At 43.7% G+C, this 59,958-nt stretch overlaps 2 protein-coding genes across 3 annotated transcripts in view; both read right to left on the reverse strand.

The window, feature by feature from the left end:
- c29h11orf65 (chromosome 29 C11orf65 homolog) overlaps positions 1–2,369 on the reverse strand; it is a 5,019-nt gene extending 2,650 nt beyond the window's left edge. Inside the window, exons 1-6 of the mRNA XM_014181721.3 lie at positions 1,865–2,369; positions 1,537–1,645; positions 1,370–1,462; positions 1,182–1,235; positions 453–662; positions 136–269 (exon numbers count right to left, since the gene is read on the reverse strand). Coding sequence (XP_014037196.1) covers positions 136–269; positions 453–662; positions 1,182–1,235; positions 1,370–1,462; positions 1,537–1,645; positions 1,865–1,899 — 635 coding nt within the window. The 5' untranslated portion in view covers positions 1,900–2,369. The remainder of the gene's footprint in view (positions 1–135; positions 270–452; positions 663–1,181; positions 1,236–1,369; positions 1,463–1,536; positions 1,646–1,864) is intronic.
- A 6,931-nt stretch (positions 2,370–9,300) lies between these two features.
- On the reverse strand, positions 9,301–24,058 carry LOC106590605 (uncharacterized). Of its 2 annotated transcripts, XM_082970800.1 has the most exons (3): positions 23,594–24,058; positions 18,647–18,685; positions 9,301–16,349 (listed from the first exon to the last, which is right to left on the reverse strand). In XM_082970800.1, the coding sequence occupies exon 3, from the start codon at positions 16,248–16,250 to the stop codon at positions 11,886–11,888; it is 4,365 nt and encodes a 1,454-aa protein (XP_082826926.1). In that variant the 5' UTR covers positions 16,251–16,349; positions 18,647–18,685; positions 23,594–24,058; the 3' UTR covers positions 9,301–11,885. The 2 variants fall into 2 exon arrangements, with proteins under 2 accessions (XP_082826926.1, XP_014037201.3); XM_014181726.3 differs by lacking the exon at positions 23,594–24,058 and having other exon boundaries at positions 18,647–19,885.
- Between the last annotated feature and the right edge of the window lie 35,900 nt (positions 24,059–59,958).

The following is a 59,958-nucleotide window of genomic DNA, read 5'->3' on the forward strand; positions in this document are numbered from 1 at the left end:
TGTTGCATACAGGTGAGTGAACAGGTGAGTAGTGCTGTTGCATACAGGTGAGTGAACAGGTGAGTAGTGCTGTTGCATACAGGTGAGTGAACAGGTGAGTAGTGCTGTTGCAGGTAAGGACGCACACGAACTCACATCTGCTTCAACCATTCAATCTTCCTCCTCTTCTTCCTCCTGTCCACGTCCTGACGACGCTGCAGTTTGGAATGGTGAAACTCCACCTTCCTGCCATTGGTCTCCAACGTGATGATGTCACCTAACAGAGCAGCCTGAACCAATACAGAGAGAGAGTGCACAGCAGTTCTCAAATGATTCTTCTTTCACAGAGTAGCTGAGTACTGCACTAAAACAATGAAGGCAAACAAAGTATCTCTGTTGGTGGTTCCAACCATATCATACTGAACCCACATCTGATACAGTGTGATATCATGGAATCAGAACTTGTGCACCACCTTCCCAGAGAGCAGTCTCCAGCTGTTGTTCTCCACGCGGTGGTACCAGCCAGCATGGTCGTCCTGCACCTGGGTCCTCCCGTTGTGTATCTGCCTGGGGACGGGCCTCTTCTGCCTGGGGTGGGTGTAGTCCTTGGGGCTGTTGGCACACATGTCCACGATGGGTCGATGGGTGTAGATCTTATAGTAGATGCTCGGTGGAAAGGTGGTCTGTGAGGGGAGAGAAAAACCCATCTCACATTAGCATGCACACATCTATTTGTATTGCATAAATCATCGCAGATAGATTTTGAAATAAATTCAGGTATTAGTATTGCTGATGGGTGTTTATTTAAGCAATAAGGCCCAGGGGTGTGTGGTATATGGCCAATATACCACAGCTAAGGGCTATTCTTATTAACCTTGCAACGCGGAGTGCCTGGATACAGCCCTTAGCCGTGGTATATTGGCCATATACCACAAACCCTGAGGTGCCTTATTGCTATTATAAACTGGTTATCAATGTAATTAAACAGTATAATACATGTTTTGTCATAGCGGGGTCTGATGAAGACAGCTTGTCTGTCCAAACGTTGGTTATTAAATGATCACATCTGATCTCCTAGAGTGTGAGGCTCTCCTTTTCTTTTTCATATGGTCTGATATAACACAGCGGCCAGCCAATCAGCATTCGGGGCTTGAACCAGACAGTTTATAATGTGCATTTTAGCACTGACAAAATGAACTTACCCCTCCCAGTCTGAATCTGATGTGGACTCCTGCAGCAGCATCCAGAATATTTGCCTGCAACAACCATAGTAACATACATGTGTCTGTGTGTGTGAGTCTGTGTGTCTGTCTGTGTGTGTGTGTGTGTGTGTGTCTGTGTGTGTGTGTGTGTGTGTGTGTGTGTGTGTGTGTATGTCTGGTGTCTGTACCTCTCTGGGGTTGACATTTTTGAGCAGGAGTTGAGGGTCTCCCTGGTTACGGAACCTCACAAGGTTCTTGAAGTACTGGAACACGCGTGTATCCTACACATAGGATATAGAGGTTACACGGTCTGTGTGTGTTAGTGTGTGTGTGTGTTGTATTGTGGTTCACCCACCACATGTCTCCTCCATGTCCTCTGTATCATCCTGGCAGCTCTGTGGTAGACTCTCTGCTGCCGGTTGTCCAGCTCCGTCATATCCTCCACTGGGGGGGACGAAGGGGCACTGGGAGGGGGTTAAAGGTTAAAGAGGTAACTATGCTGGGCTGAGATCAGTGTTTGAGGTGGGGTGGTGCGATTGGTACTAAGAAACTTCACTTTTACTGCTTGAGTGGTGGCACATCATCTTATACCTGCTCTAAAATACTGAGGCATTGTAACTTTAGGTGTTAGGTGGTGGAGGTATATCCATTTAATGTTGAGTTTAGGAATAACTTCTACTAACCTTTCTATTGCGTAATTGTAAATGTTCTTCTCCATGCTTATGAACTGGACCTGTGCCTGTGACCGAAATGGGTATAAATACAAAGAACATTAAAGAACTGTTGTTATGCAACGGTCACAATGGACAGAGACCTTATGCAGCAAAACTGAACACAGACACGCGTAGAATAAACACTGGCAACAGACAGACACAGACAACTGACTCGCCCAGCAACTGCGTCAGAAAAACGAACCGTCTACATTCGTCGCACTATGATGATCCACCTATTCCAATTACGCACAGAGTTTACCCTAAATGTGTCTGTTCAAAACACAACTCTTGCCCGTTGATATATAGATAACAGTTAGTTAATACATGTCATCATTTGTTTTCGTTATATATATATTTGCAAAACATGCCCTAAACGCAGAGTTGTTGTGTTCAGGTTTTCCCTGTTTGAGCAAACGCCATTTGGTTACCAAGCAACATGCAGAGCGTGTCACCGGCTACATTTCCATCCATTTGGCGACGTAAAAACAAAATGCTATTCCCACCACAATTGTGTTTCCATCAAATATATTTTCTATCGAATAAAAGTTTGTGCGTGCACATACACATTTTTTTGCAGTTAAATGAGTTTCCATCGCATTTTCAACTCTATTGATCGTTTTCTAACAAAAAAATTTGCGTTTTATAGCGAGTTTGCCCAGGTGCGCTCTACACAACAGCCAGTCGATATAGCGCGGGTATAGCCTACATGATAAGATTATTATGGACAAAAGAGCAATATTGATTTTATTTGTCAAACGAATAAGAATAAGACACCTTAATATTTATTGGAAATGAGCATCAAGCTCATCACCTTGCACTTTCACCCATGGGCGGACTAGGACAACAATTCTGGCCTGGAATTTTACCACCACACATAAGATCTCTCACCCCCCCCATAAGATCACCTAAACTTGTGTAAACCTCGGACTTTATTTTTGGAGTTTATTCCAAAAACCCTTTTCTTTCCCCATTCATCTTCAGACATGAAATGCAACACAATGTGCTTCACAGAAAAACTGAAAAAGAATCGATGAAAATAAAAAATAAAACATTTACTACACAACAAACATAAGAGGATAAAAAACAGAATGATAAGCCTTTAAGCCTTTCTATTATGACCATCTGGGTGTCTGTGTGTGCTCATCCATTTGCTGTGTGAGTGTTACCTGTAGGAAGTGGTCTATCTGCTGCTGCAGCTCCATGTCTATGGATGTTACCTGTAGGAAGTGGTCTATCTGCTGCTGCAGCTCCATGTCTATGGATGTTACCTGTAGGAAGTGGTCTATCTGCTGCTGCAGCAGCTCCATGTCTATGGATGTTACCTGTAGGAAGTGGTCTATCTGCTGCTGCAGCTCCATGTCTATGGATGTTACCTGTAGGAAGTGGTCTATCTGCTGCTGCAGCAGCTCCATGTCTATGGATGTTACCTGTAGGAAGTGGTCTATCTGCTGCTGCAGCTCCATGTCTATGGATGTTACCTGTAGGAAGTGGTCTATCTGCTGCTGCAGCAGCTCCATGTCTATGGATGTTACCTGTAGGAAGTGGTCTATCTGCTGCTGCAGCAGCTCCATGTCTATGGATGTTACCTGTAGGAAGTGGTCTATCTGCTGCAGCAGCTCCATGTCTATGGATGTTACCTGTAGGAAGTGGTCTATCTGCTGCTGCAGCAGCTCCATGTCTATGGATGTTACCTGTAGGAAGTGGTCTTTCTGCTGCTGCAGCAGCTCCATGTCTATAGATGTTACCTGTAGGAAGTGGTCTATCTGCTGCTGCAGCAGCTCCATGTCTATGGATGTTACCTGTAGGAAGTGGTCTATCTGCTGCTGCAGCAGCTCCATGTCTATGGATGTTATCTGTAGGAAGTGGTCTATCTGCTGCTGCAGCAGCTCCATGTCTATGGATGTTACCTATAGGAAGTGGTCTATCTGCTGCTGCAGCAGCTCCATGTCTATGGATGTTACCTGTAGGAAGTGGTCTATCTGCTGCTGCAGCAGCTCCATGTCTATGGATGTTACCTATAGGAAGTGGTCTATCTGCTGCTGCAGCAGCTCCATGTCTATGGATGTTACCTGTAGGAAGTGGTCTATCTGCTACTGCAGCAGCTCCATGTCTATGGATGTTACCAGTAGGAAGTGGTCTATCTGCTCTGCAGCAGCTCCATGTCTATAGATGTTACCTGTAGGAAGTGGTCTATCTGCTCCTGCAGCAGCTCCATGTCTATGGATGTTACCTGTAGGAAGTGGTCTATCTGCTGCTGCAGCAGCTCCATGTCTATGGATGTTACCTGTAGGAAGTGGTCTATCTGCTGCTGCAGCAGCTCCATGTCTATGGATGTTACCTGTAGGAAGTGGTCTATCTGCTGCTGCAGCAGCTCCATGTCTATGGATGTTCTTCTCTACTTAACATTTAGGATGTGAGGAATTGCACTGGACTGAAACTCTGCATCCAGCGTCTCTATGGAGAATGAAGATTCTATACAAGTACAAAGTCAATTTAGTTAATCACACATTACATACTGCCCCTGTTCCTCTCTAGAAAAAGAGGGAAATACTGTACACGATTATACTCTAGTATACACAGAGCAATGTGTGCAAGGCAGGGAAGGACAGCTTCAATCTCACCCAGTGGTGCAGGTGTAGGGGTGGCCATGCATACGCCCACCTACTTCTGGGCATACGCCCAGAGAGAGAGAAAGAGCAATAGATAGAGAAAGAGAGAGAAACCTTGCCAGGGTGTGAGGTAGATAGACAGAAGAGGGGACGATGGGAAGGAGGGAAGGGAAGGGAGAAGGGAAGGGAAGGGAAGGGAAGGGAAGGGAAGGGAAGGGAAGGGAAGGGAAGGGAAGGGAAGGGAAGGGAAGGGAAGGGAAGGGAAGGGAAGGGAAGGGAAGGGAGAAGGGAGAAGGGAAGGGAGAAGGGAGAAGGGAAGGGAGAAGGGGAGCGAGAAGGGAGAAGGGAAGGGAAGGGAAGGGAAGGGAAGGGAAGGGAAGGGAAGGGAGAACGGAAGGGAGACGGGAGAAGGGAAGGGAGAAGGGGAGGGAGAAGGGAGAAGGGAAGGGAAAAGGGAGAAGGGAAGGGAGAAGGGAGAAGGGAAGGGAAGGGAAGGGTCTGGGAAGGGAAGGGAAGGGAGAAGGGAAGGGAAGGGAGAAGGGGAGGGAGAAGGGAGAAGGGAAGGGAAGGGAGAAGGGAAGGGAAGGGAAGGGAAGGGAGAAGGTAAGGGAGAAGGGAGAAGGGAAGGGAGAAGGGAAGGGAAGGGAGAAGGGAAGGGAAGGGAGAAGGGAGAAGGGAAGGGAAGGGAGAAGGGAGAAGGGAAGGGAAGGGAGAAGGGAAGGGAGAAGGGAGAAGGGAAGGGAAGGGAGAAGGGAGAAGGGAAGGGAAGGGAGAAGGGAAGGGAAGGGAGAAGGGAAGGGAGAACGGAAGGGAGAAGGGAAGGGAGAAGGGAGAAGGGAGAAGGGAAGGGAGAACGGAAGGGAGAAGGGAAGGGAGAAGGGAGAAGGGAGAAGGGAAGGGAAGGGAGAAGGGAAGGGAGAACGGAAGGGAGAAGGGAAGGGAGAAGGGAGAAGGGAAGGGAGAAGGGAAGGGAAGGGAAGGGAGAAGGGAAGGGAAGGGAAGGGAGAAAGGAAGGGAGAAGGGAGAAGGGAAGGGAGAAGGGAAGGGAGAAGGGAGAAGGGAAGGAAGAAGGGAGAAGGGAAGGAAGGGAGAACGGAAGGGAGAAGGGAAGGGAGAAGGGAAGGGAGAGGGAGAAGGGAAGGGAAGGGAGAAGGGAAGGGAAGGGAAGGGAGAACGGAAGGGAGAAGGGAAGGGAGAAGGGAAGGGAAGGGAGAAGGGAAGGGAAGGGAGAAGGGAAGGGAGAAGGGAAGGGAGAAGGGAGAAGGGAAGGGAAGGGAAGGGAGAAGGGAAGGGAAGGGAGAAGGGAAGGGAAGGGAAGGGAAGGGAAGGGAAGGGAAGGGAAGGGAAGGGAAGGGAAGGGAAGGGAAGGGGAAGGGAGAAGGGAAGGGAGAAGGGAAGGGAGAAGGGAGAACGGAAGGGAGAAGGGAAGGGAAGGGAGAAGGGAAGGGAGAAGGGAGAACGGAAGGGAGAAGGGAAGGGAAGGGAAGGGAAGGGAGAAGGGAGAAGGGAAGGGAAAGGGAAGGGAGAAGGGAAGGGAGAAGGGAAGGGAAGGGAGAAGGGAAGGGAGAAGGGAGAACGGAAGGGAGAAGGGAAGGGAGAAGGGAAGGGAGAAGGGAAGGGAGAAGGGAAGGGAAGGGAGTAGGGAGAAGGGAAGGGAAAGGGAAGGGAGAAGGGAAGGGAAGGGAGAACGGAAGGGAGAAGGGAAGGGAGAAGGGAAGGGAAGGGAGAAGGGAGAAGGGAAGGGAAAGGGAAGGGAGAAGGGAAGGGAGAAGGGAAGGGAGAAGGGAAGGGAAGGGAGAAGGGAAGGGAAGGGAGAAGGGAAGGGAGAAGGGAGAACGGAAGGGAGAAGGGAAGGGAGAAGGGAAGGGAAAGGGAAGGGAGAAGGGAAGGGAGAAGGGAAGGGAGAAGGGAGAAGGGAAGGGAGAAGGGAAGGGAAGGGAGAAGGGAAGGGAAGGGAGAAGGGAAGGGAGAAGGGAGAACGGAAGGGAGAAGGGAAGGGAGAAGGGAAGGGAAGGGAGAAGGGAGAAGGGAAGGGAGAAGGGAAGGGAGAAGGGAAGGGAGAAGGGAAGGGAGAAGGGAAGGGAGAACGGAAGGGAGAAGGGAAGGGAGAAGGTAAGGCCTAACCATGGCAGCACCCAAGTCCAAAATTCTGCCCAAATGTTCAAGCCCATTACTGACAAGATCAGATTTGATAAATGACCATTTGTATTGACATTTTAATAACCCATCATTATGCAATATCTATTAGAAGACACCCATTCGAATGTTGTGCTGACAGGTTGAACTGCAGTGGGGAGAAGTCCATTGAAGTGTAATGACAAAGACAAGTAGGCGCATGTATGAAACAACATGAGTACTGTTGATAGCACCTACGCCCACTGAATATTTATGTAACAACGCCTGAGAGCTATACTTTTCATAACATTGCATGACTTATTAATGATTACTGTGCAAAACAGTATAGAAAGAGAGACAAACAGACGGCTTTGAACAGACACACTGAACACAAATGAAAACAAAGCCCTTTTCAATATGGACCTTGGGGGTTTGTCTTGACTCGTCTGTTCTGCAGTCAAGATGACTAATGCATGACAAAACCATTACAGCTTGTACACATTTATGTGGCTGTGCAGCCATGTGTGTCCTTTCCCAAGTGACATCATAGAAAATGGCCAAAGGGAACTGTGACCAGCTGCATTCTACCATTTGTCTAACCTAACCACACAGACAAACAGCTGCATCACAGCATAACACTGCATTGATGTAACTGGAATACAGAGAAAAACACCCTCTTTAGTACAATACAGTTAAATAGACGCACCTACACTCATTAAAGACACTATTTAAAGCAGAAAGTATGTGGAGAGGCTTTGTGTTTGATATTGTTAGTCTAGGTCCATTCTCATAGGTGGAATGTGGTTTGGTACACCTGCTCTTGGCAGGAGCAAGGGGAAAGTCATAGCAAACTACTACTGTCACAGCACACATTCTTGTTGGACATAATAGTTTGATATAAATATCTTGTTCGACATAATAGTTTGTTGGACATAATAGTTTGATATACATATCTTGTTGGACATAATAGTTTGATATACATATCTTGTTGGACATAATAGTTTGATATAAATATCTTGTTGGACATAATAGTTTGATATAAATATCTTGTTGGACATAATAGTTTGTTGGACATAATAGTTTGATATACATATCTTGTTGGACATAATAGTTTGATATAAATATCTTGTTGGACATAATAGTTTGATATAAATATCTTGTTGGACATAATAGTTTGATATAAATATCTTGTTGGACATAATAGTTTGATATAAATATATTGTTGGACATAATAGTTTGATATAAATATATTGTTGGACATAATAGTTTGATATAAATATCTTGTTGGAAGTACAGTAACAGATAATTAAACATATCTTGTTGGATATAACAGCTTAATATAAATATCTTGTTGGACAAAATAGTTGGATATACATATCATAAATTGGGCAGATACTCAATTAAAAATGTTTTATTGTTAATCCACATAATACCTTAACAAACCATCAGTGATGGAAACAGTAATCAATTGTCATACTTGAGTAAAAGTAAAGATAATTACTGAGTAAATGACTGAGTAAAGACTGAGTAAAGACTGAGTAAAGACTGATTAAATGACTGAGTAAAGACTGATTAAATGACTGAGTAAAGACTGATTAAATGACTGAGTAAATGACTGAGTAAAGGCTGAGTAAAGACTGAGTAAATGACTGAGTAAATGACTGAGTAAATGACTGAGTAAAGACTGAGTAAATGACTGAGTAAAGACTGATTAAATGACTGAGTAAATGACTGAGTAAAGACTGAGTAAAGACTGAGTAAAGACTGATTAAATGACTGAGTAAAGACTGATTAAATGACTGAGTAAATGACTGAGTAAAGGCTGAGTAAAGACTGAGTAAATGACTGAGTAAATGACTGAGTAAATGACTGAGTAAAGACTGAGTAAAGACTGATTAAATGACTGAGTTAATTACTGATTAATGACTGAGTAATGACTGAGTAATGACTGAGTAAAGACTGAGTAAATGACTGAGTAAAGACTGAGTAAATGACTGTGTAAAGGCTGAGTAAAGGCTGAGTAAAGACTGAGTAAAGACTGATTAAATGACTGAGTTAATTACTGATTAATGACTGAGTAATGACTGAGTAAAGACTGAGTAAATGAATGAGTAAAGACTGAGTAAATGACTGAGTAAATGACTGAGTAAAGGCTGAGTAAAGACTGATTAAATTACTGAGTTAATTACTGAGTAAAGACTGAGTAAAGACTGAGTAAAGACTGAGTAAAGACTGATTAAATGACTGTGTAAAGAAAATGACTCAAGTGAAAGTTAAAGTCACCTAGTAAAATACGACTTGAGTAAAAGTCTAAAAGTATCTGGCTTCAAATGTGCTTAAGTACAGTGGTGGAAAAAGTAGTACATTGTCATACCTGAGTAAAGTAAAAAGTACAAGTAAATTCTATACATCAAATTCCTCATATTAAGCAAGCCAGGGTAACACTCCAACACTCAGACTTAATTTACAAGCACAGTATTTGTGTTCAGTGAGTCCACCAGATCAGAGGCAGTAGCAATGGCAACGTGTTATATTGCTGTCCTGCCTGAGCATTCAAAATGTAACGAGCACTTTTGTGAGTCTGGGAAAATGTATGTGACTAAAAAGTTATTTATTATTTTCTCTAGGAATGTAGTTGTCAGCGTGTGTAAAAGAGGCGAAGTCAGGTGCAGGAGAGTAGTGTGATGTAAACAGGCGCACTTTATTAAAGTTCCAAAACGAGAGCACAACATAAATCAAATGCGCTCAAAAACACTAAACATAACAAAAGTAAAGCGCGTAAAAAGACACCACAGCAACATGAAACAGTTACACACAAAACATGATGGGAAACAGAGGGTTAAATACAAGTAGCTGAATTGGGGAAATGAAAACCAGGTGTGTATGGAAACAAGACAAGACAAATGGATATATGAAAAATGGAGCGGCGATGGCTAGAATGCCGGTGACGTCGATCGCCGAACACCGCCCGAACAAGGAGAGGAGCCGACTTCAGCGGAAGTCGTGACAGTAGTGAAGTAAAAGTAAAAGTAATTGAAAATGTAAATAGTGAAGTAAAGTACAAATACCCCAAAAAACGACTTAAGTACTTTAAAGTATTTTTACTTAGTTAAGAAACAACTTTCTTCAGTGGGAATGTCAGTAGTTCAGCATAATGTTTCCTACTGGTTTTCTCATGGTTCTATTTAAAGTCATGTTCTCAAATGGTTCCAATAACATTAAGAAACAGAAACACAAGTTCCCATGTGGTTCTATTTAATGTCAGTTTTACTATATTCTGGTTAAATTCTCAGAAATGGTGACTTAAGCGAACTTCTCAGAACTTTCAGAGAATGTATGGTTCTCTTTTATTTCAGTTCTTGGCAATATTCTGGGAATGTTCAAAATAATTGAACTGTGCCACAGGTTGGTGGCACCTTAATAGTGGAGAACTGCCTTGTGGTAATAACTGGAGCGGAATCAGTGGAATGGTATCAAATACGTCCAAATCAAATCAAATCAAATGTTATTTGTCACATGCGCTGAATACAACAGGTGTAGACCTTACAGTGAAATGCTACCAAGCCCTTATCCAACAATGCAGTTTTAAGAAAATACCTAAAAAAAAGTAAGAGATAAGAAAAAATAATAATTAAAGAGCAGCAGTAAATAACAATAGTGAGACTATATACAGGGGGTACTGGTACAGAATCAATGTGGAGACTATATACAGGGGGTACTGGTACAGAGTCAATGTGGAGACTATATACAGGGGGTACTGGTACAGAGTCAATGTGGAGACTATATACAGGGGGTACTGGTACAGAGTCAATGTGGAGACTATATACAGGGGGTACTGGTACAGAGTCAATGCGGAGACTATATACAGGGAGTACTGGTACAGAGTCAATGCGGAGACTATATACAGGGAGTACTGGTACAGAGTCAATGTGGAGGCTATATACAGGGGTACTGGTACAGAGTCAATGTGGAGGCTATATACAGGGGGTACTGGTACAGAGTCAATGCGGAGACTATATACAGGGGGGTACTGGTACAGAGTCAATGCGGAGACTATATACAGGGGGGTACTGGTACAAAGTCATTGTGCTGGGGCACCGGTGTCGAGGTAATTGAGGTAATATGTACATGTAGGTATAGTTATTAATTTCTATCGTCGCTAACCATATATAAAAAGTAATTCACAAAAGTTGAATAACAATGATCTGTTTATAATGCATACATATGCATTTCACGAAAAGCCTTCAAGGATAACCAAAAAAGAAACGCAAACAATCATTCCCGTTAAAACAAAAACGCTCAAAAATATTTACCCTGTAAATTGTATAGGATGTTATCTTAAAGCCTGTTGATAAGCAGCAATTAAATGTAGACGCCACGCACACTGATTATGGTAGATATACCTCTCACCAGGTGCAGGGCTCAACCACAACAGGGCCTGTATTCACAAGGAGTCTGTTGTAGGAGTGTTGATCTAGGATCAGTTTTGGCTTTCAGATCACAACGAATACGATCATATGTACCAGGGGGACCTGATCCTAGATCAGCACTCCTGCTCAGAGATGCTTTGTGAATACAGGCCCTGATCAGAACAGGATAGAATAGCTTTACAGAGACCATTGTTAACTTATTTTGTGTAGCTGATAAAGTAGTACAGTCAAACCAGCATGTACACTGAGTGTACAAAACATTATGATCACCTGCTCTTTCCACCTGCTCCTTCCACCAGTTCTTTCCAGGTGAGGAAAAAGGGGGGGGGGGGGACTCAATATTAGGAAGGTGTTCTTAATATTTTGTACACTCGGTGTACACTTCCCACTGATTATTTAACAAATATCAGCACATGAGAAAGTCAAGTGAGAGGCCAATATCTAAGCAGCCTGTGACATCATGACAAAACAAACAAAGAGCCACGGTCTTGAATGTGGTGAGGTCATGTGATAAGCTGCTCTTTGAGTACCAGGATGACATGAGCACCATGACATTTAACCTCTGATATGATATCGTGTTCACTCTGACAGTGCAGTCTTATTTACTGTCAGCCATGGACACCAAATGAAGTCTGTTCATACTGATCATAAATAGGGAAAAGGAAGGAAAGGGGGATACCTAGTCAGTTGCACAACTGAATGCATTCAAACCAAAATGTGTCTTCCGCATTTAACCCAACCCCTCTGAATCAGATGGTAGTTTAATAGGTTTCCTTTCTATATGAGGAAACCAAAAGGAGACAGACGGACCCACTTTAGACTATACATTGTCTCCTCTCACAGTTCTGTTTCCTTCTCGCCACTGTCACCTGCCAGGCAGTATTCATCGTCTGTGGTTGTGTCAGAGTCCATGTCAAAGGCTGAGTCTGAGTCGGACTCCTCGAAGGCAGCCAGGCTGGAGACGTAGCCCCTGGAGGGTAAGCACCCCCTGGGGGACAGACTGTCCTGTGACACCCTGCAGTCTGTGGGGGAGGGGGAGGCAGAGGAGGAGGAGCTGGTGGGGCGAGATATGCGTCTGGAGGCTGGGGACCAGAGAGGGGACGGAGGGGTGGTTGCAGGACGCTCTGTATCCCACAGGAAGTGAGAGGTCTCCAGGCTGCCGGGATTCCACATGCGGCCGGTGGTGGTGGAGGTGGTGGTCGGAGATGGGCAAGTGACCTCTGAACCCCAGGATACATTTCTGGGTAAGGATTTGGATCTAGACTTGCGTGGATCTGTAAAGTTAGCTGTGATTGTTTTACGCTCATTTTTGGAGTTCTGGTCACTAATGACGAACCAGTTATTTACAGCTTGGCTGTCACCTGTGGTTTTTACAGCTTGGCTGTCACCTGTGGTTTTTACAGCTTGGCTGTCACCTGTGGTTTTTACAGCTTGGCTGTCACCTGTGGTTTTTACAGCTTGGCTGTCACCTGTGGTTTTTACAGCTTGGCTGTCACCAGTGGTTGTGTGTGTGTCCCACATTGGTTTTATCCAATCACCTTTGACCCTTTGGTCATCCCAAGTCATGACTTCTTCTCCAAAGGTCAGAGCGGGGTCAGTGAGGTAACTGACACTGCTGATCCTGGGGCCGGTGGAGATGCGTCCAGGACCAGAAGGTCGGCTGGAGAGCACAGAGCTCACAGAGAAGGAACGTCCGGCCTCTAGACCATATTTGAGATCAGCACAGGAGGAGAAGGAGGCCATACATCCCTCATTGCCACGCTGGCCCACCCTGGAACCAAACCCTCCTTCCCCTGGCTCACAGAGAAAGGTAGTCTTCTTCGTCTGATGAAGCCTGGGGCTGAGTAACACGTTGTTGTTCTTGGAGTCCTCGTGGTTGAAATGGAAAACATTGTCGTTCTTGGAGTCCTCATGGCTGAAGTGGAAGATGGAGAAAGTGTTCCTGGGGCTGCCTGAGGAGGATATGTAGGCAGGGAGGCTTGCAGAGTGGCTGGGGTCCCAGGGTTGATGCCTAATGGGGCTGAAGTCTCTCTGAGGAGGTTTCTTTCTGGCTCTACTGATCCTCTCCTCTTTGTAAGCTTCAAACTGTCGCCTGGTTGGGCTGATCTCTCGACGAGAAGGTTGGTTTCTGGGTAGAGTGAAGCTTTTATCGTTGTAAGCATCAAATTGAGGAAGGTCCATAACATGAGGCTGGTCTCTGTTTCTAGCCTTTTTGTTGTTTTTTAAACCCTGTGAGTGTTCACGTCTAACATTTTCCTTAGTCATATCTGATGTGCGCTCACTGCCAGCCCAGAAAGAGGTTGAAGGTTTGAGAAAGCCATCATTCTCCCTCCATCTGTCCTTTTTGTCCTCCTCTGCTTGATCGCTAGATTCGCTACAGTCAGTGCCATCACTAATGTCACCTGCTCTGCTGACAGAGGGAGGCTGGGGTGTCTTCTCCCTCTTCTCGTCATCCAGACAGTTGACTCTGAAGGTCTGCTGGAGTCGACTCAGCACCAGGTCCATTTTGTTCCTTCCCTTCTGTCCCTTCTCTGCCTCTTTCGTTGGGCTCTGAGGTTGTATTGGGACCACTGCACTCTTAAGGAAACTTTCCATTTTACACACAACCTTCTCAGTGTCTAATGCTCCACTGTCATTGGAGTTTTGGTGTGATTGACAGCTGGGACTTCCTATCACCTGGCTGTGTTGTGACGATTGTGATAGGTCAGAGGTGAGACGGGAGAGTTCATTTGACTTGATATCTGTGATGACTCGTGTGTCTGGAGTGTGTTGAGGAAAACAGGGCTGTGCAAGTCTAATACTGTCCAATATGGTGGAGGAATCGATCTCAGAAATCCGGTATACAAGTGTCTCAACATCGTCTTCACTGGTCTGTTTGGAGTTGTTGATGACACTATCCGTTTCCAAGGCAACAACCTTTGAACTGTCCCGTGACCCAGTCCTGCGATGGCTGTAGAAGGGGTAGCATTGGGGTGAGGTAGAGGGTGAAAGAGGGGTTTGGGGTGAGGTAGAGGGTGAGGGTGAGAGAGGGGTTTGTGGTGAGGTTGTGTGTGTGAACTCACCCAGGGTTGTGCGTGAAGACTTGAGGGTGGAGTAGGGCAGGGAGCTAAACCAAGGCTTGTAAAAGCTCCCAAAATCAGGAAGGGAGAGAGGGGCAGACGTCTTCCTCTGTGGTCCTAGTGCGGTCGAGTCTGTTCCCGTGTGGTCGAATGTGAACCGTGAAGTGTGGTCGCTAACACGCTCTGAGAGAGCTCGCCCTCCCTCCTTCACCGTTGTATCAGGCATTATGGATAAATGATGCATTGAGTCTCCCCTCCAGACTTGTAGTTTGGTGGTCCTGGGGGTTTGGGGAGACAGAAGTGACATTGCCCAGGTGGGGCTCCCCAATCTCAGGGAGGTGAAGATGGCGGGACACCCTACACTACGGAGGGGTCTGGTTGGGGCCGTAGAGCTGGTCAGGTCAGCTGGGCTCTGATGTGAATGAGACCTTGACAGCCTCCTACTGGTTTCCTCAGAGCGTTGTCGCTCCAGAGACTCCTGCCGTGCTCTATGTGCTGTTACCCTCTCTTCCACCGGGTACTGGTGTTTCTTAGGAGAGCGGGCCAGGCTGCCTGTGAACGTCCTCTCCCCAAGAGGTGGTGCGCTGAGTGGGGAGAGGGGAGGAGTAGAGGGGTCCTGGGTGGTGGTCATACTCAGGGGTATGGTGGTGTAGGGGATAGGGTTACTGGGGACGTAGCTGGTTTTAAGTGTTAGTGGTTGGGGGATTGTGGTAGGGGTGTAGGCGGTTTTAGGGGACTGCAGTTGTGATGGGGCGGTGTGGGTGTTTTGCACTGTGTTATTGGTGTTATTGATGCTGCTTTGGGGATTAACACTAGTGATATCATTGGTGCTACAGGGGCCTGTGTTATTGTTGCTAGAAGTGCTGGAGAGGCTGGATGTGTGGTTGTTGTTGTTGTAGTTGATAGTGGTGGTGGTAGTGGGACTGAGGAGGGGGGAACTAGGATTAGACACACTGTCCTCTAGACTGGTGTATTGTCTCCGGCTAGTAGACCTCAGTGTGGATCCTCTGGGAAGAGGCTGACTCCTTAGAGAATCCAGGTGGCCATATTGGGATGGTGGAGAGGAAGACAGATGAAAGGTGGTTCCACCTGATCTCTCTAAGCGGGGACTTCTCTCTACACCACTAAACAAAAGAGTCTGCTTACTGGGGAAGGTTTTGTTGGGATACACCCTGGAAGTCTGGGGAAGGTCGGTACGGGGTGTGCCTTCTATGTTTTGGGAATTGGGCGAGGTTGAAAATAGGTGTGTCCTGTGTGTGTCTGCTTCTCTGTGATTGGAAGTTGGTAAGGGGAGGGGCCTTGACCTCTCTGTTGTCCTGTAAGTGGGGGGATCTGAGTAGGGGAGGGACTTGGACCTCTCTCTGTCTCTGTCATTGGATGAGGTTAAGGAAAGGTGCGCCCTAATTGTCTTTGATGCTCTGTCATTGTTTACAGTTGGAGAGAGATGTGGACTTGAAGTCTCTCCATCCCTGTGATTGGTTGGAGAGGAGATAGAGGGAGCGTTGGTCTCTGAGTGGGTGGAGCTAGCTATAGTGTTGAGCCTCCTCAGGGAGAGAAGGTGGCTACTGGTTGTTAGTTTGGAACTCAGCAGTGACGGCTGGTCTCCTTGACGACCAGCCTGTGACACTCCCCTGTGTACATTCAGGTTTGGAGAGAATGGAGAGGTGGGAGTAACAGGGAAGACAACTCCACCCTCTACCCCTCTGTTGTCCAGCCTCCCCCAACTCACACCCAGAGAGACAGAATTAGAAACTGGGGCCTTTGTTGGGTGGTCTAGTTTGTGGCTGGGGGTGCTCCCCTCAAACCAGCCCCCCACTGTGCTTCCGCTGCTACCCAGAGTTGAAGCCCTCTCATGGGCTTGAGATCCAAGGGTCAACCCCCTCTCCCCAACACGTTGGTTCTTGGTCTCCAAAAACGGCTGTTGTTGCTGTTGTACTACAGAGTCAGTCCCGAGAGAGTCGTGCAGCTTCAAAAACATTCCCCCCTCGCCCACGTCCAGTCCACTCCCTTGGGGTTCCTGTCCGGGCTCGCTGGTTGCCGTGCCAACCACACCAATGTCGGTGCAGGCGACACCCCGCTTGTTCCTGCGTATTCGGACACTCCAGTGCGGGGCGAGAGCTGACGCCAGCGTGGAGGACAACATGTCTGCCTTGGAGTCCTCTTCCTCTTTAACAGGAAGTGGCGTCACTTTCTCTTCCTCTGAAGGGTAATTGGCTGGTTCTATGAAATAATCTCTCTCCACCTGTCGAGAAAGTTCAATGTTCAAATCAGATTATGCTGATATCAACAATTCGGGACATATCTGTTAAGCTTTAAATTTACATCAAAGGGTGCACTATCTCAATCTACCATTGAACTGATTTTTCAGTTTACCTATTTTGCTTTTAGTCCAAAAGATATGCAACTTCAGAAATGTCCATTGTCCTAGTTTAAACTGCAGCATGTAATGGTGTTCATGTGTTAACACTGGCTCGTCACTCCATGCTTACTGAGGCTATGTGGGTTGAGAGTTAGATACTATCTGGGCTGAGAGGTAGAGGCTAACTGGGCTGAGAGTTAGATGCTATCTGGGCTGAGAGGTAGAGGCTATCTGGGCTGAGAGGTAGAGGCTATCTGGGCTGAGAGGTAGATGCTATCTGGGGTGATGGGTAGAGGCTATCTGGGCTGAGAGGTGGAGGCTGTCTGGGCTGAGAGGTAGAGGCTAACTGGGCTGAGAGGTAGAGGCTAACTGGGCTGAGAGTTAGATGCTATCTGGGCTGAGAGGTAGAGGCTATCTGGGCTGAGAGGTAGATGCTATCTGGGCTGAGAAGTAGAGGCTAACTGGGCTGAGAATTAGATGCTATCTGGGCTGACAGGTAGAGGCTATCTGGGCTGAGAGGTAGAGGCTATCTGGGCTGAGAGGTAGAGGCTAACTGGGCTGAGAGGTAGAGGCTAACTGGGCTGAGAGTTAGATGCTATCTGGGCTGAGAGGTAGATGCTATCTGGGCTGAGAGGTAGAGGCTATCTGGGCTGAGAGGTAGAGACTATCTGGGCTGAGAGGTAGAGGCTATCTGGGCTGAGAGGTAGAGGCTAACTGGGCTGAGAGGTAGATGCTATCTGGGCTGAGAGGTAGAGGCTATCTGGGCTGAGAGGTAGATGCTATCTGGGGTGACGGGTAGAGGCTATCTGGGCTGAGAGGTAGAGGCTATCTGGGCTGAGAGGTAAACGCTATCTGGGCTGAGTGGTAGAGGCTATCTGAGCTGAGAGGTAGAGGCTAACTGGGCTGAGAGGTAGAGGCTATCTGGGCTGAGAGGTAGAGGCTATCTGGGCTGAGAGGTAGATGCTATCTGGGGTGACGGGTAGAGGCTATCTGGGCTGAGAGGTAGAGGCTATCTGGGCTGAGAGGTAAACGCTATCTGGGCTGAGTGGTAGAGGCTATCTGGGCTGAGAGGTAGAGGCTAACTGGGCTGAGAGGTAGAGGCTATCTGGGCTGAGAGGTAGAGACTATCTGGGCTGAGAGGTAGAGGCTATCTGGGCTGAGAGGTAGAGGCTATCTGGGCTGAGAGGTAGAGGCTATCTGGGCTGAGATGTAGAGGCTCAACGTGTGAGACAAAGACCTTTAATCTGACAGGGATAAGTAAATAGTGTATTAATTGAAACTGGAGCAGGATTCATGTTACTGTTTAGGATAATTCGATCCAAAGATTAATGCAGAGACTATATAATTGTATAATAGAAAAATCTTTAATACAAGCAGCTGCAGGGGAGATCTATCTCTGAATTCACAGGGAAGAACTCAAGGAGGAAATGGTTCCATGTCCCTTATATAGTGAGATGTTAATAATACAGTCATATTGTTCACATAACAGTTCTTTCAATATATCAACAGTTCCGGAACACAATGGCCTTGTGTTTGGGTGCAAACAGAGAGGAATAACATCACAGTTCAACACAGAACATTTCCCTTGAGAGCTCATCCCAAATTCTAACACCACATTCCCATCGAAATCTTATGAAGAGAATAAGTCAAGAACAAACAGGTTTATTTCCAACACGGTTAGATTCCATTTAAATTCCACTCAACTCAAAAAGTTAATTAACCAAATTCCAATTGAAAATTGAAAATCTTGGAAGACATTTAGAATTTCAGTGTACTTCCTGAATTGACTGGAATTGAAATGGAATTGACCCCAACCATGATTTCCAAGTACATGAGATGTCCACGGAAACACAACTCTTCTTCTCCTCCCCAAACAGGCATTCATGATGGTTGTTTTCACATCACACAATGTTCCTACTGACATTCATTATGACATCATGTCTTAAGTCAATTCATAATATGGCCTCTATGACGCCTCCATAATGCCATATAGCAGACAGTTAATGTTAGCTTATGGCAACACCGTAATGACAAAAACTGGTGACATGAACTATCATTCCAGCTGTTAATAATATGTGTTATGTGATTATTATGACAGTGTTCTGTAGGCTTTATAACAGAGGGGTCAAGTAAAGTGTCATCGATAACATTGTCACTAAATGGTAATGCCTTGTGTTTACCTGCACATGCTGAGCCCTGGGTGCTTTCCTCACCTCTCTCTGAGAACAGCCACAGCAGGGAGACGTAGAGGTGAAAAACAACATAACAAATCATTACAATCCATATGAATGGTTATCATACTAACGTACATTAGGTAGGACACGCACGCACACACACACACACACACACACACACACACACACACACACACACACACACACACACACACACACACACACACACACACACACACACACACACACACACACACACACACACACACACCTCCTCCAGTGTTCCACATTCACCTCCGTGACCCTGATCAACAGCATCACCTCCTCCAGTGTTCCACATTCACCTCCGTGACCCTGATCAACAGGATCACCTCCTCCAGTGTTCCACATTCACCTCCGTGACCCTGATCAACAGCATCACCTCCTCCAGTGTTCTACATTCACCTCCGTGACCCTGATCAACAGCATCACCTCCTCCAGTGTTCCACATTCACCTCCGTGACCCTGATCAACAGCATCACCTCCTCCAGTGTTCCACATTCACCTCCGTGACCCTGATCAACAGCATCACCTCCTCCAGTGTTCTACATTCACCTCCGTGACCCTGATCAACAGCATCACCTCCTCCAGTGTTCCACATTCACCTCCGTGACCCTGATCAACAGGATCACCTCCTCCAGTGTTCCACATTCACCTCCGTGACCCTGATCAACAGCATCACCTCCTCCAGTGTTCCACATTCACCTCCGTGACCCTGATCAACAGCATCACCTCCTCCAGTGTTCCACATTCACCTCCGTGACCCTGATCAACAGGATCAACTGCTTTCCATCAGCTCTCTCTCCCGTTGTCTCTCACTCTCTCTCTCCTTCTCTTGTCTTTTCTCATCTCCCCTTCTCTCTCTGATCCACTCATGATTGATGTTCATGTTTACCTGGGATTGTTTAGCAATAGTGGAAAAGTGGAACTAATAACGTAATGCCATAAATCACTCTTGTAATAACTTGTCTTTATCATGTAATTGTCATGTCTTTAGACAGACGTAGGCACGCACACCACACACACACAAACTTGTTTTTCTATTCTCGTGGGGACCTAAAATTGATTTCCATTCAAAATCCTATTTTCCCGAACACCTAACCCTGAACCTAACCCTAGTTCTAACACCTAACCCTGAACCTAACCCTAACCCTAACCCCTAACCCCTAACCCCAGTTCTAACCCTAACCTTAACCCCTAACCCCTAACCCTAGTTCTAACCCTAACCCTAACCCCTAACCCTAGTTCTAACCCTAACCTTAACCCCTTACCCCTAACCCTAGTTCTAACCCCTACCCCTACCCCTAGTTCTAACCATAACCCTAACCCCTAATCCTAGTTATAACCCTAACCCGAACCCCTAACCCCTAACCCTAGTTCTAACCCTAACCCCTAACCCTAGTTCTAACCCCTACCCCTACCCCTAGTTCTAACCCTAACCCTAACCCCTAATCCTAGTTCTAAGCTTAACCCTAAACCCTAACCCCTAATCCTAGTTCTAACCCTAACCCTAACCCTAACCCCTAATCCGAGCTCTAACCTTAACCCTAAACCCTAACCCCTAATCCTAGTTCTAACCCTAACCCTAACCCCTAACCCCTAATCCTAGTTCTAACCCTAACCCTAACTCTAACCCTAACCCCTAACCCCTAATCCTAGTTCTAACCCTAACCCTAACCCCTAATCCTAGTTCTAACCCTAACCCCAACCCCTAACACCTAATCCTAGTTCTAACCCTAACCCTAACCCCTAACCCCTAATCCTAGTTCTAACCCTAACCCTAAACCCTAACCCCTAATCCTAGTTCTAACCCTAACCCTAACCCCTAACCCCTAATCCTAGTTCTAACCCTAACCCCAACCCCTAACCCCTAATCCTAGTTCTAACCCTAACCCCAACCCCTAACCCCTAATCCTAGTTCTAACCCTAACCCTAACCCCTAATCCTAGTTCTAACCCTAACCCTAACCCCTAACCCCTAACCCCTAATCCTAGTTCTAACCCTAACCCTAAACCCTAACCCCTAATCCTAGTTCTAACCCTAACCCCAACCCCTAACCCCTAATCCTAGTTCTAACCCTAAACCCTAACCCCTAACCCCTAATCCTAGTTCTAACCCTAACCCCAACCCCTAACCCCTAATCCTAGTTCTAACCCTAACCCCAACCCCTAACCCCTAATCCTAGTTCTAACCCTAACCCCAACCCCTAACCCCTAATCCTAGTTCTAACCCTAACCCTAACCCCTAACCCCTAATCCTAGTTCTAACCCTAACCCTAACCCCTAACCCCTAATCCTAGTTCTAACTCTAACCCCTAATCCTAGTTCTAACCCTAAACCCTAACCCCTAATCCTAGTTCTAACCCTAACCCTAACCCCTAATCCTAGTTCTAACCCTAACCCTAACCCCTAACCCCTAATCCTAGTTCTAACCCTAACCCTAACCCCTAACCCCTAATCCTAGTTCTAACCCTAACCCTAACCCCTAACACCTAATCCTAGTTCTAACCCTAACCCTAACCCCTAACCCCTAATCCTAGTTCTAACCCTAACCCCTAATCCTAGTTCTAACCTTAACCCTAAACCCTAACCCCTAATCCTAGTTCTAACCCTAACCCCAACCCCTAACCCCTAATCCTAGTTCTAACCCTAACCCTAACCCCTAACCCCTAATCCTAGTTCTAACCCTAACCCTAACCCCTAATCCTAGTTCTAACCCTAACCCTAACCCCTAACCCCTAATCCTAGTTCTAACCCTAACCCTAACCCTAACCCCTAATCCTAGTTCTAACCCTAACCCTAACCCTACCCTAACCCCTAATCCTAGTTCTAACCCTAACCCTAACCCTAACCCCTAATCCTAGTTCTAACCCTAACCCTAACCCCTAACCCCTAATCCTAGTTCTAACCCTAACCCTAACCCCTAATCCTAGTTCTAACCCTAACCCTAACCCCTAACCCCTAATCCTAGTTCTAACCCTAACCCCAACCCCTAACCCCTAATCCTAGTTCTAACCCTAACCCCTAACCCCTAACCCCTAATCCTAGTTCTAACCCTAACCCCAACCCCTAACCCCTAATCCTAGTTCTAACCCTAACCCCTAACCCCTAACCCCTAATCCTAGTTCTAACCCTAACTCTAACCCCTAACCCCTAATCCTAGTTCTAACCCTAACCCCTAATCCTAGTTCTAACCCTAACCCTAACCCCTAACCCCTAATCCTAGTTCTAACCCTAACCCCAACCCCTAACCCCTAATCCTAGTTCTAACCCTAACTCTAACCCTAACCCTAACCCTAACCCCTAACCCCTAATCCTAGTTCTAACCCTAACCCCAACCCCTAACCCCTAATCCTAGTTCTAACCCTAACCCTAACCCCTAATCCTAGTTCTAACCTTAACCCTAAACCCTAACCCCTAATCCTAGTTCTAACCCTAACCCTAACCCCTAACCCCTAATCCTAGTTCTAACCCTAACCCCAACCCCTAACCCCTAATCCTAGTTCTAACCCTAACCCCAACCCCTAACCCCTAATCCTAGTTCTAACCCTAACCCTAACCCCTAACACCTAATCCTAGTTCTAACCCTAACCCTAACCCCTAACCCCTAATCCTAGTTCTAACCCTAACCCTAACCCCTAATCCTAGTTCTAACCCTAACCCTAACCCCTAACCCCTAATCCTAGTTCTAACCCTAACCCTAACCCCTAACCCCTAATCCTAGTTCTAACCCTAACCCCAACCCCTAACCCCTAATCCTAGTTCTAACCCTAACCCCAACCCCTAACCCCTAATCCTAGTTCTAACCCTAACCCTAACCCCTAATCCTAGTTCTAACCCTAACCCTAACCCCTAACCCCTAATCCTAGTTCTAACCCTAACCCTAACCCCTAACCCCTAATCCTAGTTCTAACCCTAACCCTAACCCTAACCCCTAATCCTAGTTCTAACCCTAACCCTAACCCCTAACCCCTAATCCTAGTTCTAACCCTAACCCTAACCCCTAACCCCTAATCCTAGTTCTAACCCTAACCCCAACCCCTAACCCCTAATCCTAGTTCTAACCCTAACCCTAACCCCTAACCCCTAATCCTAGTTCTAACCCTAACCCTAACCCCTAACCCCTAATCCTAGTTCTAACCCTAACCCCTAACCCCTAATCCTAGTTCTAACCCTAACCCTAACCCCTAACCCCTAATCCTAGTTCTAACCCTAACCCCAACCCCTAACCCCTAATCCTAGTTCTAACCCTAACCCTAACCCCTAATCCTAGTTCTAACCCTAACCCCAACCCCTAACCCCTAATCCTAGTTCTAACCCTAACCCTAACCCCTAACCCCTAATCCTAGTTCTAACCCTAACCCTAACCCCTAACCCCTAATCCTAGTTCTCCCAACCCCTAACCCCTAATCCTAGTTCTAACCCCTAAATTTAAAATAGCATTTATCCTTTTGGGGAATTTAGGGCCCTACAAGGATAGAATAATACACACACACACACACACACACACACACACACACACACACACACACACACACACACACACACACACACACACACACACACACACACACACACACACATTGTTTTATGGAGCCGTGTTTATGTAAATCTATCTGTGACATACATAAATGCTGATAGAAAGGCTGAGGGTCTTCAAGAGAAATAAAATCTCTGAACACCGAAGATAAACACTTCATGCATCACTGTATAATGCAAAATCCCAGCATTTACAGTATACAACCTAGCTTCAACATTTCACCTGTGTAAATAGCCACAGTCTGGGTCGGTGTGTGTGTGTGTGTGTGTGTGTGTGTGTGTGTGTGTGTGTGTGTGTGTGTGTGTGTGTGTGTGTGTGTGTGTGTGTGTGTGTGTGTGTGTGTGTGTGTGTGTGTGTGTGTGTGGAGTGTCTCACCTGTCTGTTCTATCCCTCTGTTGTTGGCACTGAGTGGTGTTGGAGCACACTGATCACTTTCCACTTCGTTTTCACAATGATTCTTCTACTGGGATTGCCTCACATCTTGGCGTCTCCAAGGCGACAACACAACTAAGTGTCCATGGAAACCAATTGATTTATTATATAATGATCTGCTCCAGCCACTAAACACTCTGATACATAAAGGCTGTCATTACGCTGCTGACTGATATGCCTTCACAGACAGAGATCTGACAATAATCTAACAGAGATACGCCCATAACTCTCGCCGATGTTACCGAAACAAGTCAATCATGTATGTCACAGGGCAACAATCTCTCTGACATACATCTATCTGATGATATCTGTCTCTGCCCGGACTAATGTAACCAATCACAACCTGTCCGAATAATCCCGCTAAAGATCTGATTATCCTCCCTGATTCTAAACAGAATCTGGTCACTGAGAAAGATAAAGTAATCAGAGAGTACTATACCTCAGGGAGATGCAGTGATTACCATCTGAACAACACTGGTCTGTCCTGTCCTGGGCTGGCCTGTCCTGGGCTGGCCTGTCCTGGGTTGTCCTGTCCTGGGCGGCCTGTCCTGGGCTGGCCTGTCCTGGGCTGGCCTGTCCTGGGTTGTCCTGTCCTGGGCTGGCCTGTCCTTGGCTGCTACAGTTAAATCCAATGTGACTACAGTACAGCTTAAAGCCTTTGGCTCTCTTTGGCACGGAAGTCATGTAAGGATTTTCTGTCTGTCTGTCTGTCTGTCTGTCTGTCTGTCTGTCTGTCTGTCTGTCTGTCTGTCTGTCTGTCTGTCTGTCTGTCTGTCTGTCTGTCTGTCTGTCTGTCTGTCTGTCTGTCTGTCTGTCTGTCTGTCTGTCTGTCTGTCTGTCTGTCTGTCTGTCTGTCTGTATCCTCCTGTTTACTTGTCTGTTCGTCACTCTCTATCTCTCCTCCTGTTTACTTGTCTGTTCGTCACTCTCTATCTCTCCGCCTGTTTACTTGTCTGTTCGTCACTCTCTATCTCTCCTCCTGTTTACTTGTCTGTTCGTCACTCTCTATCTCTCCGCCTGTTTACTTGTCTGTTCGTCACTCTCTATCTCTCCTCTGTTTACTTGTCTGTTCGTCACTCTCTATCTCTCCGCCTGTTTACTTGTCTGTTCGTCACTCTCTATCTCTCCTCTGTTTACTTGTCTGTTCGTCACTCTCTATCTCTCCTCTGTTTACTTGTCTGTTCGTCACTCTCTATCTCTCCTCTGTTTACTTGTCTGTTCGTCACTCTCTATCTCTCCTCTGTTTACTTGTCTGTTCGTCACTCTCTATCTCTCCTCTGTTTACTTGTCTGTTCGTCACTCTCTATCTCTCCTCCTGTTTACTTGTCTGTTCGTCACTCTCTATCTCTCCTCTGTTTACTTGTCTGTTCGTCACTCTCTATCTCTCCTCTGTTTACTTGTCTGTTCGTCACTCTCTATCTCTCCTCTGTTTACTTGTCTGTTCGTCACTCTCTATCTCTCCTCTGTTTACTTGTCTGTTCGTCACTCTCTATCTCTCCGCCTGTCCATCTTCTGTTTTTCTTTCTTTCATTCTCTCGCTCCCTCCCTTTTTCTCCCGCCCAGTACATGGGCTTAGCCCTATAGGGAGGGAGAAACAAGCCATACATAAGCTGCAACGCCTTTCCTGTAGAAAAAACGTGTTTGGCTGTAAGGCTTACTAAGCTCTGTATCATACCAGGACAACGTGGCAGGACATGCTATAAGCAGAGTGTGGTAGTCATTCCTCTATCCAGAGGTTAATGCCAAGTTCAACAGACCGCAGGGAAGATTCTCTCAATGTTTTCCCTCTTTTTCTCTCCCACAGGTCATGAGAGGACATCCTGCATTAAGATCAAATCAGTGCATCGATGTCAACAAGGAAAAATAGATGTTCTAGTCACAGATACACGCAATGTTGTAGGCTGCCTAAATCCTCCAAATTACGATAAAACTAAATTGGCATCACTGGCATGCATACAGCACCCACAATGTAAACCAAACATCCCTCCTAAAGGAAAGCTTCAGATTGCGTTCTGAGTAAATACAACTTGGTCAAACCACTCTGCACTCTTACAGCTGTATGCATGTGCTTCAAGGATTCACTCTGCACTCTTACAGCTGTATGCATGTGCTTCAAGGATTCACTCTGCACTCTTACAGCTGTATGCATGTGCTTCAAGGATTCACTCTGCACTCTTACAGCTGTATGCATGTGCTTCAAGGATTCACTCTGCACGTATCTAATATGTACAGTACAACATGGAAGATCATACCTGAAGGCTCCATAAATCACACCTGTAGAATCTATAGATCATACCTGAAGGCTCCATAAATCACACCTGTAGAATCTATAGATCATACCTGAAGGCTCTATAGATCATACCTGAAGGCTCTATAGATAATAACTGCATGACAGGTCAGCTCTATGGATAATTCCAATAAAAGCTCAGAGGCCTATCATAAGACATTCAAGTTATTTTCATAATTCAACCTTTCTGTAAGCCTGTTGTGAAGCCTGTTGTGTTTTTTTCATCTTCACAGACCTACAGCACCAGTCAAATGTTTGGACACACCTACTCATTCAAGGGTTTTTCTTTTCTACATTGTAGAATAATAGTGAAGACATCAAAACTGTCTTCTGTCTTCTGTATACCAACCCTACCTTGTCACAACACAACTGATTGGCTCAAACGCATTATCGTTTTTTTCAATTGCTAACAAGCATCGGTCAATACTGAAGCCACTTTTTCAAAGCTCTTCACACAGTCCGCATTACCAACATGCATCTTGGCCATACAGTTCATCTCACCAGCAAAACTCACTCAAACCATCAAAACACTTCATACATGTCTCAAAATAAGCTCGTTCGACCATAACACTGGTAAACAATTCTCACTCAGAACGCATACATTGTCCCTCATAACACACTGAGCTAAAAAGCACTAAGAACAGGGAGCATTACATACATTATGAACTTTTCTCTTTGAAGTTTGAATGATTTTTCACATAAATCAGTATTTCATTATAGAATAAGAATAACACCTTTTCACTTTATTGACTGTACTGAAGTATATGTAAAAAGCATGAATAAGAAATGCAGCAATTTTCTTCAATAGCCTTTATTTTTTCTATATCTTTTGCATAGAGTAATTTACTTGTGAAAAATTAAAAGTTGAAACAAAAAAAAAATTCCTTAAATTCCAGGGCTGCAATAATAATAATAAATACATCATCAACATGTCTAGTATAATCACTCATACTGTACAGTACTGTGAGGGTTCTAGTTCTCATCAACATGTCTAGTATAATCACTCATACTGTACAGTACTGTGAGGGTTCTAGTTCTCATCAACATGTATAGTATAATCACTCATACTGTACAGTACTGTGAGGGTTCTAGTTCTCATCAACATGTATAGTATAACACTCATACTGTACAGTACTGTGAGGGTTCTAGTTCTCATCAACATGTCTAGTATAATCATTCATACTGTACAGTACTGTGAGGGTTCTAGTTCTCATCAACATGTATAGTATAATCACTCATACTGTACAGTACTGTGAGGGTTCTAGTTCTCATCAACATGTATAGTATAATCACTCATACTGTACAGTACTGTGAGGGTTCTAGTTCTCATCAACATGTATAGTATAATCACTCATACTGTACAGTACTGTGAGGGTTCTAGTTCTCATCAGCATGTATAGTATAATCACTCATACTGTACAGTACTGTGAGGGTTCTAGTTCTCATCAACATGTATAGTATAACACTCATACTGTACAGTACTGTGAGTGTTGTAGTTCTCATCAACATGTCTAGTATAATCACTCATACTGTACAGTACTGTGAGGGTTCTAGTTCTCATCAACATGTATAGTATAATCACTCATACTGTACAGTACTGTGAGGGTTCTAGTTCTCATCAACATGTATAGTATAATCACTCATACTGTACAGTACTGTGAGGGTTCTAGTTCTCATCAACATGTATAGTATAATCACTCATACTGTACAGTACTGTGAGGGTTCTAGTTCTCATCAACATGTCTAGTATAATCACTCATACTGTACAGTACTGTGAGGGTTCTAGTTCTCATCAACATGTATAATCACTCATACTGTACAGTACTGTGAGGGTTCTAGTTCTCATCAACATGTATAGTATAACACTCATACTGTACAGTACTGTGAGGGTTCTAGTTCTCATCAACATGTATTGTATAATCACTCATACTGTACAGTACTGTGAGGGTTCTAGTTCTCATCAACATGTATAGTATAATCACTCATACTGTACAGTACTGTGAGGGTTCTAGTTCTCATCAACATGTATAGTATAATCACTCATACTGTACAGTACTGTGAGGGTTCTAGTTCTCATCAACATGTATAGTATAATCACTCATACTGTACAGTACTGTGAGGGTTCTAGTTCTCATCAACATGTATAGTATAATCACTCATACTGTACAGTACTGTGAGGGTTCTAGTTCTCATCAACATGTATAGTATAATCACTCATACTGTACAGTACTGTGAGGGTTCTAGTTCTCATCAACATGTATAGTATAATCACTCATACTGTACAGTACTGTGAGGGTTCTAGTTCTCATCAGCATGTATAGTATAATCACTCATACTGTACAGTACTGTGAGGGTTCTAGTTCTCATCAACATGTATAGTATAATCACTCATACTGTACAGTACTGTGAGGGTTCTAGTTCTCATCAACATGTATAGTATAATCACTCATACTGTACAGTACTGTGAGGGTTCTAGTTCTCATCAGCATGTATAGTATAATCACTCATACTGTACAGTACTGTGAGGGTTCTAGTTCTCATCAACATGTATAATCACTCATACTGTACAGTACTGTGAGGGTTCTAGTTCTCATCAACATGTATAGTATAATCACTCATACTGTACAGTACTGTGAGGGTTCTAGTTCTCATCAACATGTCTAGTATAATCACTCATACTGTACAGTACTGTGAGGGTTCTAGTTCTCATCAACATGTATAGTATAATCACTCATACTGTACAGTACTGTGAGGGTTCTAGTTCTCATCAACATGTATAGTATAATCACTCATACTGTACAGTACTGTGAGGGTTCTAGTTCTCATCAACATGTATAGTATAATCACTCATACTGTACAGTACTGTGAGGGTTCTTGTTCTCATCAACATGTATAGTATAATCACTCATACTGTACAGTACTGTGAGGGTTCTAGTTCTCATCAACATGTATAGTATAACACTCATACTGTACAGTACTGTGAGGGTTCTAGTTCTCATCAACATGTATAGTATAATCACTCATACTGTACAGTACTGTGAGGGTTCTAGTTCTCATCAACATGTATAGTATAATCACTCATACTGTACAGTACTGTGAGGGTTCTAGTTCTCATCAACATGTGTAGTATAATCACTCATACTGTACAGTACTGTGAGGGTTCTAGTTCTCATCAACATGTATAATCACTCATACTGTACAGTACTGTGAGGGTTCTAGTTCTCCATATCTCCTGCCTTTGGCCACAAGTTCTCATCAACATCACATCTTATGTCTTCTCTGGCGATGCATCTTGGAAAGTATCTTCTGGAATGTCTAATCCAACCCTGCCACTCTTCAGGAGAAGTGTCTCCACACCCCGCATTCATGGCATCCAGTAAGGACATCTGGTCATGTGGATGGTAGTCATAAACCTTCCACCTCCACGCAGAGAAACACTCCTCTATGTGGTTTAGGAAGGGGGAGTATGGAGGCAGGAATAGTACTGACATCCTGGGATGTGCAGCAAACCAATCTGTGACTGCTGCAGAGTGGCGGAATGCCACATTATCCAACACAACAACGAAGGTAGGGGAGTTTCTTGCCCCTCTCTCCTCCGCTGGCACAAGTCGATTATGCAGGTCATCCAGAAAAGAAATGAGCCGCTCTGTATGGTAGGGGCCAATGAGTGGTTTGTGTAACAGCAAACCATCATTGGACATTTCTGCACACAGTGTGATGTTAGCTCCTCTCTGGACTGGGATATCCACAGTTGCTCTCTGTCCAATCACATGTCTTCCCCTATGGCGTGTTTTTGCCAGGTTGAATCCAGCTTCATCCACAAAGATGAATGTATGTGCAGTTTACCTGGCTTCCATCTCCATTACTCTCTAAAATACAGTAAATCCACAGTTTACAGTACTTTACATTATGCATAGCTGTGTATGTACCTTGTTTGGTTATTGAACAGACATCTTACCTGGACATATTGATACCAGAGTTCTTTCACACGTTCCCCGTTTCTCTCAAAGGGTACAGTGTACAACTGCTTCATCCTTATTTTATGTTTCTCTAGGACTCTGGCAATTGTCGTTGTGCTGACCGTATTCACATTCCCAAAACTGATATTGTCTGCCAGCACTCTGTCCCGAATTTTCCACAGTTTTATTGCATTGTTTCCAATTACCATGTCAACAATGACAATTTCCTGTGCCTCTGATAATATTCTGCCTCTCCCTCCTGTGGGAGGCAACCTTTGGATCCTACTGAAAAACACAAAACATTCAATGTATTTCTAAATGTCAGAACATGTAAAAATGTTAACATACTGCATTGTACTGTAATATATAGTTCAATTATTATTGAAGGATGTACATCTCACCTGTTGTTTTGCTGGAAAATTTGTACTATTAATTAGGGATAGGTGTCCCGCTAGCCGGAGGGCGCGCAATTCCAATAAATATTCGTAATATTAAACATTCATGAACATACACGTGTCTTATATCATTTAAAAGCTTAACTACTTGTTAATCTAACTGCGTTGTCAGATTTCAAAAAGGCTTTACGGCGAACGCATACCATGTGATTGTCTAAGCACAGCGCCCCACATCAACATATTTTTCAACCAGCACAGGCTTCACAAAATCACAAATAGCGATTAAATAAATCACTTATCTTTGAAGATCTACCTCTGTTTGCAATCCCAAGGGTCCCAGCTACAACATGAATGGTCGTTTTGTTCGGTATAATCCTTCTTTATATCCCAAAAAATCTGTTTAGTTGGCGCCATTGATTTCAGTAATCCACTTGTTCAACATGCAGACAAAGGAGTCCAAAAAGCTACCGCTAAACTTCGTCCAAACAAGTCAAACGGCATTTCTATTTAATCCTCAAGTACTCTAAAATGTTAATAAACTATAATATTTCATACGGAAAGTAGTATGTTCAATAGGAAAGGAAAATTCATAAGCATGCGCCGAAAGACTGATTTGCTTCAGGTGGTCTCCTAACAAACACTCAAAATAAATGTTCGTTTTTCAAAAAATAAACTTGAAACCTTGACTAAAGACTGTTGACATCTAGTGGAAGCCATATGAATTGCAATCTGGGAGACGGAGTTACATAGAAACAATATGATACCATAATAAGAGCCTGGGAGCACCAAAAAAATAATTCTGGTCAGATTTTCTTCGGATTTTCGTCTGATTTTCAATTCTGTTATAGTCTCAGACATTATCTTAACAGTTTTAGAAACGTCAAAGATTTTTCTATCCAATGCTGTCAATTATATGCATATCCTGGCTTCTGGGCCTGAGTAACAGGCAGTTTACTTTGGGCATGTCAGTCAGGCGGAAATTCAGGAAACTAGACCCTAGCCCTAAGAAGTTTTAATGCAACTGTTGAACGCTGCAGATTTGGTTGCACCCTTAAACTGGCCTCTCTCAAAGAGAGACCATGGTTTACAACATGGTCAATAATTGTGGCCCTTATCTCATCAGAGACCACCGCTCTTGGTCTTCCTCTCCTTTGTCCTCCACGCATTCTCCCTCTCCCTGCCACTCTTCTTTCCCCACCAACCTGTCTTCCTTGATCCATGTTTCCAAACTAAATCCTTCCAAAGCCGTCCTCTTTTGTCTGTTTGGTAACGAGACTAAAAACAGGACACTTGGGTTGGCTTTCAGCTGACATTGCAATCAGCTGTGTTTGGAGTGATTAAATGTTCTGCTGAGATGTTCTATATGTTTCAATCTGGTTACTGCAGAAATGCACTACATTTGCCATGATTCTGTTTTGAATATGTTTTTAACCATTTTGGAAACAGTGTGTTAGCATTTGAAAACATGTGCTGCAAATATATAGTTTTGTAGGTGGTGGAGTATGAATGAGAAAAGAGTTCATGGATTTTGGAGAATGTAGTTATTGAATGCATTTTGTGTGAAAGCAACGAAAAATGATTCACAGTTTGGTCCACATACACTTCTGTTTCGCTGACTGTGTGAAGAGTTTTGACAATGTGACTTCAGTTTTGACCAATGCATGTTAGCAATTAAAAAAAACTGTAAGAAGGAAAGATATTCCACAAATTAACTTTTAACAAGGCACATCTGTTAATTTAAATGCATTCCAGGTTACTACCTCATGAAGCTGGTTGAGAGAATATGAAGAGTGTGCAAAGCTGCCATCAAGGCAAAGGGTGGCTACTTTGAAGAATCTCAAATATAAAATCTATTTTGATTTGTTTAACACTTTTTTGGTTACTACATGATTCCATATGTGTTATTTCATAGTTTTGATGTCTTCATTATTCTACAATGAAGAAAATAGTAAAAACGAAGAAAAAGCCTTGAATGAGTAGATGTGTTCAAACTTTTGACTGGTACTGTATGTGTGGATGTGTGTGTGTGTGTTTGTGTGCTAGCATGCGTATGTGTGTGTGGTGATGTGTGAGTGTCTGAAGGAGTGAGTGTATGTTCTGTATATGCCAACTAAGTGTCAAGTGTGTGTGTGTGTGTGTGTGTTTGTGTGTGTGTGTGTGTGTGTGTAGTCTGATGTTTGTGTGTGTGTGTGTGTGTGTGTGTGTGTGTGTGTGTGTGTGTGTGTGTGTGTGTGTGTGTGTGTGTGTGTGTGTGTGTGTGTGTGTGTGTGTGTGTGTGTGTGTGTTTGTGTGTCTGCAGGAGTGAGTGTTTGTGTGTGTGTGTGTGTGTGTGTTTGTGTGTGTGCGGTCCAATGTGTGTGTGTGGTTCTGCAGGAGTGGGTGTGTGTGCCTAGATCTACACGTCTGCCAACTAGGTGTTACATAATGAGGGTGTAACCTGTATAAGGACACAGAACTGTCAGGAACAAACCGTCCTAAATGATTTCTAAGGAAGATTCATCAAAGGGATTTGGCTTTACAATAGGTTAGCCTACTACAACCTCACTGACAACATTGGTATGTCACAAGTGACAACCGTCTGCCAGTCCCGCCCCAACTTCATACGTGTACAGTACTTTATAGCACAGATTTGCTGACCTTTTGTAGACGGATTGGCATGATTTTGACTTAAATGGCAAAGGAACAATTCTGAACACCTACTGTATAGTTTTATAGAACTTTCAGCACAATAGTCAAATCAATAGCAAAAAAACACCAAATGATGTCCAATGAAATGATAGGCTATCAGAAATAGCCCACTGAAATCAATTAGCTACAAATTATGGAAGCACAATTCCATAAACTATCATTTGACTTCCAAATGCAATTCCAGCAAAGTTATTTTTTTCCAGGACCTACTGGTAATCAATCAATAAACAGTAAAAAAACGTAATCTGTCGTCCTCTTCCAGTCTGCATCTCTCTGTAGCCTACAAGAACCTTTGGCACGCCTCTGTCTCCTCTTCCTCTCTCGCTCTCCTTCTCTTCACCTACAAATCTGAGTTCGAACAAAGATGGCAGATAAATGAAGATAGTTCACTCAGGCCATTTACCATTGACACAAAAATGTATTAACTGGGTGTGTCCCGTAGACACCAATGCAACAGCAGCTGGGTCAGGTCTACTAGGTTCAGGGATGGGCAAATTGATGGTGTGGGACCACAGAAAATATAAACTCATCACGAGGGGTCTCAGTGGCTCGTGGGTCTACACACCCACATCTGGGGGCCCTAAGCAAAATGTTGTTGCTAATAAAAAAAATCTATAAAATACAGCTAATTTCCTGCAATTCTACAAATTTTGCAATGGGGCATTTCAACCATGAGAGATAACCCCTCTCTGTCTCTCTCTCTGTCTCTCTCTACCTCTCTCTCTGTCTCTCTCTACCTCTCTCTCTCTCTGTCTCTCTCTCTGTCTTTCTCTCTCTCTGTCTCTCTCTCTCTCTGTCTGTCTGTCTGTCTGTCTGTCTGTCTGTCTGTCTGTCTGTCTGTCTGTCTGTCTGTCTGTCTGTCTGTCTGTCTGTCTGTCTGTCTGTCTGTCTGTCTGTCTGTCTGTCTGTCTGTCTGTCTTGTCTGTCTTGTCTGTCTGTCTGTCTGTCTGTCTGTCTGTCTGTCGCTCTCTCTCTCTCTCTCTCTACCCCCCCCCCCCCCCCCCTTCTGGAGGCTCTTGCATTTCTGCATCTTGTACACACACACTGTTTTTCTCCAGGATTGACCAGGATGGGAAATCAATATTAATCAGGATTTTGAGTGTGTGTGTGCGTGTGTGTGTGTGTGTGTGTGTGTGTGTGTGTGTGTGTGTGTGTGTGTGTGTGTGTGTGTGTGTGTGTGTGTGTAGTAGAAAGTGATGCCTCTGCTGTTGTTCAGGATAACTCTGTAGAGATTGATGATGCGACTGCGGGGAGGATCATTATTTTTTGTGTTGAAACACTGGAAGCCATTACTTATCCTCTTACTGGCCCCCAATGACACACCTCTTACTGGCCCCCAATGACACACAACACACACACACAGTCTAACCACAAGCTTAGTTACTGTAAACACGTCCACCTATCATGGTCCTATCATGGTCCAAACACACCAACACAGTCATAAAGAGGGTGACAGATTTGGCATGGGCCGTCAGATCCTCAAAAAGTTATTCAGCTGCACCATTGAGAGCATCTTGACTGGCTGCATCATCACTTGGTACATCCGACCGTAAGGAGTAACAGAGGGTAATGCGTACTGCCCAGTACATCACTCGGGCTGAGCTCCGTGCCATCCAGGACCTCTATACCAGGCGATGTCAGAGGAAGGCCCAAAAAATTGTTAAAGACTCCAGTTACCCAAGTATTAGACTGTTCTCTCTGCTAATGCAGTACCGGAACACTAAGTCTGGGTCCAAAAGTTTCTTCGCCCAAGCCATAAGACTGCTGAACAGTTAATCAAATGGCCACCCGGACTATTTACATTGACCACCTTATCATTTGCACTGACTCTCTTGCACCTTCACACCACACACACACACACATATACACTACATATGCTCACACACACAAAACCCACACACATGCATATTGATGCCACACACACACACACACACACACACACACACACACACACACACACACACACACACACACACACACACACACACACACACACACACACACACACACACACACACACACACACACACACACACAACTTCACACTCTTCACATATGCTGCTGCTACTCTGTATATTATCTATCCTGCCACTACCTACATGTACATATTACCTCAATTACTTCAACTACCTGGTACCCCCTGTATATAGACTCGTTACTACCTCGTACCCCCACACATTGACTCAGCACCGGTACTCCTTCTATATAGTCTCGTTACTGCCTCGTACCCCCACACATTGACTCAGTACCGGTACTCCTTCTGTATAGCCTCGTTACTACCTCGTACCCCTGCACATTGACTCAGTACCGGTACTCCTTCTGTATAGCCTCGTTACTGCCTCGTACCCCTGAACATCGACTCAGTACCGGTACTCCTTCTATATAGTCTCGTTACTGCCTCGTACGCTTGCACATTGACTCAGTACCGGTACTACTTCTGTATAGCCTCGTTACTGCCTCGTACCCCTGCACATTGACTCAGCACCGGTACTCCTTCTATATTGTCTCGTTACTGCCTCGTACGCTTGCACATTGACTCAGTACCGGTACTACTTCTGTATAGCCTCGTTACTACCTCGTACCCCTGCACATTGACTCAGCACCGGTACTCCTTCTATATAGTCTCGTTACTGCCTCGTACTCCCACACATTGACTCAGTACCGGTACTCCTTCTGTATAGCCTCGTTACTACCTCGTACGCTTGCACATTGACTCAGTACCGGTACTCCTTCTATATAGCCTCGTTACTGCCTCGTACCCCTGCATATTGACTCAGCACCGGTACTCCTATATAGTCTCGTTACTGCCTCGTACCCCTGCACATTGACTCAGCACCGGTACTCCTTCTATATAGTCTCGTTACTGCCTCGTACCCCTGCACATTGACTCAGTACCGGTACTCCTTCTGTATAGCCTCGTTACTGCCTCGTACCCCTGCACATTGACTCAGTACCGGTACTCCTTCTATATAGTCTCGTTACTGCCTCGTACCCCTGCACATTGACTCAGTACCGGTACTACTTCTGTATAGCCTCGTTACTACCTCGTACGCTTGCACATTGACTCAGTACCGGTACTACTTCTGTATAGCCTCGTTACTGACTCGTACCCCCACACATTGACTCAGTACCGGTACTACTTCTGTATAGCCTCGTTACTGACTCGTACCCCCACACATTGACTCAGTACCGGTACTCCTTCTATATAGTCTCGTTATTGTTATTTTATTGTGTTACAATTTTTTTTCTTTTTTTTCTTACTTTTGAACTTTTCATTGTTGGGAAAGGGCTCGTAAGTAAACATTTCAAGCTGTTCTTAATGTTTTGTAGACTCAGTGTATGTTGCCTATATATCTAAGAGCATGAGCACCTGTTCAATGATCAGAGGTCAAAGGTTATGTACTCCTTGACGACAGGGCTTGAGATTAGCTCTGCAAAACCGCTGAATCCAATCACAGTTGCAGGTATTTATGATATGTTAATTCATGTGTGCTTTTTTGTGTGGTTTATAAACGGGGTAAAACTTCACAAGACATGAAATGATTGATATGGAAGGGCATTCATCTTAGCACAGTTAGCTCTACAAGTTTTTGATCAATGCTTTGAACTGACAATCCCCAGCCATCTACACTTGATTGATACCCTGCCTCTCCTCCTGCTGAAATACCACCATACATTATCCTCTCAGTACCTGTGGTTGTGCTACTAAGAGCAGTCAGGAGTTTTTTATGACTATGAAAATGTATTAATGTGATCCTGAGGGAGCCGTTACAGCCACAGGGAGGGCTGTTGGAGCTGATAGGGGCCCACAGGGAAATGTCTTTTTAATTTGAGCACCACCCAATGCCGCCCCATCATTCTCCTACAGCAACGACCAGAGAGACTTGCTCATATTTAAAGAGCCAGCTCAGCACAAATTAGAGAGGGAGAGAGAACTTCCTGGACAAAACGTTCCCATGTAATAGAGAAGGTGTTAACTTGGCAGTAGAAAACCTAAGCAGTATATTTGAACACTCAGCTTCCATATCAAATCTGTGGGGTCTGTTTGTTTTTGTGAACAGAGCCCCAGGACCAGCTTGATGATGGCTTGGTTATGGACGGTGTCACAGGAGGACCAGGAGGACCAAGGCGCAGCGGGTTGCATGTTCATCATGATCATTTATTCCAAACACGTGAACACGAAAAAACCAATAAACACGACACAAACAGTGTGTCAGGCTAAACAAAGCAGTGCTCACAAACAACTTCCCACAACCTACTAACAAACACACACCCCTATATAGGACTCTCAATCAGATGCAACTAGAAACACCTGCCTCCAATTGAGAGTCCAGCACCCAAACCTAAACATAGAAAACCTAACTAGACAAAAATGCAGCAATACAACCTAGAACATACAACCTAGAACATACATCCAAAAACCCAGGAACACATAAATCAAACACCCCTCACAACACATACAAAAACCACCACCATACAAAAACCACTACTCCCTCTGCTGGTCAGGACGTGACAGACGGTTTGGGAATCGCTTCCTTTTAGGTGGTTGTAGAACTTAACGGCTCTTTGCTGGATTTTGATAATTAGTGGGTATCGGCCTAATTCTGCTCTGCATTCATTATTTGGTGTTTAACGTTGTACACAGAGGATATTTTTCTGAATACTGCAGGCAGTGTCAATTTGGTGATTGTCCCATTTTGTGAATTAGTTTGTAAGCGGACCCCAGACTGCACAACCATAAATGGCAATGGGTTCTACAACTGATTAAAGTATTTTTAGCCAGATCCTAATTGGTATGACACATTTATGTTCCTTTTGATGGCATAGAAGGCCCTTCTTGCCTTGTCTCTCAAATCATTCACAATGTTGTGGAAGTTACCTGTATCGCTGATGTTTAGGCTGAGGTACATATCGTTTTTTTGTGTGCTCTAGGTAAACTGTGTCTATATGGAATTTGTATTTGTGGTCCTGGCGACTGGACCTTTTTTGGAACACCATAATTTTTGTCTTACTGAGATTTACTGTCAGGGCCCAGGTCTGACAGAATCTGAACAGAAGATCTACGTGCTGCTGTATTCCCTCCTTGATTGGTGACAGAAGCACCAGATCATCAGCTAACAGTAGACATTTGACTTCAGAGTCTAGTAGGGTGAGGAACATGTGCTGCAGACTGTCCTAGTGCCCTTGCCAATTCGTTGATATATATGTTGAAGAGGGTGGGGCTTAAGCTGCATCCCTGTCTCACTCCACGGCCTTGTGGAAATGTGTTTAACCTCACACTTGTTGTTTGTGAACATGGAATTTATATGGTCGTATGTTTTTCCCCAACACCACTTTCCATCAATTTGTATAGCAGACCCTCATGCCAAATTGAGTCAAAAGCTTTTTTGAAATCCACAAAGCATGAGAAGACTTTGCCTTTGTTTTGGTTTGTTTGTTTGTCAATTAGGGTGTGCAGGGTGAATACGTGGTCTTTCGTACAGTAACTTGGTGAAAAGCCAATTCGACATTTGCTCAGTACATTGTTTTCACTAAGGAAATGTACAAGTCTGCTGTTAATGATAATGCAGAGGATTTTACCAAGATTGCTGTTGACGTTTATTCCACAGTAGTTATTGGGGTCAAATTTCTCTCATCTTTTGTGGATTGGTGTTATCAGTCCTTGGTTCCAAATATTGGGGAAGATGCCAGAGCTAATGATGATGTTAAAGAGTTTAAGTATAGCCAACTGGAATTTGTGATCTGTATATTGTCGTGACTTTACTTTCATTAATCTGATGATTTATTTATTTAATCCACTAACTATGTTTAATTGTTAACCAATTAAATTAATAATTTAGCAATTAACTCATTAGGATTTGGGGCAGCATGGAAGAAGTTATTTAGAGAGTTACCATCTCCCGAATTAAACTCTATAAGGTCTTTACCTATATCATCCATAAAACAGTAAAAATATTAATCATAACCTCGTATAAATTCTCATTCTGAACAGGTGTAACATTCTTGGATCTGCAGAAACCCCAGCCTTACTCATTATTCAGTACTACACAAATTGGTTTAATTATTTATTTACTATCTAACTAAATAATAACACAGAATACACACACACACTTACATGAGACAAAGGTCCCTAGTGGACTGAGAAAATATGACGGCTTATTACACAGAGATGGAGAGTGGGAAACAGAGAGAGAGAAAAATGACACTTATTGTGGATACATTCTAGGACTGTCCTCACATTAATCATATACCTTGCACACGAACCACCGTCCGTTTGGAGTAAGAAGTCATAAATGTATTTACGAGTTTGAATGCGGTCGTTCGTCATCTATCTCTGTTGAAACCAAGCCTTCTTGAAAGGGTTTTTTGGCTATGTATTCACTCAGCTCACTTGTAAGCCTCTGATTGTCCACCAGAGGTCACAATGTCCTTCTCCTTAGTTGTCTGGTCACATGTGGTGTCTTTGTTTAGGACTTGTTCTTGGCTCGTGTGAATAGTCAGAGTTTGAACCACTTTACATGCACAGCTGCAGCCTGGCAATGTTCGGGTCTAGTCTGATGAGTTTACCTTCTTCACCTTGTGTTGAGGTTCAACGGTCTAACCATTTCAATGTGTGGACCACGGTCTCACATCTTTCTTGTCTGATGTTAATTTCTCTTCCAAGCCTTTATTCACTCTGTGTAAAAGGGGCGTTCCATTATCCTGACACAATCTCTGAGCTCCCTCGGGGCGAGGCTGCTTACTGGTGCAAAGTATCATCAAAAACTATGATCTTGTTAGAAAACTAAAATCACATTCCTATCTTAAAAATATTTTCCAAATTTTTCATGTCTCACCACAACATATAAGATAAAAACCTGACATATACATTGTGTATACTTTTCATGTTACAGTATTTTCGTTATAACATTTTTATCAAATTTTTAATGACATCACAAAATAGACATTAGTTTTCCATAGACCATCTCTCATCATTCCCCATGTTCTGATGTTAGGAATATTGTTCCAGTGTTCACTTTTAGGATGTTAGAGTTTTGGGTGGGCATAAGTGTCTGTGAACAAATACATTCCTTTAGTTGATACTAAAGAGCAAGAGAGCTGCATAAAAGTTACGACCGGGTATGAGGTGTCAAGAAGCGGCCCAGCCCCCCCTCCCCTCTTCTGTGGGTGAGAGAGGGCCTGGTTATTTGTCAACCATATCCAAGCTGATCTGAGCCCTTGGATCCTCACGTGTAGTCATGACAGTATTTGATCATTTCATTGAGGATACCATCAACACCACAGGCCTTTTTCGGTTGGAGGGTTTGTATTTTGTCTTGTAGTTCATTCAATGGAATTTGAGAATCCAGTGTGTTCTGCTAGTCTTTAATAGTTGTTCTTTGTTATAGGGCCAGAAAGATTGGAGAAGTGGTTTACCCATACATCTCTGTTTTGGATAGATAACACTTTGTGTTGTTGTTTGTTTAGTGTTTTCCAATTTTCCCAAAAGTGGTTAGAGTCTATGGATTCTTCAATTACATTGAGCTGATTTCTGACGTGATGTTCCTTCTTTTTCTGTGTTTCTCTCTCTCTGACTGATGTCTGATGCTGGGGTGAGTTACCTTGACTGTGTCTCTCTCTTCTCTCAGACTTGATTGCTATATACCATTGTAAACATAAACAGACTTACAGTCCGTCTGAGTACGACTAGCTACTTCTCTAGTCTTCTCTATCTACACCTCTAGTCCTCCTCCCTCTCTTAGCAGTTCTCTCTGTCAATCTCCCTCCCTCCCTCCCTCCCTCCCTCCCTCCCTCCCTCTCTCTCTCTCTCTCTCTCTCTCGCTCTCTCTCTCTCTCTCTCACTCTCTCTCTCTCGCTCTCTCTCGCTCTCTCTCTCGCTCTCTCTCACTCTCTCTCTCACTCTCTCTCTATTGCTCTCTCTCTCCCTTTCCCTCTCTCCCTCTCTCTCCCCCTCTCTCCTCCTCCTCCTCCTCTCTACTTGCAAGCTACTATCCAATCGGAGAGGCAGAGGTTAACCGCCCTCAACCGCAGTATTGACTTCTGAGTAATTAGCCTTAAGTGGAGACTGGCGGAGGGAGAATGGCACTAACAGATTATCTGTACTGAGATGCATTCCTTCTAATCAATACAAGTCCATTTGTGGAAATGGAGCAATTTGGGGAGAAATACACCCCTGTCCCTGGTTTGGACAGCATACACTTAGCCAGGGCAAGAATCAACTTCTTTTTCTGACTTCGATCGTTCCCTTTTCTTACTATTTGCCTTTCCTCCTTTACTTTCCAATCCTCTACTTTAGTCCCTCGATCTACTGCAGGGGCTGGATTCAATCCGCATCCCAGAAGTATTGTGAAAGATATGCATTATAGCTCAACTGAAATGTAAAGGAAATGTTCCCGTGCTAATGGACACTGCCGGTAAAACACTGCATATGTCGGCTGAATCAAAAATTACTTTTAAATATCATTTGTGCTAAGGCGCTGAACTTTTGCGATATGGATTGAATCCAGCCGTCTCTATATGTATTACCTCTCGTTGATTCTCTTTTATTGTTCTCCCTCTCCCCCCTCTCCTGCTGTCTTCTCCCCTCTACTGTTGTTCTCCTCTCTGTACAGATAACATGTAGAAACAGATGAGTTGGATATTGTGTGTGTGTATTTATAGAGCTGGTGACCTGACCCTATGGTCTATGGTGTTATCACTGATGACGTTAGCTCTGTGTGACGCCTCCTCCTCGCCTGCTGATGTCACCCTACAGATTACTCTACCAGTAACCATCCTCTCTGGGCGATCACTATACCAGTAACCAGCCTCTCTGGGAGATCACTATACCAGTAACCATCCTCTCTGGGAGATCACTATACCAGTAACCAGCCTCTCTGGGAGATCACTATACCAGTAACCAGCCTCTCTGGGCGATCACTATACCAGTAACCAGCCTCTCTGGGAGATCACTATACCAGTAACCATCCTCTCTGGGAGATCACTATACCAGTAACCATCCTCTCTGGGAGATCACTATACCAGTAACCAGCCTCTCTGGGCGATCACTATACCAGTAACCATCCTCTCTGGGAGATCACTATACCAGTAACCATCCTCTCTGGGAGATCACTATACCAGTAACCATCCTCTCTGGGAGATCACTATACCAGTAACCAGCCTGTATGGGAGATCACTATACCAGTAACCATCCTCTCTGGGCGATCACTATACCAGTAACCAGCCTGTATGGGAGATCACTATACCAGTAACCAGCCTCTCTGGGAGATCACTATACCAGTAACCAGCCTCTCTGGGAGATCACTATACCAGTAACCAGCCTCTCTGGGAGATCACTATACCAGTAACCATCCTCTCTGGGAGATCACTATACCAGTAACCATCCTCTCTGGGCGATCACTATACCAGTAACCATCCTCTCTGGGCGATCACTATACCAGTAACCATCCTCTGTGGGAGATCACTATACCAGTAACCATCCTCTCTGGGAGATCACTATACCAGTAACCATCCTCTCTGGGCGATCACTATACCAGTAACCAGCCTGTATGGGAGATCACTATACCAGTAACCATCCTCTCTGGGAGATCACTATACCAGTAACCATCCTCTCTGGGAGATCACTATACCAGTAACCATCCTCTCTGGGAGATCACTATACCAGTAACCATCCTCTCTGGGAGATCACTATACCAGTAACCAGCCTGTATGGGAGATCACTATACCAGTAACCAGCCTCTCTGGGAGATCACTATACCAGTAACCATCCTGTATGGGAGATCACTATACCAGTAACCAGCCTCTCTGGGAGATCACTATACCAGTAACCATCCTCTCTGGGAGATCACTATACCAGTAACCATCCTCTGTGGGAGATCACTATACCAGTAACCATCCTCTCTGGGAGATCACTATACCAGTAACCATCCTCTCTGGGAGATCACTATACCAGTAACCATCCTCTCTGGGAGATCACTATACCAGTAACCAGCCTGTATGGGAGATCACTATACCAGTAACCATCCTCTCTGGGCGATCACTATACCAGTAACCATCCTCTGTGGGAGATCACTATACCAGTAACCAGCCTCTCTGGGAGATCACTATACCAGTAACCATCCTCTCTGGGAGATCACTATACCAGTAACCATCCTCTCTGGGAGATCACTATACCAGTAACCATCCTCTCTGGGAGATCACTATACCAGTAACCATCCTCTCTGGGAGATCACTATACCAGTAACCATCCTCTCTGGGAGATCACTATACCAGTAACCATCCTGTATGGGAGATCACTATACCAGTAACCATCCTCTCTGGGCGATCACTATACCAGTAACCAGCCTGTATGGGAGATCACTATACCAGTAACCATCCTCTCTGGGCGATCACTATACCAGTAACCAGCCTGTATGGGAGATCACTATACCAGTAACCAGCCTCTCTGGGAGATCACTATACCAGTAACCATCCTCTCTGGGAGATCACTATACCAGTAACCAACCTCTGTGGGAGATCACTATACCAGTAACCATCCTCTCTGGGAGATCACTATACCAGTAACCATCCTCTCTGGGAGATCACTATACCAGTAACCATCCTCTCTGGGAGATCACTATACCAGTAACCATCCTCTCTGGGAGATCACTATACCAGTAACCATCCTCTCTGGGAGATCACTATACCAGTAACCAGCCTCTGTGGGAGATCACTATACCAGTAACCAGCCTGTATGGGAGATCACTATACCAGTAACCATCCTCTCTGGGAGATCACTATACCAGTAACCATCCTCTCTGGGAGATCACTATACCAGTAACCAGCCTGTATGGGAGATCACTATACCAGTAACCATCCTCTCTGGGAGATCACTATACCAGTAACCATCCTCTCTGGGCGATCACTATACCAGTAACCAGCCTGTATGGGCGATCACTATACCAGTAACCAGCCTGTATGGGAGATCACTATACCAGTAACCATCCTCTCTGGGCGATCACTATACCAGTAACCAGCCTGTATGGGAGATCACTATACCAGTAACCAGCCTCTCTGGGAGATCACTATACCAGTAACCATCCTCTCTGGGAGATCACTATACCAGTAACCATCCTCTCTGGGAGATCACTATACCAGTAACCAGCCTGTATGGGAGATCACTATACCAGTAACCATCCTCTCTGGGCGATCACTATACCAGTAACCATCCTCTCTGGGAGATCACTATACCAGTAACCATCCTCTCTGGGAGATCACTATACCAGTAACCATCCTCTCTGGGAGATCACTATACCAGTAACCATCCTCTCTGGGAGATCACTATACCAGTAACCAGCCTGTATGGGAGATCACTATACCAGTAACCAGCCTCTCTGGGAGATCACTATACCAGTAACCAGCCTCTCTGGGAGATCACTATACCAGTAACCATCCTCTCTGGGAGATCACTATACCAGTAACCATCCTCTCTGGGAGATCACTATACCAGTAACCATCCTCTCTGGGCGATCACTATACCAGTAACCATCCTCTCTGGGAGATCACTATACCAGTAACCATCCTCTCTGGGAGATCACTATACCAGTAACCAGCCTGTATGGGAGATCACTATACCAGTAACCAGCCTGTATGGGAGATCACTATACCAGTAACCAGCCTGTATGGGAGATCACTATACCAGTAACCAGCCTGTATGGGAGATCACTATACCAGTAACCAGCCTGTATGGGAGATCACTATACCAGTAACCATCCTCTCTGGGCGATCACTATACCAGTAACCAGCCTGTATGGGAGATCACTATACCAGTAACCAGCCTCTCTGGGAGATCACTATACCAGTAACCAGCCTCTCTGGGAGATCACTATACCAGTAACCAGCCTGTATGGGAGATCACTATACCAGTAACCAGCCTCTCTGGGAGATCACTATACCAGTAACCAGCCTGTATGGGAGATCACTATACCAGTAACCAGCCTCTCTGGGCGATCACTATACCAGTAACCAGCCTGTATGGGAGATCACTATACCAGTAACCATCCTCTCTGGGCGATCACTATACCAGTAACCATCCTCTCTGGGAGATCACTATACCAGTAACCATCCTCTCTGGGAGATCACTATACCAGTAACCAGCCTGTATGGGAGATCACTATACCAGTAACCATCCTCTCTGGGCGATCACTATACCAGTAACCATCCTCTCTGGGAGATCACTATACCAGTAACCAGCCTGTATGGGAGATCACTATACCAGTAACCATCCTCTCTGGGAGATCACTATACCAGTAACCATCCTCTGTGGGAGATCACTATACCAGTAACCATCCTCTCTGGGAGATCACTATACCAGTAACCATCCTCTCTGGGAGATCACTATACCAGTAACCAGCCTCTCTGGGAGATCACTATACCAGTAACCATCCTCTCTGGGAGATCACTATACCAGTAACCAGCCTGTATGGGCGATCACTATACCAGTAACCAGCCTGTATGGGAGATCACTATACCAGTAACCAGCCTGTATGGGAGATCACTATACCAGTAACCATCCTCTCTGGGAGATCACTATACCAGTAACCATCCTCTCTGGGCGATCACTATACCAGTAACCAGCCTGTATGGGAGATCACTATACCAGTAACCATCCTCTCTGGGAGATCACTATACCAGTAACCATCCTCTCTGGGAGATCACTATACCAGTAACCAGCCTCTCTGGGCGATCACTATACCAGTAACCATCCTCTCTGGGAGATCACTATACCAGTAACCATCCTCTCTCTCTCTCTCTCTCTCTCTCTCTCTCTCCTCTCTCTCTCTCTCTCTCTCTCTCTCTCTCTCTCTCTCTCTCTCTCTCATTTCAATTCAATTTGCTTTATTGGCATGACGTAACAACATACATATTGCCAAAGCTTACCTTGGAGATTTACAATATTAACATAATTAATAGTAAAAATATTCATCAATATTGTCAATGGGACAACAGTAACAACAATAACCAAGGGTCAAAATAACCATACATTCAACAATAACAATAAGCATAGAGAACATGTGCAGGTTGATTGGTCTGTCAGATACGGTCCCTCATCTTAAGGTTGGCAGCAATGTATTGCGCTGCCAACCCACAGCTCTCTGCGTCCTCCCCCAACAGGACGGGTATTAATAGTGGATATTGGCCTAATTCTGCATTGTTTGTAGTTTGTGTTGGTCGTCTGTTTGTACGGAAATGAACCGGGGCGTACAGGCAACCAACGCACCAGTCAGCATTTTCACCTCCTTTCTCTCTTTCCTCCTCTCTTTGTTGATTCACTCCCTCCATCATCCTGTCTCTTCTTTATCTCTCTCTCTCTCTCTCTCTCTCTCTCTATCTCTCTCTTTCTCTTTCTCTTTCTTTCTCTCACTCTCTCTCTCTCTCTCTCTGTCTCTCTTTCTCTTTCTTTCTCTCACTCTCTCTCTCTCTCTCTCTCCAATTGGGACAATTTAAGGGATTTATTGGCATGGGAAACATATGTTAACACTGCAAAAGCAAGTGAAGTAGATAATAAACAAAAGTGAAATAAACAATAAAAATGTACATTAAACATTACACTCACAAAGGTTCGAAAAGAATAGAGACATTTCAAATGTCATATTATGGCTGTATACAGTGTTATAACGATGTGCAAATAGTTAAAGAACAAAAGGGAAAATAAATAAACATAAATATGGGTTGTATTTACAATGGTATTTGTTCTTCACTTTTTGCCTTTTTCTTGTGGCAACAGGTCACAAATATTGCTGCTGTGATTGCACACTGTGATATTTCACCCAATAGACATGGGAGTTTATCAAAATTTGATTTGTTTTCGAATTCTTTTTGGATCTCTGTAATCTGAGGAGAATACGTGTCTCTAATATGGTCATACATTTGGCAGGAGGTTAAGAAGTGCAGCTCAGTTTCCACCTCATTTTGTGGGCAGTGTGCACATAGCCGGTCTTCTCTTGAGAGCCAGGTCTGCCTACGACGGCCTTTCTCAATAGCAAGTCTATGCTCACTGAGTCTGTACATAGTCAAAGCTTTCCTTAAATTTGGGTCAGTCATAGTGGTCAGGTATTCTGCCACTGTGTACTCTCTATTTAGGGCCAAATATAATTCTAGTTTGCTCTGTTTTTTGTTAATTCCTTCCAATGTGTCAAGTAATTATCTTTTAGTTTTCTCATGATTTGGTTGGGTCTAATTGTGATGCTGTCCAAGGACTCTGTGGGGTCTGTTTGTGTTTGTGAACAGAGCCCCAGGACCAGCTTGCTTAACGGGCTCTTCTCCAGGTTCATTTCTCTGTAGGTGATGGCTTTGTTATGGAAGGTTTGGGAATCCTTTTAGGCGGTTGTAGAATTGAACTATTTTCTGGATCTTGATCATTTCTGGGTATTGGCCTAATTCTGCTCTGCATACATTATTTGGTGTTTTACGTTGTACACAGCGGATATGTTTGCAGAATTCCCCAGGCAGAGTGTCAATTTGGTGTTTGTTCCATTTTGTGAATTCTTGGTTGGTGAGCGGACCCAAGACCTCTCACTCTGTCTCTCTCCATCTCTTGTTTTATTTTCATCGGTTTTTCTAGTCCTGTTCTCTCTGTTTTCTCTGTCCTATTACCTCTCTGACTGGCGCCTTCACTAATTCATACAAGAGCTTATAAATGTACAATTTATCCTAATTCACTCCATTTAACCTTGTGTCATTTTTACTCTAACTCTGTGTGTGTGTGTGTGTGTGTGTGTGTGTGTGTGTGTGTGTGTGTGTGTGTGTGTGTGTGTGTGTGTGTGTGTGTGTGTGTGTGTGTGTGTGTGTGTGTGTATTGTAGACACTCAGTCACCCCTCACTGCTACTGTCCTGTTCAATTCTACAATCCATCCATCCATCTATCCATCCATAAATCCATCCACACTAGGCCATGTGTGAAACTCTCATTACAGAACACTTAAACCTATCACCTTCTATTATGAAACACTATGTGAACCTGCAGTAACAACACTTCACTAAGTAGGTTATGGTGAGAACACGATATGGGTCACAATCATCACAAGAGCTATGTTAATGAAAGACTTAACGAGAGAGAGAGAGAGAGAGAGAGAGAGAGATGAGAGAGAGATGAGAGAGAGATGAGAGAGAGATGAGAGAGAGATGAGAGAGAGATGACAGGAAACTTTTTCCAAAAACAGAAAGTGTCCGAACACCTGGCGTGCCCTGGATCTGCTGTCAGAGGACCGGCTAGGGCCCCCCTCCAGCCACATCATAATACACACAGGCACAAACAACCTGAGAACCCAGCAGGAAAGGGAGTGTCTGAAAAAGGCTCTTCCACTTGGTTATCTCCACCCTCTCTCTCTGCCTCTCTGCCTCTCTCCCTCGCTCTCTCTCAATTAAATTACATTTTCAATTTAAGGGACTTTATTGGCATGGTAAACATATGTTTACATTGCCAAAGCAAGTGAAATAGAAAATAAACAAAGTGAAATAAACAATAAAAATGTACAGTAAACATTACATTCACAAAAGTTCCAAAGAATAAAGACATATTAAATGCATATTATGTATATATACAGTGTTATAATGATGTACAAATGGTTACAAAAGGGAAAATAAATAAAACGAAATATGGGTTGTATTTACAATGGTATTTGTTCTTCACTGGTTGCCCTTTTCTTGTGGAAACAGGTCACAAATCTTGCTGCTGTGATGGCACACTGTGGTATTTCACCCAATAGATATGGGAGTTTATCAAAATTTGATTTGTTTTCAAATTCTTTGTGGGTGTGTGTAATCTGAGGGAAATATGTGTCTCTAATATGTTCATACATTTGGCAGGAGGTTAGGAAGTGCAGCTCAGTTTCCATCTCATTTTGTGGGCAGTGTGCACATAGCCTGTCTTCCCCTGAGAGCCAGGTCTGACTTCTGCAGCTTTTCTCAATAGCAAGGCTATGCTCACTGAGTCTGTACATAGTCAAAGCTTTCCTTAATTTTGGGTCAGTCACAGTGGTCAGGTATTCTGCCACTGTCTACTCTCTGTTTAGGGCCAAATAGCATTCTAGTTTGCTCTGTTTTTTTGTAAATTCTTTCCAATGTGTCAAGTTATTATCTTTTTTTTCTCTATATTTGGTTGGGTCCAGGGACGTCGCTAGGCCTATTTTATGGGGGCTTTAGCGACGAATCATGCAAAAAAATTACAGTTGACAGGAATATGTTAGTTAATGTAGAGACAAACGATTCTGCATTTTTTAATCATAAAGTTCATTTACAAAAATGCGATTTAGCAAGCAGCTGACTAGCCAACATTAGCCAGCTAGCTGGCTAGCTTTATGGGTGTTGTGACATGAGTATGAAATTGTAATTCTGGTTGTTTAAGGGACTCCTGAAACAGCCAGCAAACCAGGCTGACGTCTTGTGAAACAGTGGATGTAAAGAATCTAGCTAGCTAATGCATTTGCTGCAAATTGAATGTACAATTTTGTAAGCTTGCCTTGCTGATATTTGCTATGCAATGCAGATATATGACTTTTTATTTTTATTTTACCTTATTTAACTAACTAAGTCAGTTAAGAACAAATTCTTATTTTCAATTATGGCCTAGGAAAAGTGGGTTAACTGTTTTGTTCAGGGGCAGAACAACAGATTTTTACCTTGTCAGCTCAGGGATTCGATCTTGCAACCTTTCAGTTACTCGTCCAACGCTCTAACCACTTGGCTACCTGCCGCCCCATAGCTAGCTTTGGGGCATAGCTATCTAAATAATGTAGCTAGCTATGTTCTTGCTTATTGTGCAGTGGAGGATTAAAATACCTCTATGCCTATGGATGTGTAGCTAGATATGTGTATGGACCCAAACGTTTGGTTCAGAACCTAGCTATGAACCCCAGCTATCAGAGCCAGTTGTATCAACTTCAAAACAGTTTGAATGACATTAATAAAGCCTTTGGATTGAGTAGAATATAGTATAACTTTTTGCCAAGGATGCAAGTCGTATATACATGTAGTTATTACCCTGCATGAGATCCCCACATTGTAGCCTGTACATTTAATATATTCACTGATCATGTACTCTACCTTGGCAAATAAAGGTGCAGTTCAGGTATGAATGTCTTTGACATTATTTTTCAGTCATATCCAATACCAGGAGTATCAAATTCCAGTCTTTGAATGACACTGTGTCTGCATGTATGTATTACAATTATACACTTCAACAGTGTTTACCAATCTTGGTCCTGGGACATCAATGGTTACACATTGTAACTAATAGACTAGAAACAGGAATTAAATAGTTAAAGGCTAATTTGTAATTCAAATATACAGAAATATAATTAAAAAACAGCACACTACATTTCCTATGCATCATGTAAATAGTCTCAAACTGGTTCATCTCAATATCTAATGTACTTCATCTGCATTGATCTGATAAACACAGGATAGGTGTAGTATTTCATCAAATGAGACTTAATTTCAATCAGTAGAGAATGTGAAACGCTTTATTGAAAGAAGTTCATTATCCAAGTGTTGTAAATACATGCATTATAAATATAATTGTTATATTATAAATACAAGTTCCATCTGTACTTCAATGCACATCTGTTGTACATTATAAAAACAGAGGAAGAAAGAGGAGGTGGCGAGAGAGGTGGAAAAGACAAAGGGAAAGAGGTAAGAACAAAGGAGCAGGGAAGGCAGGATATGATTAATGAATCACAGTGCAACCCAAATGTTCTCTGTTCATCACAATTACATAATAGTGTCTCTGGTCGGCCTGAAGGTTATCTTAAGAGCGGGTGAGGTGGTGATGATGGGACTGGGGGTTGGCATCCTCTCTCACATCAAAACATATCTGCAGATGACAGATCCAAGAGCATGTTTAAGCCTTGTTTTCATTTTTTATTCTAACATTGTCAGTCATCATAATAATCAGGAGGTGAAATGCAAAACTGACCTTGGATCATTAACTCTGGGACTACTGCATCTCTATCTGTATTTCAATGTCGAGCATCTCTTTAATAATTCTTCCTGTTGACCTGACCAGACATCACACCCTTACCTAAACAGCACCTCACCTGAGAAGTAGAAATCAAAGGGTGAGAAACTGGGAATTGAATAACTGCAGTTGACATAGCTTGTGGTTGTGCATAGTGTAGTCTATGGTGTTGCCAGAAAACAGCACCCTCTTCGAAGAAGGAGGTGAAGTTCTCCCGCACAAGGACTGCCTCTCTTGCTGCGTTGTTGGACCCCATCCTTGAAACCTCCTGCAGAGCAGCATACTTCTCCTCTGGCACACGGCGGCGAGCTGCAAATCCCCTCATGAAGTTATGCAGGACACAGGTAGCCTTCACACACCTGAATTCCCCCAGGAGGCAGTCCCAGATGGCCCTGGTCACCCAACCTTGCAGTGCCCAACACGTTAACTGTAGGCAATCGTTTTGAAGGAATCTCCAGTTACAAGGTATCTGCTTAGGGGGCTCTTCTACAGGTTAGTTTCTCTGTAGGTGATGGCTTTGTTATGGAAAGTTTGGGAATCACTTCCTTTTAGGTGGCTGTAGAATTTTACAGCTCTTTTCTGGATTTTGATAATTAGCAGATATCGGCCTAATTCTGCTTTGCATGCATCATTTGGTGTTTTACATTGTACACAGAGGATATTTTTGCAGAATTCTGCATGCAGTCTCAATTTGGTGTTTGTGAATTCTTGGTTGGTGAGTGGACCCCAGACCTCACAACCATAAAGGGCAATGGGTTCTATAACTGATTCAAGTATTTTTAGCCAGATCATAATTGGTATGTTGAATTGTATGTTCCTTTTGATGGCATAGAAGGCCCTTCCTGCCTTGTCTCTCTGATCATTCACAGCTTTGTGGAAGTTACCTGTGGCGCTGATGTTTAGGCGAGGTATGTATAGTTTTATGTATAGATATGTATACCCTATCTCTATCTCTCTCTCAATTAAATTTCAATTCACGGGGCTTTATATGTTTACATTGCCAAAGCAAGTGAAATAGATAAACAAAAGTGAAATAAACAATAACAAATGAACTTTCTCTCTCTCAAAGGCATCTCTCACTCTACCACAAAAATACTTTCACCCTGCCACCAAACAGCGGGTGACTGTGCCTCAAAGCCAAATGTTTACCTGGCCCACCACTCCACCCTGGACTTGAACAGCCTTTACAACCAGGTCAACCTCTACAAGGCAGCAATCCCAACTTTTGCCAGGACCCTGAAGGACATCACCCTCAACCGCAGCCCCAGCACCTCACACAGGAGCAACAGAGCAACGGACCCCGCGCCCAGAACTGTGAGACCCCCCCCCCCCCCCCCCCGGAAGACCTGCACCAAGAGGACCTACACCCAGACCACAGCACCCCCAGTCACATCCTCACCCCAACCAGCCGACACCTCCCCAAACAAACCCTAGGCACACCCTATATAGGCCCCCCCAGATCTGTCGTATGCCCCTTCTGCCCTCCCCCCCATGCTCCCTGCAGTAAGGACCTCAGCATGACAGCCACACATATGCTCAGGCCGTGAGCAGAGCAACAGTCCCATCCTGCAACCTAAGAGGTATGTATCAGATGCATCACCTACTGTGATGGTTCGAGTCTAAACCACACAAAAACAACACTAGATGCTACGGAACACAAAGTTTTACTATATCATCCTGAAATATAGTTCTGAGGTCATCTGCCTTTGGCCTAAAGAGCAGGAACCCAGACTTCATCAAAGACATTGGAAATACAGACATTGTCATCCTACAAGAACCATGGTATAGAGGAGACGGACCCACCGGTTGCCCTCTAGGTTAACTACCAGGTGTGAAACAGGGAAGAAACTCAGGGGTTATGCTAATTTGATATAGAGCAGACCTAACCCACTCTATTAAATTAGTCAAAACAGGAACATTTTTACATTTGTCTAGAAATGACTAAGGAAAGTATCTCAACAGAGACAAATGTCATGCGTGTTACTTATATCAACCCAATAGAATTCCAATACTTTTATGATGACAGCTTCTCCATGCTAGAGGGGGAGATCAAGCATTTCCAGGCCCAGGGACATGTACTAGTCTGTGGTGACCTAAATGACAGAACTGGACGATAACCCGACACTCCTGACAAACACCTACCCGGAGGTGACAGCATTCCCTCCCTAATATAATCCCCGAGACAAAACTATGACTAAACAACCAACAGCAAAAACATATACATGATCAAATACAAATCTTAAAGACTACCAGGACACACTGGATTCTCCAATTACAATAAATGAACTACAGGACAAAATACAAACCCTCGAACAGAAAAAGGCCCCTGGTGTTGATGGTATCCTCAATTAAATGATCAAATATGCAGACCATACATTCCAATTGGCTATACTTAAACTCTTTAACATCACCCTCAGCTCTGGCATCTTCCCCAATATTTGGAACCAAGGACTGATCACCCCAATCCACAAAAGTGGAGACCAATTTGACCCCAATAACTACCGTGGGATATGCATTAACAGCAACCTTTGGAAAATCCTCTGCATTATCAATAACAGCAGACTCATACATTTCCTCAGTGTAAACAACATACTGAGCAAATGTCGAATTGGCTTTTCACCAAGTTACTGTACGAAAGACCACGTATTCACCCTGCACACCCTAATTGACAAACAAACAAACCAAAACAAAGGCAAAGTCTTCTCATGCTTTGTGGATTTCAAAAAAGCTTTTGACTCAATTTGGCATGAGGGTCTGCTATACAAATTGATGGAAAGTGGTGTTGGGGAAAAACATACGACCATATAAATTCCATGTACACAAACAACAAGTGTGAGGTTAAACACATTTCCACAAGGCCGTGGAGTGAGACAGGGATGCAGCTTAAGCCCCACCCTCTTCAACATATATATCAACTAATTGGCAAGGGCACTAGGACAGTCTGCAGCACCTGTTCCTCACCTGTTCCTCACACTACTAGAATCTGAAGTCAAATGTCTACTGTTTGCTGATGATCTGGTGCTTCTGTCACCAACCAAGGAGGGCCTACAGCAGCACCTAGATCTTCTGTACAGATTCTGTCAGACCTGGGCCCTGACAGTAAATATCAGTAAGACCAAAATAATGGTGTTCCAAAAAAGGTCCAGTCACCAGGACTACAAATACAAATTCCATATAGACACAGTTTACCTAGAACACACAAAAAAACGATATGTACCTCAGCCTAAACATCAGCGCCACAGGTAACTTCCACAAAGATGTGAACGATCTGAGAGACAAGGCAAGAAGGGCCTTCTACGCCATCAAAAGGAACATAAATGTGTCATACCAATTAGGATCTGTCTAAAAATACTTTAATCAGTTGTAGAACCCATTGCCATTTATGGTTGTGAGGTCTGGGGTCTGCTCACCAACCAATAATTCACAAAATGGAACAAACATCATATTTAGACTCCGCATGCAGAATTCTGCAAAAATATTCTCTGTGTACAACGTTAAACACCAAATAATGCAGACAGAGCAGAATTAGGCCGATTCCCGCTAATGATCAAAATCCAGAAAATAGACGTTAAAAACCTCTTAAGTATCCGCCCTTTTTTTTCACCTAAAATGACATACCCAAATCTAACTGCCTGTAGCTCAGGCCCTGAAGCAAGGATATGCATATTCTTGGTACCATTTGAAAGTAAACACTTTGAAGTTTGTGGAAATGTGAAAGGAATGTAGGAATATAACACATTAGATCTGGTAAAAGATAATACAAAGAAAAAAACAACTGTTTTTTTGTATTTTCTTTGCACAATCATCTTTGAAATGCAAGAGAAAGGGCATAATGAATTATTCTAGCACAGGCGTAATTTAGACTGTGGCCACTAGATGGAAGCATTGTATGTGCAAAGTTTTAGATTGATCCAGTGAAATCTTGCAAATCTATTCAAAATGTTGTATCAAGCCTGACCAAATGTGCCTAATTGGTTTATTCATACATTTTCAAGTCTATGTCCCAGCAGGTTCGCCAGGCTCCCACGCCTCAGCCGGATCGCCAGGCTCCCACGCCTCAGCCGGATCGCCAGGCTCCCACGCCTCAGCCGGATCGCCAGGCTCCCACGCCTCAGCCGGATCGCCAGGCTCCCACGCCTCAGCCGGATCGCCAGGCTCCCACGCCAGGCTCCCGCGAGGTTGTTCCCCGCTTCAACATTATTGTCATCATGTCGTTTTGTTCCCCCTGTTCTGACACTGTTCCTGTTCTGTCACTTGTCCATTCAATAAATGTTCAGCTCCCTGTACCTGCTTCTCATCTCCAGCGTCGGTTCTTACAGAATGTTATTTGGCCCTAAACAGAGAGTACACAGTGGCAGAATACCTGACCACTGTGACTGACCCAAAATAAGGAAAGCTTTCATTATGTACAGACTCAGTGAGCATAGCCTCGCTATAGAGAGAGGCCGCCGTAGGCAGACAGGCTATGTGCACATTGCTCACAAAATGAGGTGGAAACTGAGCTGCACTTCCTAACCTCCTGCCAAATGTATGACCATATTAGAGACACATATTTTCCTCAGATTACACAGACCCACAAAGAATTTGACAACAAACCCAATTTTGATAAACTCCCATATCTGGGTGAAATACCACAGTGTGCCATTACAGAAGCAAGAGTTATGACCTGTTGACACAAGAAAAGGTCAACCAGTGAAAAACAAACATCATTGTAAATACAACCCATATTTATGCTTATTTATTTTCCCTTGTGTACTTTAACAATTTGCACATTGTTACTTTACTGTATCTATAGATAATATGACATTTGTAATGTTTTTATTCCTTTGGAAGTTTTGTGAGTGTAAGTTTATTGTACATATTTTATAGTTTATTTCACTTTTGTTTATCTCTTTCACTTGCTTTGGCAATGTAAACATGTTTTTCCCATGCCCATAAATCCCTTTAAATGGAATTGAATTGAGGGAGAGAGAGAGATAATGAAGGAGTTGATAGAGGATGATGTAACCCATGCCGTAGATCTAAGGGATGATCTGTAGTCTGATGTCTGTCTAATGGATGTCTGTTATACTTCCTCCCATTTCGTATCGCCACAACGACCAGTCTCTAATCCAATCAGCAAAGAGGCAGCGCTCACTCACCCACCCCAAGGTTTTAGAGGGGGTGGCATTTATCCTTAGAGGGAAGGGGGTCAGAGAGGGTGAATATACCAAGGAGGAAGAAGAGGATTTAGTTGGAGAGGAGGAAGAGAAGGATGGGAGGAGGAGAAGAAGAAGGAGGAGTAGGGGTCAAGGGAGGGAGAGGGGGGTTCAGTTAAGGGTTGAGGAGATGGAGGGCGAGAAGGAGGATGAGAATCTGGATGATACCCTCGTGAGTGCTTAGAGGCTTCCCGTCCTTAGGGGGGAAATGATGGGGTATGAAGGGAGTGAGGAAATAGAGGATGAGGGAATGGAGGCAGTGCTGAAATGGACGATTTTATACCCTCAATATGACTGTGAGGTTGACCCAGCGGTAGGATTTTACAGGGAGGAGGCAACAATGCAGAACAGATTTTTTCTGGATGATCGTCCCAATGACAGCAATGGAAATCAAATAATTTAAATCAATATAATTCAAGTGAAAAATAATACATTCATACAATGATTCTTGTGCAATTTGTGATTGTTCGTCACTAAGCCACAGTGTAAAGGCATCAACTATTGCTAAATGGACTCCCATACCAGTTGAACAATACCGTGTGTAATCTTCCAGGATATTGTATCCTATGTGTCTTTTAGAAACGCCCCCTTTCTTTCCATACAGTAGTATCCCATTTAGTACATCTGTCTCAAAGTGATCTCTTCCAGGTCATGGTGTGTGTGTACATACTGTATTCAAGAGGTCAACGCCAACGGTCGTTAGTTCAAACATCATTCAGTGAGCGAAGCCTCTGTGCACCCCAAAGAGGGGCTGTTTAGAAGGGGTGCAACCTACCCCCCAGACATTACCCCTCTTACCTAACGAGAGTGGGGTTAAAGGGCAGTAAAACTGCCCTAAAGGAGACTGACACATTTTGAACACGATTACTTAAAAAAGTTTGAAATAGCACGTTTATATACAATCACTTTGTGGCTGGAGAAGGGGTGTTTAAAATACAATATTTTTAAGGCTCTGTGTGAGCAAGATAGAGAGAGATGTTGAAAATAGAGAAAAGGAGAGAGAGAGAGAAAAGGAGAAAGAGAGAGAAAGAAACTCTGAAACAGTATAAACAAACACTGAAATGCAAGAAATTGAATTATACCAATAAGACACTTGATGAAATTGAAAACGCAAATACAGCTAAATCAGCGCCGCCTTATGGGACTCCTTATCACGGCCGGATGTGATGCAGCCTGGATTCAAACCAGGTATTGCAGTGACGCCTCTTGAACTGAGATGCAGTGTCTTAGACCACAACAACCAAAATCCATTAGATTACCCAATAACCCAATAACCCAATAAGAACTAAATGAAAAGCTAAAATCTATAAAAAAGCTAGTGGTCTAGACAACATCAGAAATTAAATGCTGATAAACAGCACACCTGAGTTGCAAAATGCTGTGCTTAAATTGTTCAACATGCTACTAACTTCTGTCTGCTTTTCTGAAGTCTGGAACCAGGGGCTCATCTCCCCTATCTACAAAAGTGGAGACAAATCAGACCCCAATAATTACAGGGGAATTTGTGTAAACAGCAACTTGGGGAAGGTTTTCTGTAGCATTTTGAATTCATGAACTCAAACCTTCCTTCAAGAAAAAAATGCAATAAGTAAATGTCCAAATGGCTTTCTCCCCAACCATCGCACTACTGACCATATATATACACCTTACGCACACTAAATAATAAACACGTCCACCAAAAAAAAGAGTGCAAAATCTTTGCTTGCTTTATTGACTTTAAAAAAGCATTTGACTCTATTTGGCACAAAGGGCTATTCTACAAAATTATCCAAAGTGGGCTTGGTGGTAAGGTGACTTAATATGACTTAATATGACTTAATATGACTTAATAAAATCTATGTTCACAGAAAACAAGTGTGCAATAAAAATCCAAAACCAAAGAACATAATTATTTTCACGTCGAGGTGTGAGACAAGGCTGTAGTTTGAGTCCAAACCTTTTCAAAATTTATATCAATTAATTAGCAAACATGATTGACCATTCTCCAGCCTCAGAACTCACACTATTTGACACAGAGGTAAAATACCTGCTATGTGCTGATGATTTGTTTCTAACATCACCAACCAAAGGTCTTCAACAGAATCCTAACATTCCAGAGCAATATTTCCATACATTTTTTTATTTTACCTTTATTTAACTAGGTAAGTCAGATAAGAACAAATTCTACAATGACAGCCTACCCCGGCCAAACACAGATGACAGTGGGCCAATTGTGCACCGTCCTATGGTAATCTCAATCACAGCCAGATGTGATGCAGCCTGAATTTGAACCAGGTGACACCTCGTGTACTGAGATGCAGTGTCTTAGACCACTGCGCCACTAGGGAGCCTGATAACTGGGCCCTGGCAGTAAATATAGATTTTTTTTTTAAATCAGGATTTTCCAGAAAAAACCCAGATGTCAGAAACACAAATAGAAATTCACCCTGAACAACACCATAATTGAACACACTAAAAATTACTCATACCTTAGTCTGACCATATCTGCATGGGGAAATTTGAATATGGCAGTGAATGAACTCAAAGAAAAAGGCCGCAGAGCATTGTACACAATAAAAATGAAATTATTCAAAATCAACATCCCAATTAGAATTTGGACCAAAATATTTGACAGTGTAATCCTACCAATAGCTCTTTATGGAAGTGAGGTTTGGGGGCCACTCAATAAACTGGATTTTAAAATGTGGGACAAACATCCAATTTGAAGCCCTACATCCAGAATTCTGTTGTAAAATTCTACAAGTCCAGAGAAATACATCAACTAATGCATGTAGGGCAGAATTGGGCTGCTTTCCAGCAGTACTGAAAATACAGACAAGATCATAAATATTTTGGCTACATCTAAATTCAAGTCCAAATTCAAGTCTGCAATTTAAAGCACTTCAAACCCAAGAGCTGAGCCCAGAAACGAGCCCTCTCAGTCAGCTGGTGTTAGACTTCACCAACCAAGCTGACACCAGCACTGCTTCAAAAGAAAGAATTCCAATAAACAAAATCATGAACCAATCAAAGGACTCATATTTACAACATTGGAAAAACGAAACAAAATCCCAAAGCCGACTAAATTGCTATTTGGCTCTAAACAGAGAATATGAATTGACTGATTATCTCTACTCTGTCAGAGATACGAAGCAGAGACAGATCCTTACCAAGTACAGGCTGAGTGACCACCGATTAGCAATAGAAACCAGCAGACATAAAAAGACATGGCTACCCAAAGAGGAGCGTGTATGTGGTCACTGCACGACAGGGGAGGTAGAGACAGAGAGGCACTTTCTCCTTTACTGTCATAAATATTCCTCACCAAGAGATTCATTATTCACAGAAATGACTACATTTATTCACAATTTTAACTTATTAAACCCAGAGGAAAAACTAAAAATACTCATGGGCGAAGGAGCAATGGCTCCTCTTGCAGCCAAATATGTATTTGCCTGCCATAGCCTGAGGGACACTGAATAATAACATCTGCATAGTAAGCAGTAACTTACTTATTATTACTATTATTGTTGTTGTGATTATCATTCCAAATAGTAGTGGTATGGGTGGGGATGGTAATGATAACAGTTTAGTGATGGTGGTAGTAGTAGTAGTAGTAATGATGATAGTAGTTGTAGTACTGATGTAATGGTGTAGATGACCGTTATTTAGTTATAAGTTAGTTATAGATTCATTTTCCATATTTATATTTTTATATTTATTATATTTCTACTATTGACTGTCACCATTTTATTGTTGTCAACAAAAAAAATCTTGTTGTTATTATTAGCGGCAGGTAGCTTA

Source organism: Salmo salar, chromosome 29 (assembly GCF_965601325.2).
Source record: "Salmo salar chromosome 29, fSalSal1, whole genome shotgun sequence".
Taxonomy (NCBI): Eukaryota; Metazoa; Chordata; class Actinopteri; order Salmoniformes; family Salmonidae; genus Salmo; species Salmo salar.

Bases quoted from the DNA above. Each gene is read 5' to 3' on its own strand.
- LOC106590605 (XM_014181726.3), bottom strand. From the start codon at position 18,730: ATGTTGTTTTTCACCTCTACGTCTCCCTGCTGTGGCTGTTCTCAGAGA. The intron at 16,350-18,646 runs GTAAACACAAGG...CTTTCTCGACAG, and splicing joins CCAGGGCTCAGCATGTGCAG to GTGGAGAGAGATTATTTCAT.